General features: G+C 41.9%; 1 protein-coding gene across 2 annotated transcripts; it reads left to right on the forward strand.

Annotated features, from left to right (window-relative positions):
• Positions 1 to 2,721: 2,721 nt before the first annotated feature.
• Positions 2,722 to 49,156, forward strand: stim2b (stromal interaction molecule 2b). Of its 2 annotated transcripts, none has more exons than XM_071519312.1 (12): positions 2,722 to 3,833; positions 24,952 to 25,082; positions 35,861 to 35,972; positions 36,959 to 37,070; positions 38,807 to 38,922; positions 39,246 to 39,423; positions 39,897 to 40,074; positions 41,184 to 41,345; positions 43,072 to 43,172; positions 44,084 to 44,322; positions 45,023 to 45,266; positions 46,040 to 49,156. In XM_071519312.1, exons 1-12 carry the CDS (start codon positions 3,698 to 3,700, stop codon positions 46,677 to 46,679), a joined length of 2,349 nt encoding a protein of 782 aa, XP_071375413.1. In that variant the 5' UTR covers positions 2,722 to 3,697; the 3' UTR covers positions 46,680 to 49,156. The 2 variants fall into 2 exon arrangements, with proteins under 2 accessions (XP_071375413.1, XP_071375415.1); XM_071519314.1 differs by having other exon boundaries at positions 45,023 to 45,212.
• The last annotated feature ends 22,933 nt before the right edge of the window (positions 49,157 to 72,089 follow it).

Genomic DNA, 72,089 nt, shown 5'->3' on the forward strand with positions numbered 1-72,089 from the left:
ATATTTGTTTAGAATAAGCAGATTAAGTTGTCATTCAAGATTTCATAAACAGAACTGACATGGTAAAACACCTTGTCAGTGAATTCGTAAGGGAAGTTGTGGCCAGAACCCAAGCTTCACATAAAGCCTAAAACATACTTATTGTATACTGACCGAAACAGTTTACAGGATGTGAAACACAGGACATGTTCACAAACTGGTATCTTAAAAAACCCCCAAATGTTTTCTATAAGTGAAAACCTTAACCTTTTCCTGATGATGACCCTCTCTCTAGGTATTTCCAAAAATGTGTCTAAAATCATGGCTTTATGACATAGAATATAAGCTCTAATTTTGGCACAGTTGAGTGTTTATTTTGGAGAATCACATGGACCACTGATGCTCTGAATGCCCTATAGACTATGAACTGATGGCACTTAAAGCCTACAGTCTAGGTCTAGTCTTTACATGATTGTCGTCCACCTCATAATAATCAACAAGAGCTAAAGGGCTTTACACACAGTGCTTAGCCCTGGGCTAAGAGTTAGCCATGGGTTACATGTCTGTGTGTGAACAGGGGTTAAGCTAACCCTGGGCCAACTGTTAGCCCAGGGTTAAGATAACCCAAGGCTAAGAATGTGCTGTGTGAAAAGCCCAGTGGTTTCCAAACTTGGTACCAGGGACCAAAGGGGTCTTTTTGAGGGGGTTCCCTCAAAAAGGTTGAGGTTTGGACAGTGAGAGATATGGGAATGTAAATCTTGATCTGAGGTTTCAAGCTCCCCACCTCCAGTCCAAATCATGTCCAACAACAGAAATCTTCTCAGATGCAGGTTCCTCAGACAAAATCTTACCAACCTGGCATCTGTGGCCTACTTTAGCAGGGGGTTCCCAAACCTTTTAATGCAGAGGACCCCAAAATAGATACACACAAGACTACACCCTCATTTGAAAAGATATATTTTTACGCCATCTAAGACGATTTTTGCAGATTTGACTTTACTCTTAATTGCCTAACAGTCTGCTGTAATTGGGGAGAAAACAGTGGGGATAGTGAAACCTATGAACTAAATTGTCATCCTTTCTCTCACATTTGCTCATTCTGCTAACACCTAATTAATAGTGGAAGGAATTTCTATTTATTCTTTATTCTGCATGGGGGGCCCCTGAACACCCACTTTGGGAGCCCCTGGCTTTAAAGGAGAATGCCAGTGTCATTTAGAGTTGCAGCCCATTTAATACTGTGTAGGCCTACGTCTAGTTTACATTTCCCCCAATAATTTTGCAATGCATGCTGTATGGAATTAGATTTTTTAACATTTAGCCTATTCATTTTTTTTGCCATTTTTAAAATACAAACTTTAAGGTGTCACACCTGGCTTGAAATGAATCGCTGTCCCGGCCAACATATCCTAACATATCCTGTATGGCAACATGTTTTTGAGGGATAATTTCCTTGTTCCTTATTTCCTGGCAGAGACTTACATTTCTTCCTGTGGGTGTCAGGGGATTGACATTAAGCAGAGCGTAACATAATGTGTGTATTCATATGAAATCACTCAACTCGGACACAATGAAATAAAACAAACTTTGATTTAAAAAAAACAAAAACAAATTAAAGTTTCAGGTTTACTGCAGCCGTAACCATAATATACATCTGAGGGGGACGTACCTCCCCTAATATTCAGATATGATTAAATCGTCTCCAATGTTATGGTTAATAATTGTATTTATTTTTTACTATTCTGTGGCAGACAGCCATGGAGCATCTTCTGAAATAATCATTATCATTCATACTAGTAGGTAGGCTAATAATAATCGTTAATTACCATCCAATTGAACAAGCTATGCATAAAAGTTGGGATGATGCATTATAGTCTTAATTATCTGGGGGAAATTATCTAGACCCTCTCCAGTGTTGACTAGGCCTACATGGTTACAGCATTGGTTTACTGTGATGGATTATCTAATTTTGAAGTCTGTGAAAGATGTTTATCATACTGCACAAAACTGAATGGCAGGAAATGGATTGTTGATGGTAGGAAAATGAGCCTTGACATCTCCAACTACCCTAACTGTATGCAGACAAACCAGGAATAATATAAAGCAGAAAGGCAACCTGGACGATTAGCACAAACTTAAATAAAACAAAACACCGGTATTATCCTTTAACATTACTATTTCCCGCGCTTGGCACCTTCAAAACGGACTAAAAGTGTTGTGTGGAGCAGCCAATCACACTCTGCCATGTTGGGACACTCTGGCCAATGGCGGCGCTCAGCAAGGAGGAAAACTTGGCTGGCCCGGTGAGGGGAAGTGGAGAACAATGAGCCGGGGAGCATCCGCGTCACCGTGACCAGAAAAAGAGACACCCCGAAGTTTCTCGGGGGGAAATTCCTCCGCTTTGGATGCAGTTCAAGACCCGTTCACCTCGGCCAGAAAGCCCGGTGCCAGTGAGCTGTGCCACATATGCTACTGTCTGAGTAGCCGGGGATGTGATGCGCCGCAGCCCGACAAACCACGCAGAATTGCCCCCAAAGGAACAACAAATCCCTGCGGTGTCGTCGCGCGAGTGGCGGCCTGTGTACAGCAGGGGGACGAAATTAATGTCCTGTCCCCCCCTCCCGATGTCAAGCGATTTTGCATACTGACTTCCGGCCCGAGGCTCGGCTCCCCCTTCCTTCTGCATCAGCCGGCGAGCCGTTGATATGACAGGAGGACACGGTATCACACCGCGCCATGAAAACCTGACTGAAAACTTCATTTAGAAAGTAGGCGGATGTCGTGTGCGACTGATATAGGTCGGAGCAGGATTAGAGCAACGGAGGAAGACGCGAATCTTTTATTTTTTGATGCACCGGGATTTGCTACTTTCGTGTGAAGAGGCGGACCTACGAGACACTGCGTGCTCAATATGCTGAAGCTATCACCGGTGTTTGCATACTGTACGTGGAAGTACAGAGACTATTTTGTTCCACCTCACAGGCCTACATAAGGATTTAATACAGCACTTGCTATTGCGGTTGATAGCCCTATACGGATTTCCACGGTAGCAAGACACTAGAGGGTTTTTTTTGTGCCTGTTTTTGCCTTTGTGTTTTGTTTTGGATAGGGGATTCCTTCAAATAGGCTGCATGTGCACTTTCCCTTAGAAGTTCTCTATATTAACCAGACGGTTGTTTTTCTAGGTTAAGCTACGTTTTTAATGTTATAAAATCAGATGTCAAAGGCATGGGGGGGATCGCTTGACGCTTGACACCCCACTGGAACAGCCAGCCAACCCATACGAGTTTTTTTTTTGGTCTTCTTATAACTAATTTGGCTTCCTGATGACCTTCAGCACAACTATTATTTAGCAGATGTTTTCCCTGTTCCTCTAAGGTACTGTAGCAATAACAATGACTGCCTCTGTTTGGTGTGTTAGCCGGTAGGTTTGCAAAGATCTAGGCTTTTCTTCAAACTAGTCTACTGCGGGATTTTTTTTTTTTTTTTTTAACTTGGTGCATATTCCAGCTGTGTGTTTTTTTTTTCTTGACACGACACATTTGTTACTTCTGCCCAAAAAGGCTGAAATCTGGTGACTGCTCATTGTTGTGCGTCCAGTCCAATCTTGACATAATTTACATTTTCCGGGATTGCCCCCTTTTTTCCCCATTAAATCTCCCATTTTTTCCCCCCCGCTCCACGGATACGAATTATTAGATTTCAACTCATTTCCACCATGAGTTACACCATCCACAAGGTAGTGAATCTATTGCTACGTGGACTCGTCATCTATGCGGTACTGGGCTTGGAGTGCACTTACTCGAATGATCTACCCAACCACTCGTCTGATGCTGCAAATGTAGCCAACACAGGTAAGCGCAGTTCATGTCGGATACAAGTGTCTCCAAATTATATCCACGCATGTTTTTACCTCCCCCCGACACCGGCACACCATCGCTTTCCCGGGGAATGCCGGGGGAAAGCCCAGCGCAGTGCTTCATGCAGACTGATAGCAGAAAGAGAGAGAGAGAGGGAGATTCGTGCCTTTTCGTCGACAGTCACCTTTCCCCCCTCCTCTTCCCTCCTGTACATTGCTGAGGAATGCCGGCATGACTGGAATACCCGATGCATCCTCACAGAGGGCAGGCAGGAGTATTTACTGTAATGGTGCGAATCATGCAGAACCAGGGATGTAGTGGAGGGAAAAGCCACCCAAAACACAGCTGATCCATCTTTTTAGCCCAATCTTTATGGGGTAAATTCATAAACGCGTTCATCCTAGTAAGTAGCATCAAACCTATGTAAGTTGTAAGAGGATAGGTCCCCTTTAAGAGAAGAAGCATGCCTTCTTGCTTCTCTGAAAGTCTAATTGTTTATACTGGTGGGTGTGTTGACTTATGATGATCACCGCCTGAAGGTCACAGTTTACTCACCTTTTTGTAGTTGTGTGTGTGACCCAGTTGTTGCCCATGCCTGATGAGAAAGGGATATGTGGCCAGTGGCAACTCTTTTTCTCTCAGGGAATATTGACCTAGCTGTTGATTTAACAGGCACATTGCACATGGAGGGTACCTTAATTGCCAAGGTTATATAAATCAAGGTATTGGGAAATCAAGGCCCATCTAAAATTTGCTCAGGCCCATGCAGTGAAGAGATATTTCATTATGGGGATGTCAATGAAATGTGTAGAAAATGCTCTCGGCTATCTTATCAATAAATTAAACTTAGACTCAGAGCAAGGCTACACTAACCCACCTGATTGAGTCTGATGGTGTCTGTGATGTCTGGACGAGTATAACCTCATGTCACTGATGTAGTAAGCCTGGGATGAAACCTATTAGTATGATGGTGGTTAATGGTGTTATGTCACTTTAGATGTAGGCCGCTTCGTCTGATTTTCCTTGGGCTCCTCTGCACATGCTATGAAAACCAATTGCCTTTATTTATCATAAAGTCGAGGACTAACAAAACCTCATAAATCCTTCAGTGCCAGACAGTAACATAGTCTGTGCAGCTGCATGTGCCTGAGGTAAAAAAAAAAAAGCCCATAGACTAACGATAGGTGCAACAATGGTGAGGCATTCTTTGGTAATAAATGGCAGGAATATGATCGAAGAGTTGGAAAATGACATTCACGCTGATCTATTTTGACGCGCATAAAGTGAACAGATTTGTTTATGGTTCACGATAAGCTTTCTTCTGCTTTTTACTTGTCGGGGTAGAAAGAATTCTCTCCAAGTCGAGCCCCATTGGAAGGCTGTTGGAGAGTGTGTAATAGCCTAAGTCTGCTCTCTCTGTCTTGACTGTGCTCCAGAAACAAAGTAGTATTTAAACTGAACTGTTAAGGTGAAGTGCCGAGGGCCAATATTAAGAATTTGACTAAAAAAGCAAAAGGAGTCTTCGTTGTTAGATGCAGGAGTTGCCATTGTATCGTCACATTTTGTTGGAGGCATGTTTATCCAGAGCAAATAGCCTCGGCTGACACATCCGCTGCTGTCAGGTTACCTGCCTGTAAGGGAATGTGAGACACACTGGATGCCCCCTAAGCTGTCACAAATGCAAATCTTGACCTGTTCACGTTAATCTTCTGCACGGTGTGTAGTGAAATTCATGACAAATTGCATAAGGTAAATATATAATGTTAATATCAAATATTTATTTTCTCAATGTTTTTGCACATTCAGCTGTTTGCACAAAATATTAAATTTGGAGATGGTGTTTCACAGCCAACATTGACAGAATATAATTAAAAAATGCATGTGAAGGAACTCACAGAGCCTCAAAACTGGTGTAGATTTCCATATATCCAACACATCCTCGCCTTTCCTGTTAGACTATGAAGAAAGTAATAAAACCTTATCTCAGTCAGCTGTTTAGCATTTATGATTGTCTGTTTACAAGTGCTGAGCAGCTCCTGAAAATAAAGTGGGGATATAAATTGAATAATAAGGCGAACGCATGCTTGCCCTTTTCCACAACAACAGCTCGACGGAGCAGAGTGGGCCCAGGGCCGATGTCGGCCTTCCCTCCCTGTGGACAATGAAATGTAGTGGATGCAGAGATAGCAGTGAGTTAATACAGTGGCAGGAGACATGACCGCATTACCCATTTCCCAGCTGGCCCGCTGGAAAGGTCATCTGCCTTTTCATTGGGTCTTGGTGTCAGGCAGGGAGAACAAGAGTTTGTATGTGTACATGTAGGTGTATACAGTCTTTCCCGTATACTATTGATTATATTTGGGCCGCCTGCCCAGGTAAATCAACATCCGTCTAAATAAATGCTTGTTTTATGTTTATTTTGGGTGCTGTGATGTATTAAGCTGGTGCTTAAGCCTGGTATTAATGGGTGATGTAGTTTTCAAAAAACTGTCAGTGCTGGCAAGTTCTGAGAAACACATTAGGGTTCTCAGAACTTGCAATGCCCATGATTCATTGCATCTATGAATAATAATATGTAGTATGATAATAATAATAGGATTATTTAAATAGCCGGATGTTTGCACAAACAAAAATGAGGTTCCGTTGTTGAGTGCTGCGTGTGCTTAGGAGTGACAAGTGTGTGCTGACAGATGTACAGGCATGCGCACGTGCATATATGAGTGTGACAATCTCACTAATGAAGGGATTTCTTGTTCCAGTAATGAATATTCCAGACATGGCTATAGTTAGGGAAACAGTTTGGGGTTCAAAACCTGTCTCCTACCGGGCGGCTAGAGGTCAGGTGGTGAGACTAAAGCAATGAGGTTTACCATTTGGTGTATTGCGTCTGCAGACAGTTTTTCTTCTTTAGGGGGAGGGAGGTCAAGCAGCTCCCTGCTGATGTAGGGTCTTCAAAAGAACAGGCGAGGGGTTTGGGGAGGCGGGCTTTGGGTGTGAAGAATGAAAGAGGAGATCTGTGATGGAGGATTGTTACATAAGTATGCCATTTGGTGTATATAAGCGCTTGTGAGAGCACTTAATCACCTTTGACCTCTTAAATGGATCCTGTCAGAGTTCCTGAGCAGGTCTGGAAACTAGAAAAGCGTTTTTTTTAAGTGATCCAGATATGATTAAACATATTATGTAATTGTAGACCTCCTGTCATTCATCAAATCATGATCTTTGTTTCTGTGAAGAATAATAATCAGATAGTTAGATATGTCATAGTTGGCAGTCATATTTGTGAACCCACTACTAGCTACCATCAAATTGAACACCAACCAGCATCTTCAAATGTAGTGCAGAAAGTAAGTTAGAGGAAAAAGTATGTAATTTTGAAATGGAAAATGTATAGGAATCCTGTGTTGCCTTCCAAATGACCGATCATTTAGGGAAGCAAGCTGGTGTTTCTTCTTGTTCCAGGAACTTATCCTATCCAGGAAGAAAGAGCAGGATGAATTTGGCTACGTTAGATAACCAGTCGGCACATGATTTTGCACATGGAAAGCTTAATTGGAGGTCATGGTTTAGAGTTGGTTTTGTGCTCGTGTTGGAACTCACATTGAACTCACAGTTGGCTTTAGTTGAAGTGAAATGACATCTTTCAGGCCTTTGTGGTCATAGCATTCGTCTCGGTTATAATTTTTTTTTACTATTGAACTTATTAAACCTCATTGTGGCTGTTTTCATCAGTGTGCAGCATCATAAATCTACTCACATACACTGCTGTATGCATCAAATTGAGCACGATTTAAAACACAGGCACAATTCAGGCAAAAAGTTGTAAGAACCATAAGAATAACAATTTGCCTTGTCACTCCTTGAGCATACAAATACATGCGCTGATATGCAATCAGCAGAACAGACGCGATACAAGTGGGAAGGGAACGAGAGTGATTTGCAACAGGGCTCGCTTGAGCGGCACTGTGAACGTGGTCTTCCCCCTGTTTTAATGGTGTTGTGTATTTAGCTTGTTTGGCGTTTCAACAAACAAAGCCCTTCCCTCTGGCTGCGAGGAACATCCAGTTCTCAAGTGATGCGTCTGCAAGATGATCTCAGATACAGGACCTCCATTTAGCATAAGCTTTACATAACTTCAACTTATATTACATTGACACATATATGTAGTAAGACAGGCATGAGGAGATTCATTACCTTTTTACACCCAACTGTAGTCATCTGTGATATTTCTATATGTGCTATACCTCACATAAAGCCACTTGAAGAACTTGATTTCACTAAAAGCTTAAGCCAGTTTGGAGACAGTTCTTTGAATATCACTGTGTTTCGAGACTATGGCTAAATCAGAAGTGACATGGCTATCTCAGAACGTAGCGACTGCATTAATAAAGTGATTTGTTTGAAAAGGAGGGTAAACATTTGCCTATCCCCCAAGTGCTTGTTGACCCTGTGCTTCAGTGCAGTGGGGAGCAGAGGAATTTGAATTTCGGGATACTTCCTCTGCTGGAAGACGCACACACTTGAGAAAAGCCAGGCTTTCTTACTGTGCCGCTGGGGCCTTGGACTGAGTTTTGGGTTGTCTCTGGGGCTACAAGTGACAGAGTGATAGTGTGAACGTGGACCGCCTCATAATGTCCTTGTTCTGTGTAGTTCAGCTCAGAGATTCGACAGGCAAACCCGTTCCTTTTCTCTGACCAGAACAGTCTGTTCTGAAGGAACAAAATGACAAAAAAATGATCAAAATCGTTTGGTGCTGCTCCAGAAGTCTTAAAATCAACCTCAGCCAAAATCCTTCAACCAACTCTCAGACCACTGATGTTTATGAGAAGTGAACTAAATAGATTTTCAACTCAATTACCATTCCCAAATATTTGCCCCCATTTCATTACTGAATGCAGTTATGGCATCAACTCAAAATACGTCTTCCAAATGAGTACAAGAGTCCCGCTTCAGAGTTTATTACCCAAGTGTTTAGTCTCAGATGGGAGGCTGGTACTGCGTCGTCCTATTGACGCCACTCGGGTGCCCAGTCTGCTTCCCCTCCACTGGACAGCTGCTGCCCATCTCAATCAGGGGCTTTGGGGTTGTGATCCGCCCTAATGAGGCCCGTCACCAAACAGAACAGAGTGCAGAGACCTGCCGGGGTATTTATAAAGCCACTGGTGAAGTTTTCCATGTGTATTTTCCGTCGCGGTCGCTGTTGTGGTTGTGGCTGACCTGGTGGTGACATGGACAACGGCTCAGAGTGTTCCTTTATAACTGAGATCTGCCATCGCGGCAGTGGGCCGGGCTCAACTTTCAGCTAGGCTCACCAGGGAGATAATGTGGCTTTATTTAATGGTTTTCTCCTCTTTGCTCCCAGTCGCCAGTCATCCCAGAATGCAGAGGTTGGATATAAAAACGTGTCGCTAACATGCACTGAGACATAATCGATGACCTAATTCATTGGCATGTAGGCTATGTTAAGTTGTTGGTAATCCCAGCATTGGGACTGCACTTTTCAAAGGCCCAGATCTGGAAGTGTTTGTCATTTGTCTTAGGTCAAGATGCAGCTCCTCTGTGTCTGTAACCATTTAATTAAAATATTTCTCAACAGTGAATAGAGAGCAATAGACTTAGCCCACTTGAATAGCATATTTGTCAATTCCTCAAGTCTGTATCTGTCATCGTGAAGTCAGTCACACCATTCTCTCCTCAAATGCTATATCAATGTCTAATAACTTTGAGACTGAATGTATCCTCCGTATACATTTCGTGAACACCAGTACGTTCTAGATAATTCATTCATAACCCAACGACATTTGCGGCCACGGAGCTGATTCACTCATGCAGAAAGCGCCTCAGTGGGAGATGTAGGTCACTGTAGCCAGTACAGTATTTCCTGCTGTGAGTGGCCTATTAGCACCACACCAGCAGAACTGTCTCCCCTCTCCCAGGGCCAGTGGGGGCTATTGTTGTCCCCCCTCACCCGCACTTTAAGGTGTTGATCCCCTAGCTGGCAATGCAGGGGCTCTTGGCTGGGTCAACCCGTCATGACGGCTGCAAGCTTTGACGGGTACACACAAACCGGCAAACACTATCGATAGGAGAAAAAAAAGCATGCAAAGGAACACAAAAAAGCACACGCATTGATGGGCGTATGCAAATGCTGTCTCGTTTTCTCTTTCTCACTCTGTCTCAGTGTTCAGCTCTTCTCTGTTACTTTTGCATTGTCAGGCATAAAAGTAGAAAGAAACTCACTCTCATCCCCTCTACAGTTTTCCAGCACAGAAGGCTGCTAGGGGTCACGGTGTTGTCCACAGTGTTGTCGTGTTATGAGGGAGTTATTCTGGTGTGATAATACTCATCAGTTTAACACAGGAAGAAGCCAATGCTGTGCCCTTCACAGAAGCCTAAAATTGTTGCCGTGGTTTTCTGCCTTTGTGTTTCACATTTCCTGGTCGGCCGCATTTGTCTGCTAGGATTCACATCTTGAAGCGATACGTTTTCTCAGCACCACAAGCTGAATTGTACATTTTATTTGTTATGAGCTTCAAGAGATTTGAGCTACAAAGGTTTCCTTCACCATCTTCCTTTTTTTTGTCTTTTCATGTGCGACTACAGAGGAAGTTATTTAGGCCTACTTGTCACTTAAGGTCATTGTTATAATATTGAATACCTTGAAAGTAGAAAATGAAACTGACATTCACATTTTAGGGACATTCACTGTATCTTGCAGTTGCACTGAGTGAGTACACAGTGAACCGGGGAATATTATGTGGATGACTGATCTCCTATTCAAATTCAGGCAAATGGGTCTATGTATGTTTGAGTGGGATTTAAAGTTAGATATTGGATGCAAGTAGCAGGCCCCTCTGATTTCAGGGACTTTCCCTTGGCAGGGGGCACGTGATGTGGTGGTCTGGGCAAGAGGGGCAAAGAGCGGTGTGGATTTCTTTGGTATGCTCTCGACTCTCGACTCTGTCTCCACCGAAGTTCATGTTCCGATGTACGCTCATAACACGTTCATTTACGAGCAGCGGCCGAGCATAACACACAGAGACACAGACATAACCAGGGAAGAAAAGTGGGAGAAAAGGAGTGTGGGGAGCCATTCCTGTGTGCTTCGCCTCTGTCAAATCTTTTCATGCACTGCGTGTGAGATTGCAAAGTTTATGTATTATTCCCTTGACATAATTTAATCAAAAAGAAAGAATTACATATTCCATCTTTCACTTAGTTCTATGTTAATAACATAAAGTTTTATCATAGAAGAACGTCCATGTTTTCTGGGGGTATTTTACTCTGAACCAACGTGAATTTTTATTGATCACAAAAGCTTCTCTTCTTAATATTGGTTGATTATATTTGGAGTACCTCCTTAGTACCTCGCTTGCAGAAAAATAAGTATAGGAGATAAATAACTATCAAGCAAGCAGTAGAAGTCTTTTCTCCATGTCGCGGTCCGACATTGTGTATTAGGCTGGGGCGAGTTTACCGCTAATCCACCTTAGCGCCGCTAACAGTGGTGTGTGTCCGGACCAACAGGTGGGTTCTCAGGAGCCACTTAGCCTCCCCTTGATCTGGTCCAAAACTGGCCCAGTTCGTATTACACATCGAAGGACCTGGGAAGAACAACTGAATGACCTACATTTTGCTTTCTTCCCCTCTCTCTCTCCAGAAGCAAAGGGTTCAAAGGTGTGTTGAAGGTTTAGGCTTTCCATCTGCACCTCATTGGTTTGGCTTGTATTTCACGTCGGAGACAGTAGCTTGTGTTCATTTGTAAGATATAGGGAGACGATAACCTTTAGAAGTATCTAAGTGCTAATAAGCAATGTCTCATGTCACTGAGCATGTTGACATTTTGTCTTTGAGTTGCCGCCGCACAGACGAAGGCATCTGTTGCACGTTTGTCCTTAACATGGGTATCACATCACGTGGGCGCATAGCTCTCAAGTGTTTTTCGGATGGGACATATTGTTAGCTTCCGTGCCAGCTTCCATATATAGGAACACAACATCAAAAACAAACAATAGAATCCTGTCAAGCAGGAAGTTGTAACGCATACACAGCAAGACCAAGACGTTCCGATGCAAAAGCAGAAGTGTCCAAATGCACCATCAACATTAGTCTACCAGCTACCAAATAAAACTAAAAACCTAAGTCTTCTGAACTGATTTATAACAAAATTACTCAAATAAATAGTGATTTGTTTTATTTTGTGGTATGTCTGGTGTGCATTGCCCACTGAGAGCACAGACATCATGGTTTGTTTTGACAAACCTATGAGGTTAAAAGGTAAATCAGTAAATGACATTGTAATTCCAAACTGTTTAAACGGGCTGCTCTCTATATTCCCTCCCTCACGAAAATGTCATTACAGAATCTTTCCATACTTAGGCACATTGAGCTCTGCTTATGCACAGCAGAAGTCTGAGATAAGGATTTGGGCGTTGCAGAAATTAATGGCTTGTGGACATCTTGAGCATTTTTTTTTAAGGATTATTTTTTGGGCATTTTTGCCTTTATTCGACAGTAGAGGTAGAGAGGAAAGATTGGGGCAGGGTTGGGGAAGAAATGTCACAAAAGTCCCAGGCCAGACCCAGCCCAGCATGTTTAAGTTTCATCTTTATGCCTCCGCGCCGGTGACAGCCCATTCTCGTGAACGCGATATCTCAGGAACGCCTTGAGGGAATTTCTTCAAATTTGGCACAAATGTCCACTTGGACTCAAAGATGAACTGATTAGATTTTGGTGGTCAGAGTTCAAGGTCACTGTGACCTCACGTCCGTTCCATTGTCATGAACGCGATATCTCAGGAATGCCTGGAGGGAATTTCATTACATCTGGCACAAACGTCCACTTGGACACAAGGATGAACTGATTAGAATTTGGTGGTCAAAGGTCAAGGTCACGGAGAAGACGTTTTTGGCCATAACTCAAGAATTCATACGCTAATTATGACAAGATTTCCCACAAATGTCTAATAGGATAAAATGATGAAGTGATGACATTTTATATCCAAAAGTTCAAAGGTCAACTTCACTGTGACATCATAATGTTTTGTTTACCACTGTAGCTGAGAAAAGGATCTTGGCCTATTCTACAAAAAGTGCAAGTGCTGTCACTTACTTTTGCAGACACAAAATCCTTTAAGTTGACCTAATAATCACATTAATTATATATGTTCAATAAATAAAGACTGTTCTTGCAATGATAAAACTACGTTTATTGGCGGAGGCATACAACCGCAAGGCGGTTATTTCTAGTTTCCTCTTACCTTGCCAAAGATGAAAGGAAGAGCAAACATTAAGACATGCTTTGAACATGTCAATGAAATCAAATTGTGTTTCATTTGCACTTGCAATCCTATTCATTATGAGTGAACTGATCCTTCCTCTTGAAAGATAAAAATGGCATGTGGTCAGACGCAACCTGCTGTCTGATGGGATCCTGGGTAAAGTTTGTGACAAGGTCAGACAATACGGGGGTGCCATCCCTCCCCTGAGAGAGATCTGTCTCAGGACTAGTCCAGTGGGAAAGTCTTAACCCTCAGCCCTTCCTCCCCGAAACACTTAATCCCAGTTCTTTGGTGCATCCGGGACGTATTCTCTGTATAGTACTGTGCGTGACATAGACAAATAATATTTATCTCGTCTTGTACCCGCTGCTGTTTAAAAGGTTCACTGGCTGTCCACTGAGAACGGTGGATCCCATTACCACCGGGCTCCATAGAACTGTCATATTGCCAATGCATGGGGACTTCTCATCATCCTATTCATTGCTCATTTCTGTTGCCTTTTCTCTTCCTAAGTCTATTGCCCTCTTCTCTCTCTCTGTGCCTCTGTCTCTCTGTAGACATAAAATCCATTAACCTTATATCCAGAAGAGCATGTCGGAGGGCAAGTGAGCTAATTAAACGAGCGCTCGGCCTCTTGTCTTTTATTTTCTTTCCCCCGGCTCTCTTCCTTTGGCCGGCCGCATACATCACACATCTCGTGTTCCGGCTTTTATTGAAGCATTCCAGGGACGCCCGGGCGCAAGGAGTGTCTCCTTTTCTGGAAGTTTTTAGATCAGACTTGGTGGGCCTCCGCACGTTTTGCTCTAGTTCTCTCCCCCCACCTCCCCCCCTTATATACCCTCTTTCTAAGCTGTGGCCTAAGCAGAGGATTACTGATGCCCGTTAAGGCGGTTTAGATGGGCAAGGTATGTCCCTGGTTGGGTGGAAATGACTTGGTTCAACAGGTCAAAGATGAAGAGGCCCATATCATGTATTGCAGCAGAGACAGGGGGAGTGGAAGGGTTTTGTCTGCCCAATATGTGGACTCTGTCTCATCTTTGCAGCAAACTTTCTGTAGTCTGAAATCCACAATCAAACCTTGGAAAGGTGCAGAGCCCAGATGATTGAGGGACACTTGTAGAAACACACTGAAAATACACACTTTTTTTAAACACTGAAGTGCAGTCGCCTGAGCTGACCCAGCTGAAGTGTCACCTGTATTTTGTTCACATCATCGTGTCCAAAGCATCACTGAAATGCTTGTGAGAAATTGGGACAAGAATAATACAGTTCACGATGGATCGGGTTTGGTTTAAACATGTTAAATACTGAAAACGTCTGGAACCTGGCAAAGCCCACACTATTGCGTTGAGAGTGTGTGTGTGTGGTTGAGATAGGCTTTGATGGTGCTAGAAATGTGACCCTCTGACTGTATATAGGTGGCACTTGAGAAATTTGGATTGTGTTTTTGTATGTGAGTATTTTAAAGAAGTGATGACTCCTGTCTGGGAAAGGGGGTAATATATAGTATATGTGTGTGCGTGTGCATGCGCCCATGGTGTTACTGACACTGTGTCACCATGTCACCATGTCCCCAGCTGCTTTTGTGTTTGCTCATTGATGATTTTGCTGTAACACTACACATCTGACACATCCTTCTGTCATGCCCTGGGGCATCCTGGGTAATTAGAAAACCCACCTGTCAGCATAGTGGTAGCTCATACAAACTCAAATTTAGACACATCAAATGAGAAATGTTGGCCATTGCTCAAACATAACAAAAGCCCAAAGCATGGCACATAAATATTAACTTTATTTAGACAGTGCATCAAGATAGAGAATTCCTTTACCATTTGATTTGTAAGGGGAAGGGAGATGGAGAAGTTTGCTATCTTGTATCAGATGCTTTCCCTCCAAGAGATTTACATGTTTGTATGAGTGCAAAGCCATGCATTTGTTCAGTGTCACACTTCTGAAATGCTGCCCAACTTTTGTCTGACTGCCTACCTTAAGAGTCTCTGAGCTTCCTTAAAAAATTCCTGTCATTCTCGTCAGTGCGTGCAACCGGATGAATAAGAAACCATAGCGAAGGAGGGCGGTTTCAAATGTTTGCTTGTGACACATCCATTTTAAGAGCTTGTGCAAATTGAGAGTACCATACAAACACATTGTGTATCTTGTTTCTTCCCTTTCACTGAACTACCTCTCTTTCTCTCACTCTCCCCCTCCCTCTCACTCTCTGCACTAGCTGGTGGCATTTGTAGGCAGCTAATGATATTTGTGTCTTATTAATGGCTGCTGATGAGCTGAAATGGTAGACTCTTGAGAAGCTTTATTTACTTGCCTTTAATACTGACCCGTCAGCTTGACTTATGACACTGCCATATGGGCAGTCTGTACAGGGGACAAGTCTGGCTCACATTGACGTCACATCCTTGCTCCCCACCTCGCCCCTTAGTAAATTTGGAGCGTCCGATCGCCATATTGAATTCAGTATTATTAGGAATTTTATTCCTATATTTGTGTGAGACAGAGGGATCAGAGCACAGGGTCTGTTTCAATAATAGGACCAAAAGAATACTGGGTTTAGTTATACAAACATTTCTCAGGGTCAGAGCTGCTCTGGAGGCAGAAATAATCTTACTGGTCGAGTTAAACCTCAATGGCTGGAGTCAAAGAACCACAGTTTGTCAGTGTGCAAGTTAGCTAACTGGTTAAATTGAATGGCAAACAGAACTCTGGTCAAAATATAAATTCAAAATGGCAATGTCTTTTTTTCTATTAATTCATGACCATGGCATTCATGATCTTGCAATGTTACCTAGAGAGTTATAGGCTAGTATGGCCGGTTTGATCTTGGAAGGTCAGCTAGGCTAACTAGCTAACCTAGATAACTGAAGTTGGATAAGTTTGGCCAGACAGTATACAGGCAAAGCGATAAGTCTCACTTCTGACTTAACTACAGTTAGGTAGACTAGACTACTTATTTTTTGGCTGGGAGTCAATGAGTGTCTCACATTCAGACTGATATCTTTTTTTTTTCTGAGAGAGGCTTATTTGATTTAGGCAAAACAGCGTAAGCTACAGATAGCAGTGTGAGATCTATGTCTTTAAATTAGTAAAAAAAACAAAAACAACTTTGTTTAGCAGGTGCCCCCATTTCATGAGGTGAAATTTGATATTAGTAATGAAAATTAATGAGGTTTCTTAATTAATTATTAATATTGTAATTTTAGACAGTTGTACAGTGAGGGGGGAATTCTCCGGCCCTATGCATTTACACTTGGAATAGCATGTGCAGTATCTTCCTTCCTTTTCCGTTATCTTTGGTTTGGCTAGATTGCATTTTTTTCAGTTATTAGCAAGAATGCCAGGCTTCATAATATTAGCTCCTATCTCTCTTACCCCTTGCCTTTTTCACTAGGCTTCAGCCAAATGTTAATTGAAAAACTGTGTTTTTGGCACTGCCCATTGAGGTCAACTTAACCAATGAGATCATTTCTGCCTCAGGAGCAACTGAGAACTAACTGCCAATTGATACAATCGTGAATGTTGGAAAATTGGGAAATTACAACAATGTTTTTCTCAAATCATTACGATTAATAATCATGATCACAAAATATAACAAAATATTAACAAATTAATCCAGATTGTTATTTATAAGGCTGGTGTTTTTTAATGCATTGCTTACTGTCAACAAATCCTATGAAAATAACAAAATCAGCAATGATTTTGTTTTGCCAACAAGTCTCGTCCATGTAGCCGGTGCCCAATGCAGCCATGTCCCAGCAGCCATAGAACACCATTGTATTAAAAAAACGATTAAAAACATGTCAAAGAGCCATGCCGTTGCTCTGGGCAGCATATTTCATCATCGTGATGCACCGGGCCAGCCAACTTTTTCCTCAAACAACTTAATAAGCCGGCTGTAAACACTTTGCGATCTCAGGAAAGTAGTTCCATAGCACAGAAAATAGTCCCCGGCGTAATGAAGAATTTGTTCCCATTTGAATTTGATTTGGTAATAACTACAACAGCCTGACTTTTTGTGGTAACAGTTATCGATTTTTAAAATTGAAACTATATCTTTGTGAGCTGTATTTCAAGGTTTTTAGCTTACAATTGGAGCCAATGACTTCCAGGTTGACGGCTAAAAACGGTACGTGGGAAGTCAGAAAGTAACGGGAGTAGAGCAAACACATTGTTGATTTTGTTATTTTTATAGGATTTGTTGACGGGAAGAAATGCATTAAAAAACACCAGCCTTATCCTTTAAGATGTATTCCTGCAGCCTGAATGTAGAAGTGAGGAGAGCCTTTTGACTGTATTGTGTCAGTGAAAAGCAATTAAAAAATGTGCTTTCTGTAAAAAGAACCCAATCGCTTCTAACTCATGGCATGCTAAGGACATCAATAAAATAACAAGAATTTATGAAAATGTAGCCTACATTTGACATCTCACTTATGACCTGTATGTATGATAAGTGCATGCATCGTAAATGTGTGAAAACTGATCAGAGTTTGGAATGGTGCCAGCGGCTGTAATGAACTGCTGACATGGCTGCCACGTCTTGTTAACATATGTCGAAAGATTTAGGTGCACTGCTGGATGCACGTTGCTGTGTGGGATGGCTGGAGAACCGAGTCACAGATGGCTCTATCTGTTTTTCACCGTTGGGACAGCAGGATGGCGTAGCGTAGGGGTTCTCAAACATTTTCATGTCAAGGACCCCCAAGGGACCAATATGAGAAGGCTTTTGTTGTTGTAGATTTAGAACTGAAATGTATAACTCTATACTGTAGGTGGGGAGATAACAGTGGTGAGAGTGAAACTTGATGATGATCAGAATATTCATTTTTCTGCATCTCTAATTGGAGTTATTTCTGGTAAATTAAACAATGGGGAAGTTATGCTATTCCTCATTTTGTCGGGACCCCCTGGAACCTCCTCAAGGACCCCTGGGGGGGCCCAGACCCCACTTTGAGAACCAAAACTGCCGTTCAACCAGAGGAAATGGGTTCAAGGCTCAGTTTCGACAAGCACCTGCCTTGCTGAAGTGTCCTTGAGCAAGACACTGAATCCCTACCAGCTCCAGGGAAGCTGCTTTGTAGCTGAGCCTGACCTCTGACCTGCCTGTGGAGGCGGGTGAGAGAAAAATACCCTACAGGGATCAATTCATCTATCTGTGCCCAAGTAACCTATATTTTAAATAGCTGTTGAATAGGTCAATACCTTAGTGGCGATGTCCGGAGACATTTCTCAAGGCAGACAAATCTCAGGTCAGATGTTTCAAGCTGGGCACAGAGACTGTAGGAACAACACCAAGATTATCTTTGTCCTGACATTAGCTGTCTCTGAAAATCTGAAATGTTAAATTGGATTTATTTTCAATATAATTTTACAATCTGTCTGGCATCAGTTGTGCATCAGGATAATGGAAAAACCCAGACTTTCCCCAGTATTTGTTTAAATGTGAAATTGAATCTCAATAGTTGTCAATTATTTTTGTCTTGCATTTTCAGTGAAGCTTTGAGGCTATGCTGTGGCAACCCAGTTATCCGCTCATATGTAGCAGACATGCTGTTAACCAGATCTAGGTCTGACAGTATTTGCAAATAATAATCATTGCAAATAGTAGTGTTTGCATGGAGTAGCAGATGGGTATGATTTACCACATCGGAAAATTCAGTTTTAGGGAAGTGGTCACCTAGACACATGACACATGAATGAACATGTACTGTATATGTGAATATGAAACATAAGTCAATACTGTTACACATCCTGTGTGTGTGAGTGTATGCAGTATTTGAGCATGTGTGCGCTTTTGTATCTTTGCCGCCTTGACAGTGATGTGCGTGCTGTTTGTGTGTGTGTGTGTATTTGTGAGAGACAGAGAGAGTCGGTGTGTGTGTGTGTGTGTGAGGGAGTGTGAGAATGTGTGAGAAAGCAAGAGATGGCTGGGGAGAGTGAGAAATCTTGAGCAGTCTGCAGGTCAAAAGAGGCCACCTCAGCCCCCGTGTCCCTCTTGGCTCCCCAGAGTCGCATGTCAGACTCTTCATATCCTACCATCTTAATTCCACGCCGTCTCTGCCCCTGCCCGCCCGCTCCCTCCCACAGCCCGTATACTCTTACACTGAATCTGACTCCTCATCCAAGATGGGGATGGGAGTCAGACGGAGGGTAGTGGAGGGGGGCCCGCACCTCGTCCCAGGTGGAGAGCTCAATCTGTGGGCTGAAGGGCCGCCATGAAGCATCTCTGCTGGTGCTGGAGCCTCAAGCCCATGGGGGGAAAAAAGTCTGACACAATTCAGGCTACTTTGTTTCCGCTTATCGGCTCCATCTGTGGGACCAAACAACTACAGGGCTTTTTCACACTGCAGTTAATTACTGCTGCCCTGTTAGTACAGGACAAATGAGCAGACTTATTGCCCTTGTTTGTTAAATATTTAGATTTTAATAAGAGGGGATTTTAATAAGGGGACAAATGGAGAAATGTTTTCTTAACCAGAATCTGTGCAAAAACCAGAGTGCAGTGTATTTCTTGTGAAAAGAAAGATCCTTCAAAAATGTAAGTTCTCTAAAAAGATTTTTTGACAATAGTTAAAGTTATATAATTCTAGAATCGTCGTGAGGTTTAAGTGTATGATCTAGAAATATGATATAAGGCTGTGATAATCCCAAAAAGATAGTCAGCCACAATGGTCCATGAAAGGAGGGAGTAACTCAACTTTACACTCCATCAGTTCATACTTATTATACATAATATACCACAAGTATTGGTATCTTATTTCATATCTTGGAACATGTTTGTGTCCGTTTGATTCTACTGCAAGGAGAAGAACCATTCTTTGGAAATCTTAGTAGACCTAATGCGTTAATCAAGAATATAGAGTGCTGTCACGCCACTGATCCAAGGTGTTATGAATATGAGCGAAACTAATTTTACTTCCGCTGTCACTTCAATATCCGTCACACTCGCACACCAAGCCATCAAAGGGATTGAAGAGAAGCAAGCAAACCTGCCAGGAGACGTTGACGTTGACCCGATACTTCCACGCACAGACGCTCTTCCCTGCCATTTTAAACTCCCATCATACAGACCTCTCACCCAGAATGCATTGTGGCCAGGGAGCCGGGCTGTATCGATTTAGTTGTATAAACACGAGGACCGCATGCCACGGGGGAACAGGTGCGTGCGTGCTGGCACAAAGGAAGTCCCCAATAAGTCACCGCAAACACCAGACACACCACACACTCCTTCCTGCCTGCCTTTGCTGTCACCCAGTTCCCACACTTCACAGTGAGCAGTCGGGCTTTTTGTGAAAATGAAGACAGAGCCTTCATAATGACATGCATATATTGTGCAGAAAAAAAACACTAGATGCAATTTTGAAGTGTTGGCAGTCACTTTAAAGTAACCAGCTGACAGACTGCTGCTTTTGTTGTGAGATTCTTTTGAACCAAACTGTTGCCCTCTGTGACAGCATGCGCGCATTTGTGCGTTTGCGAGAGTGAATTACTGTACCCCTGCTTTGCTATTTGTGTATGCACGCTGTGTGTGTGTACTCACATCTGTGTGTGTGTGTGTGTGCACAAGGGAGACCTCTGCCATTGTTGAGCTTTTACAAGATAAGCCACATCCTGACAACTGGGAGCCCGATGGTTTAAAAATAACCCTGTGCTTTCCAATTTTATCGTCTTTCGGGACTACTTCTGCCGGCTGTTTTGATTTTGCGTGCGTCCCCCTGGAATGCGGGGGGTCACCAACGGCCACTTCCCGTCACGTGGTTCCCCATTGTGGCGCTCACAACTGTCCCAAACACACCCAAATTATGACACCTGGGAGGAAAAGAGTGTGCTTCTCTATTTCTGAATTGCACACCAGGGCCCAGTATTTCAAACGTGATCTGACAGGATTATCCTGGTCGGATTGGATTAAATCTAGATCTGATCTGAAAACTGGGTATTTCAACACAGATCAGGAGAATCCTGATCCTGAAGATCAGGGTTTCAGCTCTGGTAATCCAATCCTCCCTTGAATCCAGATAAAAGGCTGATTTGGGTATTTCAAAAGTTAAGTCAGATATCTGGATCAACTTGATACCAAAATTTCAGGATCATTTGAATCCCACCTCAGAGGTGGATTTGACTTGGACTGACAAACTCTCAGCTCATACTTCTCCTAGATATTGTTACTCAAGATGTTCGTTACACTTAAGTGTTAGTGTTGTACTTCTAACAAGTAATTTAAGTAATATCAAAAAATTTAAAGCATAGTAAAAATTTTGACCACACTGTAAAACTGCTGTAAATAAAATTACAATTATTTCTCAAATTCTAGTTCACCAAACATTGTAACTTGCATGTACCAAAACAGAGAAAGACAAAGGGATGCAGGGTCCAAACAAAGTTTTATTCCAACAAAGACATGATATCATCACCAGCATTAGGCTACTGTAGCATTCTGAACCTTCTGAACAAACCTTGTAGTTAATACTCAAACTGTGTTGCGTTGTGTTTTCTAAGCACTGAGCAGGTCTGTACACAATGCAGCCTGCTTATACTGTAAATCTGCCGTGTTGCAAATGACGTGACGCTAATGATAGCCGCTAATGATAGCCCGCTAGCTGCTTAACACACAAGTCAATGGAGCCGCGTTAGCTCCCGTTAGCACGGCCGCGTCTCAATTAGAGATCGCCACGGCCTGCTTTTAATAAGGTGACAATTCAAATAGTTGGCTTGCATGATGTGTTGGTTGCCGTTCGTATGGTATTAAAACCGCTACACAATAGACGACGGTTAACTTACACTTTTGACGTGAAAGTCGGCTCTGTGCTACTCCTTTCATGAAGTAGTCCGCCATGTTTCAGATCCCGGAGGCGGAGACTTGAGATTGGGAAATCCGTATCCGGCCAGGTAGGGATCACAGTGATCCACCCTGCCTGTGTTTTGAAATACTCAGATAAAGTCAGCAGGATCACCGTGATCCATGACTGAGAAAAGGAGGATTTCATTATCCGGATTATTCTGATCCAGATTACAAGTTTTGAAATACTGGGCCCAGGTGGCCCTGCCTGAATGCTGTCGGGGGATGACAGTGCTGTTTTTCTTTTTTATCTTTTCTGCTACAGGCTTCAGAAGATAAGTCGTTTCATGAAGGGTTCTGTACACGCGCAGAACAGAATTAGGGCACTAGTATGGAAAAAATTGACAAAAAAGAGATGAACATCACAGAGTTGTTTATAACAGTAAGCTGGTATCATTTCTGACATCTCTGCAAACCAGAGAATGAAAAAGAGTCAAACTTGGACTCACAATAGGATGTGCACGCACGCGTGTGTGTGTGTGTGTGTGTGTATGTAAAACACAAGTAAAGTATTTGAGTTGTGCTCCTGTTTAAGTAACCAAACAGCCAAATAGATATGCAAACGATAGACTATGTAAACTGCCCTGGTGAGCTAAGCAAATACATTATGTAACTTGTGCTAAAGCATCAGATGCTTTTTACAGTGGACAGATGGACATTGCTGAAATATGACTGATCTGAAAGAGCCTCATTGTGTGGATAATGTTGCACATTTTCTGGCATTGATACACATTTTCATAGTGTCAACATATCATCCCAGAGAAAGGAAACTAATAATGATTGACATATTTGCCCTGGTTATTAGGTTATTGGGAGGAGCACTTCAATAATAGCTGGGCGCTTTGTGTTCGTTGGTTTGTTTGTCATGCACAGTGCTTAGGGGATGATGGTACTGTGTGTGCTGTTTAGGCCGCATGGAGCCCTTACAGCCATGCAGAAGAGAAATATAGCGTGCGCTCGTAAACCAGGCAGTATGGTAGAAGTCACACAATCCTGAGCCAGCTCTGCATTGGTGCGCGGTACATTCACATACCAGGAAGTAGCTTGGTGATTTTCGACCAGTCGTGACTAAGTCAACACATTAACTAAATATTATGTTCTGCAATGAGGCCTCTTAGTTACCACACTGTGCTTCCACAGCACTTTGGTGTTAACAGGTGGAGGTTTTAAAGTCAACATAGTTTCACTCACTCCAATCATCCCACCCCACCTCTCCACTTGAGCGCTCTTGTTTACACCAAAACAAACAATTGCTGTGTTATCCAAGCTACTGTATAATTCACTTTTGCATTAATATTATTGTAAGGCTTAGTCCAATCACAACCTTTTGCCAATGCTGGTTTCTCCATTTGACATGGACATCCTCCCCAGTGTCCTCTCATCCAAACTTAGCCCGGGCTCAGGTCCAATCAAATGTCTCCCATTTGCCTCTTGATTGCCAAGTGGCAACTCTATAGCTAACGTGTCAAGTCTTGCTTCAGTAAACAGATCCTACATCAAAAAACACACAAAATGTCACACTGTATATACTGTACATGTTCATGGATAGGCTTTTTTTTGTTTTACTTTTTTTTCCTACGTAAAATAATTGTTTAGTTACTCTCAATTTGTAAGAGTAATGAAATTGTGTAATTTTCTAATAAAATCATGTTGATGTTTTTTGCATTAGAAAAAACTGAAATACTTTGACATGAGATTATGTATAGGACTTTCTTTTGTATTAGCATTCAGAAATCAAATATTTTGGAACATAAGAATACTTCAGAAAAGTATATTTCATTTCTCACCACTAGTATATTATATTTTAATTTCACATATTGAGTATTTGATTTGATCTTATGCATTTTGTTTACCCAAAGAATACGCAAAGAAAGAGCATCTGTCACTTTGCAAACTTAACAAAAGCAGGAACAATCATTACTGCTTTTATAGATTCTCAACATTACATCAATGACTTAATAACTGTCACTTGTTTGCGTTCTCTGAGACTGTTTTCTGTTGCGTTTTCCATCGTCCTGATAGCCCTTCTGATAGAGAAACGCTGCTCACAGGCAGCAGCGACTAAGATTGTGTGGTACGAGTGTTTGAGTGTGTGTTGGTGTCTTCCTATTGTTTGGGTGAAGCTGTCTCCGCCTCGGCCTCTGTGCCGCTTCGTCACTGTGTTTTGTCTGAAACAGCTGCTAAGCTGGGAGCATCGTGGGACTGGACCAGGCCTTGGTACTGGTCTCTTCACACAAGCTGTTGTAGGTTTTCAGCTCAGCACCATTGTTTCTCTCCATGTGTTTGTATCTAGAGTGGGTGTTTGTGTGTTTATGAACGTGTAAACCCTTTATGTGTGTAAGTTCGTTAACTAAAACTTGTGTGTTAGTATTAATGTCTGTGATTTTGAGTGTGTATGTGAGAGAGTGTATCTGCATTTTGAGTGCTTGTGGGTGTGTTCGCTTGCCTGTGCATCTTTGTGAAGAATACCCTGGAAGCATGTTTGCTCATAGGAGCCACTGTTTCTTTGTGTGTATTTGCGTCTGTTATGTCTGTGAATAACCGTGTGTGTGTGCGTGCGTGTGTGTGTGTGAGTGTGTGACAGTTTGGCACCTGGCCAGCTCACACTGTCCACTGCTAGGAAGGCTGGAGATAATGGGCTCATTTCCCTGGGGGGCGGCTTTGGATCTGAATAAAACAAGGGGGGATGTGTGGGGATGTTCTGGGAATGACAACAGCACACGACACAGTCCAGATCGGATCGCAGAGGAATTCTCTTCCGCTGGAAACAGTGCTGTGCACCAAGTGATTCAAACTAGGCTAATTCACAAATAATAGACTTCAGTGAGTTAACCTAAAGGTGACATGAACATGATGAATTATGCTGGTTGCTCAAAACGGCGTGCTTGCTCCTGAAGCAGTAGGCATGTGATTATTGTTCACACAACCTAGGGATGCCTTTTCTCCTTTACCCGTTATCTCTAACCGTTTGTGTTTGTCCTGCGCAGACCCCTGTCTGATAGTGATGCCGCCATGCATGGGCGAGGACGACCGCTTCAGCCTGGAGGCCCTGCGCCACATCCACAAACAGCTGGACGATGACAACGACGGGGGCATAGAGGTCAACGAGAGCGTGGAGGTGAGCTTTACACACAGACATTTACATTTTTGGTATTTAGCTGACACTCTGGGGTTCAGTGTGTTGCTCAAGCACACATGACAAGACAAACATGTGACCCTTTGGTTACAGGACGGTTTCTCAAACCACTAGGTTTCAGGGTGTATGGAGACCAAGCACGACCACAACCACTCGCTCTATCGGAAGTCATTGCTTGTGGGCGTTTCACTGGGTGTCTTCTCGAGTCTACTATCGGAGCTAATTCTCCATTTTATTAATTTAATTTTGCCCAAATATAACCCATAATCACATCTATTTGGTTGTAATGGGATTATATTTATTTATTTAATCTTTATTTCACCAGGATGTCCCATTGAGAACAAGTTTGACTTTTACAAGGGGGACCTGGCCAAGAAGCAGCACCAATAATAAACACAAACACCACTTGAAATGTAAAACATAAAATGGAAATAAAACCTGCCAAGTGACACGTAATGTAGTGAGATTAAAAAAAACATTACAGCCTGAAACAAGAACAGCTTTCAGTGACAATGGCCATTAATTTCCTTTTTAAAACCAGCCAGTGACCTGAGCGACTCAAGTTTGAGAGTGACTGCAGCTCATTCCAGGACCAGGGACCAAAATAAAACAAACTCCTCTTGGCACCTTCTGTACCAACACTTGATACCTTGCTTGGATCTAAGATTGTGCCTTGTTTGTGTCAATAAAACTTTAGAATTAATGCACACAGGCGATTTGCCAAGGGTGGCCTTATAAATAGAATTATACCAGTGTTGCATCCTACGTGTAGCAAGTAATGTCCAACCAATCGAACTATAAAATATGCAATAATGGAGATACTATAACCTAGATTCCTCCATGTATTATTTAATTTGTCAATTTCTTTATAAGGTGACAGAGAGGTCATGTAATTCTGTAAATCCCATCATAGCTATAATAATTCTCTCGTCCATTTTCCATCTCAAGACGAAGTGGAACCAGGAACAAAAATGTAATGAATTTGAGACCCATGTTTTTTGCCTGAATGTGATTGGTTTTTGTGCTGCAAGCATCACGCTCATTTACATAATATTAAACTTTTTCTACTGTTTTTTCATTGCTGGCCTGTTCGCGTTGCCACCTGTCCCGTCATGCCATGCGCACCCGGTTACTTGCTTCTCACAGACAGTGACTGGAGGCAAACTGTTTGCCTCGTGAAATCGCATCTGGGGTGCAATTGGTATCACTGCCAAGACAGTGTGTTGTGCACACATACAAACACAGACTCACATGGCAAGGCAGGTGAATCAGTGTGGGATAAATGGAAGTCAGGTATATTATCTAACAGTTTTTTTGCTGTTGTTGGCCTGTAAATCTTTGAAGTGTTGACATAAGCACACTTGCTGTCACCTCTGAAAGTGCACCACCAAATACAAAGAAATATCCAGCGAGTAAGAGACTGTAGCATGGCCAGCTTTGTTAGCTGTCATTAAAGTATAACATTAATTCTTAATATTAAACAGTCAGTCTTCAGTGGTGACAGTCAGTTTTGTGTCAGCATTCCAAACATAGTGACATGTCGACAGAAGCACAAAATTGATGTTTAGCAATATGAAAAAACCTTATGTTGATGTTATTTCTTGTGATGCTGAGAGTGCAAGTCCCAAACTGTTGCATCTTTATGCTACATTTACTGTTTTCCTTGGATTTCAGTTTCCTGACACACGCGCATACACACATGACCATCTCGTCCTTGTCATTATACAACTGTTAGCCGAGCACAAATGCCTTCAAGTGAGGCTTTGTGCCTTTTTAGCTGAACTAAAAGCGTTTACAGGCCCTTAAAGCTGCTGCAAAATCTTTGCTAGTGATCAAATAAATTTAAATGGCTCCGTTACAATTAGAGAATGGCAATAGTGACAGTGGTAGTGTGTGTGTGTGTGTGTGTGGGAGCGAGGTGTTGATGGGGGTCTAGGGAAAAAAGAGAGAGAAGGGATGGTTTTCTGTGAGTGATTGACAGGGGTTAGGATGGACATTTGAGAGCACTCTGACCTGCCGCGCCCTGAGTGTCTCTTGGTAATCAACGACCTCTTACATTCAAAAAGAAACCACTCAGTACCGTGGTCACATTCTGTGTGTGTGTGTGTGTGTGTGTGTGTGTGTGTGTGTTGGCAGGAGTCATTTTTAACTGGCTGAGCAGTGCTGGTGTGAGAAACAGTTATACCCTGCGGCCCTGTGGTGGAGCCTCAGTAGGTCTGGAGGCTTTATGCTTATGGGCCCCGTGTAAAGACCCTGTTGGAACTGGACCCTGGCCCATGTTAAGGAGATATGTGTGTGTGTGTCTGTCTGCCTGTGTCAGGAGTTAGTGATTGTGCGTGTGTGTGTGTATGTACTGTACAAGAGTGAACGTGTGTGTGTGAGGGATGCAGAGCACCCTACCCTGGTTCTGCCCTTTGCTTTATAAGGGCAATGAGACGTGTCCATTTCTATAGCCAGCAGAAAGCTGAAGTTGTTTTTGGCCGGCGCTCATTACTGAGGATTTCCAAGCTTCTTCTCGAGGCTCAGCCGGCGGGTGGCGGGCGGGACAGGCTTCCGTGACATGATGGATGGATGCTCATTTCGCCAAATTAGCAGCCGTCTATCGGTTAGTTTTATGCCAGAAGAACACTGTCTTGTGACCAAGAGCGCAGGACTGCACTGTGCCGTTGTCTATAATTGGATTTACATGGCCACATTTACTATGATATGAAGTGAAAAGACTTTTTTTCTGGTCTGACTCAGTTCTTTGCTGTGGTTGTGAGACACGGGGTTGTAGTGATTATGATCGAGGATTTTGTTAGTCCAAAAAACCTCAACGCTTCCAACTTCGCAACTGTTTTGGAAAATTGTTGCCACTCAACAGTCTCTCGTTTCCTCAGTAACTAATAATATGACACGCCCAAACTTTTTATTAAATTTCTCCTAAATAACCCCTAAATTTGCTGTTGAGATACAGGGCCTCAGGGCCTAGAAGATAATGCCATCAAATGAGCAAACTGCTTTGACTTTTCTTTTGCTATCTCAAGATTGAGGATTGTTAGCTGTCTAGCTGGAACACATTCACCTTCATTTGCATATCTTCATACCCAGATTTCCCCATATTTGTCAGAACTGGGTTCTTTAACAGTAATGCAGTGTTGGGCTTTGCAATGATTGGTTCTCTCCTGGACTGCCTGAACCCAAAAGCATATCTCTTAACATTCATGGTTAATTATAGGAAAGTCATATGTCATATCAGTTTTACAATGTACTATGTAAACTGTTAATAAAGTGATACTCTAGCCAAGAGCATCGGTTTCAGCTATTTGTGCATTTTGGTGAGGAGGTCATGATATTGAAAATAGAAGAATAAATGCAGACAAGAGATTGAACTTCTGGAAAAAAAAAAAACGTAAATCATGCTTTCCTTGGTTCAGGAAAGAACTTTGTTTTTACAAACTTATTTTTTCAATAGATTTATGACATTTCTGCTACTGTAGAAAGTGACATAAAAGAGGGTACAGTGAAAGGGGATGAAACATGGACATGCAGAAAAAAACATGGTATGTCCTGCCAAACTTTTGCATGTTTTTTTCTGGTGAAGTCAATTTTGACAAACTTGATACTTGAACTCAGTACTTGTTGTAACAAACACTGCTAACTGTCAATGGCATCACAGTCTCAGTGTCAGTCTCTCTTCCTGGCAGTTGAAAGGAGTGAGTTATGGGACCTGAGTGGGTGAGGTGTCGGCCCGCATCTGGCCTGTGGGGACAAGGTCCTCACCCCCTCTGCCCCTCTGCCCCCTGGCTGAAACCTTACACCCAGCCAGCACCACCACAATGTGACAACGATCCCTGGCTCTTCCTCCTTCTCCTTCTCTTCTGCCACACACCCCAACCTTGGAATCCCCCCCCCCCCCATCCCAAAATTTGAGACAAGGACTATGGCGATGGTCTTATTTCTAATGTTATAGCCATGGTCGGCAAGATCCAGTTTTTCATGCCGTGCGTTTCGGAGATCCCTTGCAGTTCCGGTGCGTTAAGATGACATGCTGCCTTGTTGTCACATGGAGGCAGTGGAGATATACGGTGACAATGACACCAGTGGCGGAGAGGTGGCTACTGGCTTATGTTCACCTCTGTTGGTCCGCGGAGCGTGTTGAGTGGTGAAAGGGAACGATTTACGACTCTGACCTTGTATCAGACTCGAAAAACCTGTCGGTAGGGGCCAATTTGATGGGGGATGGCTTCCTTCTATGACCACAAAAAAGTGCGTTGTGTTCTCATTTGCTGACTGATTTTGAAGGCATTTCTGCTTTATTAGATAGCACATGGTGAATTAAGAGATATAGCATGTAACAGAGGTCATGGGCCAGACTTGAATGATGACACATGCCTGAAAACTTGCGGTATACGACAATTCAGCTCTCCACATCCCCCATGAAGAAAAAACCCACCAGGATTGGACAGTAATTGCAGTCTTTGTTCAGCCAATCCTGGATAGAGGCTCTTCAGCACCGTCTTCTCTCCTCCAGTTTAATATCCCACTTGGTAATAGTGACCCATCATTTCCCTAACATGATCAGTCTAGGCTACACATTTTGATATTGAAATAAAATTTAAAATGTGGTTGTCAGGCTTAAACCTCACAGGCAAATTGCCTTGTCAACAGCTCATCCAAATGCACTGCAAGGTAACATTTGTTTTACCTTCAAACTCACCTTGTAACTTCCCAGCATGTTGCAGTCTACGTCACCACACGCAGATAAAACATACACTCTCACACACACACAAACACACACACACACAGAGGAGATAATTTACTGAGGGCATGACAGCTCGATGACTCATTGACATGTCGCTGCTGCACTAGTCACAACAGTGACTGGATCCATGGGTGCTCAGACCTCCGAAAAATCACTGTTGCCCTCTGGTCCCTCCTGTCCCACCCCACCTCATCAACACACATTCTGACACACACACACACACACACACACACACACACACACTCCATTCCCCAACCGTCATTCACCAAGTATTCATACAAGGCCAGAACAAATTAACAGTTGTATTTATTCTGAAATAATAAGAATAATATTCTGAAAAATTAGGCTGTTGAAGGATGTTGAATTATCTTGGTAGATAAAGCAAATTCTCCATTGCTAGATTAATTAATAATATAATATTCTTAAATATTTTATATTTAGATATGTTAAATTTTTTATTTTTGTTGTATGTTTTTTATTTATATACCTTATTTTTATTTTATTTTTTACTCCTTATATAACTGTATTTTAACCCAGAAGTGCTCAATATATAGGCATACAGGATTTTTCCAGCTATGGAGAGAATCATTTAGGCACTTCTGTTGCTGCTGCCATTAAGACTGAGATGCAGGTCAAAGTACATCAAAACTCTTGAGTTTTTCTTAAATCCATACCTTGGTCTTTTAGGAATGACTAATAGGATTTTTTAGAGAGTAGGTGAGCTTTGAATAGAACTGTCATTTCCTCTGCCTCTGCTTCCTTATTTGTCCTCTTACCCACACACTTGTGAAATATTGCTGGTATTGACTGGGATTGGAGATATGGGTGAATTGCTTTATTCAAAATGTAATGCATTTCAGATTGGCTGCTTACAAATTGTCAGCAAATCCTAATAGTTGAGTGGTGAGGCAGCGAGAGTAAACAAGGATGTGCTAAAAGAAAAGGCATGACTTGACTCATTACAGAACAAACATTCAGTGTGTATTAGAGAGCCGCAGCAAGACGTTAAGCAAATCTATAGTGAAGCAATTGATGGAATTTTGTTCAGAATCCTTTAGAATTTAATGTAATTTGAACAGCGTTGTCATCTACCATTGAGATTATATAATATTTGAAGTTATGTAAACTGATTTATTTATAATCAGCGCCCAGAGGTAGTCAAGTGATGAAACCTGCTGCCTCTGGAGCCACATCATTGCCCCTGCTGGCATGGGATCAAATCCTTTCCTGAGTCTCCCCTTTCCTATCTGCTTTCTCTACTTTCCATGTGTCTAAAAAAATAAAAAGGTGAGTGGACTACCCACTTTCCTTAAAAAAAAAAAAGTATATTTCATAATATCAACAACACAATGCCTTTTTACCCTTCAATCCGTATAATTCTAAGTAATCACTTTTTTTTTTTTTTTTTTTTTTTTACAGTTTTTCAAAGGCATCTGTAATTTGATTACTGCGGGCAATTTTTTTTATTTTTTATTTTTCGGTAATCTAATTGCTGTAATCCATTTAAAGATAATCCTCTCTTTTACTTCCATGGCTCTGGGCGTCGTCGGGGGTTTGAGTGACGTTCGGGTGTCTGTTGCCGGGGACGGTCGCCGGGGACGGCAGGTGCAGGTCCTCGGGGTGCTGTGCTGCGCGCTGCCAGCCTGCCAAGGAGACGCTCTGTCGGATCGGGTTGCATCACTTTGAAATTGCAAGAACCCAACCCACGTCACAGCAGGGGGTGGCGGTGGTGGTGGTGCTGTTCTCTGTGTGCGTGCGTGCATGAATGTGTGTGTGTGTGTGTGTATGTGTGTGTGTGTACTCTATTAGTTCTTGACAGCCCATGCATAACATCTTGGGGAAAAAATAGGTGTGCGTGTGTGTGTTCTACATCTATGCAAACACACTGTATATGTCTGTGGAACAGTGGAAAGTTGAGGAGGCTGTATCTATAGATAGGGGGAACGTTCTAGAATGTGTTTGTGTTGACTAGTCTGGGAACGTTCTTAAGGGAACATTCTAGAAGGCGTTCTGGAAGGTGTTTGCGTTGACTAGTCTGGGAAAGTTCTGGAAGGTGTTTGTGTTGACTAGTGTGGGAAAGTTCTAGAAGGTGTTTGTGTTCTAGAAGGTGTTTGTGTTCTAGAAGGTGTTTGTGTTGACGTCCCCCTCGGCGGACCGGTCCAAATGTTTTTACTGAGCGCCCTGCCGCTTGGAACCAGAGCCGGAGGATGGCCGGCCATGTGTCGTCTTTTCAGGCCGCAGCAGATTTTTCAGAGTGTGTGTGTGTGTGTGTGGGTGTGAGGAGAGAGAGAATCTTGTGTGCGTGTGTATGTGTGTGTGTGTGAGCATATATTTGTGCATTCAAGTCAAACAGTGCAAACTTTGAAGATAGATCCTTATTAGATGCACATAGCTTGATAAAACCCAGAGTTCATGTCAGAAAGTCCATGAATGGAGTCATGAAAAAGCTATTTATAACTTTGTAACAACTGAACCCATTGTACTGCTCTCAGTGAAAAACCTTACCACCTCTTTGATCTTGTGCAGATCTGGGCAAAGTAAAAGGCCTCGCTAAATCCATTTTGAATGCTTGAAAAAGCACGAGGAGCATCTCCTGTTGCGAGTGATGATTCCACGTTTGAGACTGCCCAAATCTCTAGTGTGATAAATTGAGCATATTTCAAGTTGTTCACATACTTGAAATCATATCCAAGTGTTTTTTCACAAATCTCTAATGAAAGATTAATAACAATTAAACAAACAAATGACAAGCCATGTTGATATACGTGCCAATTTTATGTTTGTCTTGGTAATACTTTTGAGGTTTAAAAGCAAAATCATCACTTTGGGTAATGATGATTAGTGAGTGATGAATTGAATAACTTCCAATAAATTAGATGATTAGAAGATATGGAAAGGCAGATCGATAGAGAGAGACAAAGAGACGGAGTGAGAGAGAGATACAGTAGATATCACAGGAGAATAGATTCACAGTAGGCTGTTGGAGAGTGCAATGGCTCATGGGAAGAGGCGCCGACCTCAGTCCCCCCCATCTGGAATCTGACATGAACAAATACGTCTTTGTTTGCCACTGTGTCTGTCTGTCTGTCTGTCTGTCTGTCTGTCTGTCTGTCTGTCTGTCTGTCTATCTATATCTGAGCATGTGTCATACCCTGTCTGTGCCTAGGGTTGGTGTGTGTGTGTGTGTGTGTGTGTGCGTGTGTGTGTGTGTTTGAGTCTCATTGTATGTAGGGACTATGTGTAAGTATTATTATTCTGTTTCCCAGGCCGATGTCCCGAGGGAGAGTTGAGGCTCTCCAGCACAATGTCCTATATTCACAGGACTCAGCAAGTTGTTACCCAGCTAAAGACGTGTTTACTCTTATCATTATGGTGTAAAAAAAATTATACAATCTCAGACCATTTCATCAGTTCTCCAGTAGGACAGCCCACATTTCAGCCAAAACCCTGAATACCCCTTTTGCTTTTCAGCAGGCCGTCTGTGAAATTTCAATAGGCTGCCCAGCATGGCCGCACTTATCACAGCTATCATGCCATCTAAACTCTAAACCACAGAAGCCACATGGCACCGACACAAAGACCTATCTTTATGTTACCAACTCACCACTTATTTTATTTTATACGCCTCTATAAAGCTTTACAAAGCTCTCTCTGACCGTTATGCAAAGCTGCTGTGCCAGTCCGCCCTCGAGTAGAAGTCTCATGATGAAGAAAGCGTGGAGGCAACTAATTACTTAACTCTCATTACTGTAATTGAGCAGCTTTTTTGTGTACTTGTACTTTTTGGAGTACTTTTTGAAGTCAGTCATTGTACTTTTACTCAAGTATTATACTTAGATACTTTGTAAATAACATGGATTACCACATCCTTAAGCATTGCATTAGAATCCAACTGTCAATCTGCATTAAACCTGCACCAGCTCAAATGTATCCATAATTGTAGCTTAGATAACATTAGCTAAAAAGCCTTCCATCCAGATACAGTGTTACTGGTTTGTCTCGTTGCTGTCTAGCTAGTTTGCGAGCTTTACAAGCCAGTTGGACAGCTAGTAGGAAAAGAGACATCCATGTAGTAATGTTATTAGTGAATAGTGAAGATGGACACTTTCATGTTTTTAAATCAAAAATCAAATTATTTATTAAAATTACGGGTGCAGGTTTCATTTCAACTCTGGACCAAACACTGGACAGCAGGTCACATTGACATCCTATGGGCGCAGCGGTAACCTAAACCCTCTCCTTTTATTGATGGGTCCATGTCCCTGTTTCCCCCCGAATCTACACCTATGTTTAGAATGCTCAACGCGGTCTATTAAAACATGAAATATCAACAGGGCATTTATAGAAAGTCAATAAATCAAAGTTGATAGCACAGTTGCGGGTGGAGAGATTCATGCTCCTCCATAGCAAAGTGCATAACCTGCATCAACCTGCGTTTTGTGTGGGCTACTACACACTCGCTATGAACTTTGCACACAGCAGCTTTTTAGGGTGATTGAGGGAAAAGAAGGGGGTTGATGAGAGGGGGGAAGTGAATGGGTAAATAAATGGGTTAGGGAAAGATGCAGTTGAAGAGTTAGGGAAGCAATAAATAAGCAATAAATATTTTCCTCTGCCTTGAACTGTTCGGATCCACAGGTCTGAAAACACTGAGCATGTTGCTGAAGAGGGTCTATACAGAAACCAGAACTAACACATCCCTAAATTTGTGTTGATTCATGCTTTGTTGCTTTGTTTGCTTCATTTTGTATGTTTTTTTGCGGGTTTTTTTCAATTTAAAGAACCTGCTATGCTGCTTGAACTCTGTTGATCTGTGTCCTCTCGTCCTTTTTCCATTGCATGGGAAAGTAACAATGTAACAATGTCTGTTTTTTCTTAAAGTAACTGAGCATCTATTACTCTTGAGTACTTTAAATGAATTGCTCTTTACTTTTACTTTAGTAGATTATTATACCAGTAGTCTTGCTTGTACTGGAGTAAAATCTCCACAAAGTAACAGTCCTTCTATTTGAGCTTGATTTCTTTTGGTCCTCTTTCCACCCCTACAAATCACACACTTGTTGGCATGTTTGGAATAGTCTGCTGGAAAGCCGGAAAGTTCAGATTTCATTTAATTTCTAGCTGCTTGCTCTTTGCGCATAGCTGCTAGCTGCTTTTATGCATATTTGATTATGTAGATAAACAGCTGAGGCAATCACCCAACAAAATTACTCACTGCAAGCACAGATATCCTGCTATAATTTTGAGTTGCAGTGCTTGCTTTCAGAATGGCATTGAATACTGTATTGCAATAATACAACATGATAATTATTTTTTCAAACGCAGGTAGGATGTACTAATTAGACAGGGTTATGGTGTGTACAGTCTGTGCCAAGGCCACACACATATAAACAGTGTTCCAAAAGTAGCACTTTGAAAGGTTTGGTATTCAGCCATTACCCGTTTCCTTGGAAATGCTGGTGGCGTACTAGCAATTCATTGGCTGGTTTGATTGCTATGGCTTTCTCTGCTGGAGCAGTTAGTTCTAAGTTACCAAAGGAGGACATCCGGAAACTGAAAACACACACACACACACACACACACACACACACACACACACACACACACACACACACACACACACACACACACACACACACACACACACACACACACACACACACACACACACACGCAGGTGGAAGCGGTGCCTCCTCCATGGGTCTCTTTCTCCTTCTTTTCAAAGTCCCTAAAAGGAAGAAAGGAGAGGGAAGAGAAAGAGTATGTGTGTGTGATCCAAAGCAAGACTTTTAGGCAAAAGCCAACTCTCTGCAGCCCTTTCTGTCAAAACCACACACACACACACACACACACACACACACGCACACACACACACAGCCTTCTATAATTCCCCCAGAGTGCTGAATGAAACCTGGTTAAAAGGCTCATTCAGAATGTAGTGAGCTAACCCCAAATATATCTGAAGTGATGTCTGAAAAGTCTGTAAACTTCAATTCAATGTCTCTTCCTCTCCTAGTTTATCATAGAGGACATGAAGCAGCAGCAAACTAACAAACATAGCAACCTGCACCGCGAAGACCAGCACATCACTGTGGAGGAGCTGTGGAAGGGCTGGAAGACCTCCGAAGGTATGGAGGGAGAAGCCAACTGTCTTTGCACCGATGTCACCAACACAAATTCCTATACAATTACTGTACTGTATGAAGTGATTCTAATTAAGGAGAAAGGGAAAGATGGAGAGAGGGAAGGAGAAAGAGGGATGCGGTGGCTAGAGCAAGAGAAGGAAGAATGACAAGGGAGGAGAAGAAAAAATCCATTTGAAAACACTGTTAAAAACAAACTCTGATGTGCCTTGCATTTCTTGGTCCATTTTGTTGTTTGATGATGTATTTTTCTTATTCCCACAGGTAATTAGCTAAATGTAGACAATGTTTATGTCACATTGAGATATTTCCAGCAGCTACAATGGAGTTTAATAGCAGAACATTTTACAACTATCTAAAACATCAACAGTAACTTCGATCAGGTTTTGGTGTCAGTCCCTCAGAATCAAAGAGCAAGAGCTTCAACAATCACACAGAGAGAAATCCATTGTAGAAGAGGAAGAGATACAGATTTATCCACCCACAGTAGCCTCAATAGACCAGAATGCAATGCAGCTACAAGACGTTTTGAGTAAGGGTAGCGATCCTCACTTTTTCTTGACTGGAGAAATTCACTCTCTTGCTGTTACTATTCTGTCAATATCACAATCACGATTGCTCTCTCCACCTACATGAACTGAATGCAACAAGTTCAGGCATACTCTCTAGGGGTTGTCAGAAGGCATTGTGGGAAAAGTAGGAAGTCACTAACTGATGTAGAATTATGTTTATGTCTCCCGCCTAGCCATTGTTGTTTTAATCCCTTGCACTCCTTATTATTGGCTGGTTGTCCTGGATGCTGGCTATATAAAAAATATGCTTATTCTACTGTTAGACTTGTTGTGAGTTGCTCTGGATAAGAGCATCAGCTAAATGCTTGAAATGTAATGTAATGACACCCCCCCCCCCTCTCTCTCTCTCTCCCTCTCTCCCTCTCTCACCCTCAACTCCCCCACCCCTCCACCCATCAGTCCACAACTGGACCATGGACGATGCGGTGCAGTGGCTGAAAGAGTCGGTGGAGCTGCCGCAATATGAGAAAAACTTCAGGGACTTCCGGGTCACAGGGAACACCCTACCTCGGTTAGCACCTCCCTATTCTTATTATCAGCATTATTTAAAAGGGATAAGTAGAAGAATGAAAGATGACACATAATGCATAATAATTGCACTGCACTTTTCTGGTAAACGGTTACAAGTGCTTTCCTCTAATTAGGATATTCCACTGATTTCTTGCTTTGCCACTGGTGACTTATGAAATGGGTTTATGAACGATAACATTGTTATGGTCCTCGCTATAACACCCAAAGGCCCCTTTTGTTTTCATTATACTGGTTAATGCTGCCCACTGCTGGTCATAAAAGGCATCACAGGGGAAAAAGGATGGAAATTACAACCAATATGGGGGAAAAACACACATACACACACACCGTCCACTCCCTCACTACTGCTATTGTCTTCAGTGTCTTAGTCTCTTCATGGTTGTCACAGAAAAGATTACAGTCTTGTTGATTTCCACACTATAACCTCCTGTTGAGGATATGCTTATAATTTCTTTCACGGCCAAATCAGTTAAGTTTTGTGGTTGATTTTCCATGAATGTTTTCAACTTTAAAACTTACCTGCAGAGTGGTTTGTCAGGTCTTGATGGCTGTGTTTTTTAACAGCATATAAAAAGATATTCAGCACTATTCAAAACTCCGACCCACAGCACCTTGAAGATGAAATCATTAACGAAGTAAAGTGAGTGGGTGACGTGCAGAAGAAGCTCGGAGATGGGTGGGACAGTTGGGGAATGTGACTCACTGCTAACTGCACATATGGCATGACTAGATGGAGAGATGTCAGTGGGGGGGGAGGAGAGGGGACAGGGTGAGAGAGGGGTGGTCCAGTGAGGGGTGTCGCGTTACGCCCACTCTGCCGACGGGCGCTGACTCATGAGGTGATGTCACAGCGCGGGGGGTTCGGTTTCCACAGGCTGCCATGTTGTCTGATCCGCTTAAGATGGTGGTGGTATGCAGACGCCCGCGTGGGAAGAAAAAGCCAGGAGGGGACGGTGGTGTCACAAAGTTCAAATCAGGGATAGCAGCACACATGCCCAGTGAGAATTATCTGGCATCGGAGTAATCTTCTTCATACTTTATGGCCAAAATAGGCAGCTGAGTGTGCATCGTACCCCGTATTGTGGCCTCCTGTCACGATATAAATGCCTGTTTGTGTAAGCATGCACAGCAAATATGTCTCTATCATGCAGAGGCTGGTATTGACAGACAGACACACCCATGTGTGCGTACACACACATACAGACAATGGTATTCCTGTGCTTCCTGTACCGATATGTGGTTTTGAAGGCTGATACCAACATTTTTAGATATTTTTAGATAGCTAATATCTTTACATTCGACCATTTTCATGCTGAAAACAATTACAAGTATTCCCTCAGATTTTTATTCTTATCAAGGTGGAAAAGCCTCTGAAACAGCAATTAAACCATCATGGGACACTAAAACTCTCCATTGAAACCCAGACTGATGATTTTAGGTGGACTAGCAGCTCCTTAAGGCAGGATGACTTACCATATCTTTTCAATGGCAGGGGAAACTCTGGGATACATTCACCCTTTAAATGACAAATTAATTTGCCAAAAAAGCCATTAACACGAACACTAATCCATACACACACGCACGCACACACACAAATATCACGCCCATTGGATGCAGAAACATTCCAAATCTGACTGTGTAGCAAGTTACATTTTTTCATGTGCAATAAACATTCCTAGTATTCACTGTTGATTTTTATTTTTGTCCACATTTCAGAATAGCGGCCAATGAACCGTCGTTTATGTCAATGCAGTTGAAGATTTTAGACCAGCGGCATAAACAAAAACTCAACCTAAAGGCACTAGACGCAGTGCTTTTTGGCCCTCCTCTACGTAAGTATTTACAATTCACTTCAACACCAAAAAAAGTGTAACTTCTGTACTGTAATCAAAGACCATCACTATTCATTAAAGGGAAATACCAATGAACATCAGCTTTGACATAAATTATGCCCATGCTCTGTTGAGTTTTGCTGCCAAAAACAGAAGAAGCATTAAATCTCCGGCAGAAAATAATATCCAGCTCCAGCGTTAGTTCAGTTTCTCATTTGTCTATAAACAGGGGAATCTTTCTGAAATGAAATGTTTATTCACGAAAGCCACCTGTCTTCTCCCACTCTGCTGTTCTCCCCTCCCCTGCCTCCTTCCCTCCGCAGGTCCGCAGCATAACTGGATGAAAGACTTCATCCTGATGGTTTCCATAGTGATCGGAGTTGGGGGCTGCTGGTTTGCCTATGTGCAGAACAAGTCCAGCAAGGTGCACATCTCCCAGATGATGAAGGATCTGGAGAGTCTGCAAAACGCTGAGCAGAGCCTCATGGATCTGCAGAGCCGGTGAGAGATGGAGGGAGATGCACAGGATTTATGCAGAGCTTAAGCTTTAGGGAAGAAAAATGTGAAAGTGGGCTACACCCTATATCCCACTCAAGGGATATAGAGTGTAAAATCATTGGTGCTGAAACACTTTCTGCATGTTTTTGTTGACCTATTGATAGATATGTCAGTCCTCCCTGATTTAGCAGTGGTTCTTAGGTTCCTGACATATTAAAACTAGGGAAGCTGTGTACTGCTACAAATTTAATGTACAAATATACAGTATATAGATATAAAATTAGTTGGGGAAATGAATTTAACTGTATATAGTTGTTAAATCTCAGTTTGCCTCACCAAAACTTTGCCTCACCATGTGCATAGATTGTTTGAACCACTGTTTTACTATTGATCGAGCATTTTTCTAAACTTACATCTCACACATTATTTTCTGAACTATTCCCACCCAACCTTGTCTCTTTCCTCTCGTCTCCCAGGCTGGAAAAGGCCCAGGAGGAGAACCGCACGGTGGCGGTGGAGAAGCAGAACCTGGAGCAGAAGATGAGGGACGAGATCTTCGGGGCCAAAAAGGAGGCTCACCGGCTTCGCGAGCTGCGGCAGGGGGCTGAATGTGAGCTCAGCCGGCTCAAATACGCAGAGGAGGAACTGGTGCAGGTAGGAATTACCAGTAGAGGGCAGTGCTGACTGCTTTCTGACCCGGACACAGACTCCTCATTCCCTACAGGAAAATGCAAATGCAGGACAAAGGCAGCAGGGTGGGATGTTGATTGGGGAGAGAGTCCCTCAGCTGGAGAGTCCAGGTTCAAGTTCAAGCCCTCATGTCAGCAAGCATCTGCCCTGCTCAGGTGCTTTTAAGCAAGACACCGAATCCCTACCAGCTCCAATGGCACTGCTCTGTAATTGAACCTGACCTTTGACCTCCCTGTGGAGACTAGAAAGTGAAAGAGAAATTCCTTTTGGGGATCAATGCAGTATCGCAAGAAAGCGGACAAAGCGGTCAAAAGTTTGGACACACACATTTTTCTTTATTTTTACTCTTTTCCACATTTTAGAATAATAGTAAAGACATCAAAACTGTGAAATAACACAAATAGGATTATGTAGTGACCAAAACAAACCCCATTGACTGTTGATTTTTATGGTCTGCGTAAGTTCTGTTTCCATGGAGACATTAGGAATTCTTCTGTCAGTGTATACAGGGATATTTATGATCAGGATATGAAGATGCATGTAAACATCTTCTCCTAAAGTTGACCTTAATGAGGATAGGAGATAGTATCTGGAATATTATGTGCATGTAAACACATTCATTGCTGTTGTTGAATCACCGAGAGATTAAATGATTAATTGAACATTTTTGTTTTACATCAGATTTTCTTTTCTTGCACAAAATATCTCATTTGCACACCCACAAGATTGCCACCATTTCCCTTCACATAAAACATACAGTGCCGATATATCTACGAGTTCCTCTTGGTAATGAGGTTTCCACTCTGAGAGAAGTTCTATAAAAATGTCAGAGTGTGTGCCAGGGTTTCCGCTCGGTACATTTCTAAACGACTAATTCAGAATGTGAACAGCGACTGCAATTCATTTGCTGTTGATAGAGCGTTCACTCTCAGTTATTTGTCAATAAATTGGATAGGTCAGGCGTCTTATGGGAAATGTTTTTCAGTGTATTAATGTTGAAGAGAATCTGCTGCCTGTGTTGGCTGAATTGGCCGTGAATGGAACCGAACCCTGACACGTGCGTCTCCGTGCAGGTGCGCATGGCTCTGAAGCGAGCGGAGAAGGAGATGCAGTCGGACTGGTCGGTGCCCGAGGCGCTCCAGATGTGGCTCCAGCTCACCCACGAGGTGGAGGTGCAGTACTACAACATCAAGAAGCAGAGCGCCGAGCTCCAGCTGTGCGTCGCCAAGGACGAGGTAACTTCCTTTGGGGTAGGAGTTTAAGTTTAAGCACGAAGCGTCGATGCTCTTACCCAGAGCAACTTGCAGTGAATGAGCCTGTCGGGCTGACAGTGTCTTGGACAGGAGACGGGCTGTTGTGGGGATTGAACCTGTGAGCTTTTGGTTGCAGGATGGTCTCAGTACCCACTAGGCCACCCTGCAAGCACTTGGCGTGTGATTTGTTTTGGGGGTTTTTTCACAGTTAACTAACTCTTTTTTACTGGAATCACATCAGTTGCCAGTGTTGAGAAGGTGTTTAATATATAGATTTGTGCCAGCAGAGATTGTATTTGAATTGCATAAATTTGAATTTGTTATGCTCATATTGAACCGCCGATTTAAAAAAAATAATAATTTAATGCAATGGCTTGAAAAGCAAGAGATTTATTATTGAATTTAACTTAACTAAAGTACAGCTGCCTCCTCAAAGGCTGCCAACAGCCATTAACCACTACTGAGCTAGCGGCTCGCTAGGCCACATATTCATGTGTTAGACTACAGTCAATTGTAGCTTGATTCATCAAGTTGATATGATGTTCAGTAACATAAAACAAATGACATGATTTACAAGTCTTGCTTATGGTTGGTTAAGTGAAAAGTGGGGCGGACCCACTGTTGGCAGCCTTTGAAGAGGCAGCAGTTCTCCAGTTTACACTCAGGGAACAAAACTCCCTTGGGCCCAGATCTCAGGAAGCCGAATCTGTATTGAGAAAACTAAAAAATTTAAGTTAATTTCAATAATAATCACATTAAATTTGGGATTCAATTGCATTGCAGTCAATTTCAACAAATGCCTAACAAATTTTTGATTTCATATTTTTGAATTCAACAGTTCAATATCAGTATTAAAATGTATAATGTATATGTATATATAATGTATATATACAATTCCACAATTTCTGCTGGCACTAATCTCTTTCCATAATTAACTGCAAAACTTCAGCCGAATTGAGTTCTCCTCCAAACTTACACGGGAAGACAATTAATGCTTCCATTTTTCTAATTTGCTTCTCTTAATGATGTGGCCAAATTATGTTTTAATTGCATTGCTTGGTTGTTGCATTTGCGACTTGCAGCTGGAAGGAGTCCTCATTTCCAAACTCGATTAACTCAGATCACAGGCTGAAGCATGAAATGTTCTCCTCAAAGTACAAATTCACATCAAACCTTCAAGACAGGTTCATTGATGACTAACAGCATGGATTGTTTGACTGATTAATGAGTTGACATCAGCCTCATTGCCATTTTCTTTCAGTTAAGAGAATCCATTACAACCTGCAATCAAACCTGCTTCATTCTACCTGAAAGAGCTGCTAGCAAACCTAAAAGAATTTCATTAGTTTGGGTTTCAGTGGAGAGTTTTAGTGTCCCATGGTCTAAATGCTTCAGAGGCTTCAGAGGACCCTGACATGAATATTATTCTGATGGAAACACTAAATCCTTGTCTTTTTTTGTCAAGAAAATGGTCAAGTTTAAATATACCGAATATTGGCACTAAATATAATCTATTGGCAGCTTCAATCCAAAAATAACAGCATCACTACAGGCCTTCAAAAACCCATAAAACCCATATCGGTCTAACCCTAATCAACTTACATCCAAAAAACCAAGGAAGATTCTGACAGAAGTGATGCAAATTATAAATGAATTCAGATTTCAGGAAAAGCATTTTAAAATGTTCTTGTGTGTTTGTGCATCTTAGGCAGAGAAAATAAAAAAGAAGAGGAGTTCTGTGTTTGGAACGCTTCACGTAGCCCACAGCTCATCGCTGGATGAGGTGGACCACAAGATACTAGAAGCAAAGTAAGAACACCTTATTGCACACACACGCACACACACACACACACAAATCATTAGTGTGATGCGACATCGACTAGAACCCGATAGTGAATATCTGTAGTCCACAACATTGCAACAAACTGTCCTTGAACAGTGTATTTTGTCATTGATCTTTACCTATTGATTTGCATTAATGTGAAGTCCGTCACATTACTTGTTGAGTACTGAAAACTGCAAGAAAGGTCCTTGGTGGTGTCATATTGAAAATCAATTCCTATTACGGTTTTCAATATGATGGTATTGAAATCCACAGTCAATATAACTGCAGCAGCTATAGTCTTGTTTGCAGTGTGCATTGTTTAAGTTCTGGCTTAGCCCATCTATAGACTGTATAACAGTATCAGTATAGTAGAGTATAGTAGAGTTGACTGCATTTCCTCCAGTTCTGCCTCAGTGTTGATATCCATTTCTTTTTTAGTCTTGGCATCCCTTGCATCATTTTTTCCCCCCTAGAATTTTATTTAATTATCCTGTATTTAACCAGCCAGTCCCACTGAGATCAAGAATCTCTTTTTTCAAGGGAGACCTTGCCAAGACAGCAGAATTTCATGACAAGCATAAACATGCAACAAAGTTCAAAAGCAAAATACAATCAAAGCCACATGAAAGGGCGAACAAAGAAAAGGTTTCTACATGAGCACTTCAATAGAGAGTAATCCAATATCAGACCAGCAGGCTCATGGCCCAAACCTATATAAATATTGACTAATCAAAGCAAATACGACTCCATACTGAGTCTGAATCGGAACCAAAAACAAGATCACCTTAAGTGCAATAATTATACAGGCACGTTTGGCTTGGTGACACTGGTGCAGGGACATATCAACAGAGTAAATTTCACCACCTTTTTCCCCCTGTCCATGTGTATTTTCCAGGAAAGCCCTGTCTGAGGTGACGGCGTGCCTGAGGGAGCGCCTCCACCGCTGGCAGCAGATCGAGAAGCTGTGCGGCTTCCCGGTGGTCCACAACTCGGGGCTGCCGAGCCTGACGGCCAGCCTCTACTCCGACCACAGCTGGGTGGTCATGCCGCGGGTGTCGGTGCCTCCCTACCCCATTGCTGGAGGAGTGGATGACCTGGATGAGGACACGCCTCCCATCATTCCACAGTTCACAAGTGAGTCGGATTGGAAAACTTTAAACTTTCTTTAAAACCTCTCTGCAAGATTTGAAACAGGTGGAGTGAAACCAGATGTCCCTATGTCTGTGGGTGTGGACACACATGCATGTACACTACCAGTCAAAAGTTTGGACACGCATTTTTCTTTATTTTTACTATTTTCCACATTTTAGAATGATAGTAAAGAAATCAAAACTGTGAAATAACACAAGTGGAATTATGCAGTGACCAGAGTTCAAAACTATCTTATATTTTAGATTCTTTAAAGTAGCTGCCTTTTGCTTTGATGGAAAGGCAAAGACTTTAGAAAGAAATTCATACATAGGCATCAATCTCACTATTTATATTTGTCTAAGAAACAAATTTCAAGCATTTAAGCATAAGCCTTTAGATCAAAATGGCTTTAAGAGAATGAAAAGCATGGTACATTCAATCAGGTGTGTCCACACTGTGTAGTTATTGGGCAAAAAGGCAAAATATATATATTTGATTCGGTGTTTGTGTGGGTTCACCTCTCATGCCCTGCTTTTTTCTTGTGTTTCTGGATTCTGTATTCTCTCTGGTGCCATAGATAGATAAATACATGATAAGCATGTATGAGAAAACCATTCCTATGTTTGGAAAGTGTCCTCATGGTGTGCATGATTCTCTCTGGTGCCCCATCATCACATCCCCCTCCTCCTCTTCCGTTCCCCAGCGTCTACCCTGATCCGCCCCTCGCTGACGCGCAGCAGCAGCCTGTGTCGTTCCCGCCGGAGCCTGCTGAGCTCTCCGCAGTCCACGCTGATGTCCCCGGACCCCGACCTGCTGTCCATGGCCAGCTCGCCCCTCTCCTATCACCCCGAGGCCGATGAGGAGCATATCTTCTTCAGCTCGGATAGGAGGGGGTATGTAGCAGTGGCCCGAACACCGTGGAATGGTTTTACCGATTGGACTCTCAGGTGTTTAATTCTAGACATTATCTCTAATGCGTCTTCAGCTTGGGTTTAAATGGTGAAATCTGGTACGGTATGACCTCCAGCATGTGTTGGGAGGATTCATGAGTGCATATACTGAAAGCCATAAAGAATATGCCATTTATGCCGCATGAAAAATCAATAAGAAAGTGGCTGTACTGGTGTCCGTATTAATTAAGATCCCGCCTCTGGAGCCTCATGTAGCAGAATCTTATCTCCTGTGTCTCCCCTGCTTTTCCCCATTTGCCTAATGTGTCAGTAAAGACAAAACGCCAAGGGGATTCAATTACCTATATTCCTTTAGAAACAAAGTGGCCATATTCATGTAAAATATGTGAAGGAAAGTGGCCAGTAACCTTTTTATATAGGTAGTGCACTACCATTTTAAATGGTTGTATTTTTAGAGATGTTATCATCTGCCGAGACAATTTGTATCTAAAATGAATCCATTTTATCACAAAATGGTTTAATTTTCCCAATTTAAATGTGTAATTTTGATGACTTAGAAGACATTTCAGTACAGTAGATTTCATTGTTCTTAGTGTCATGAGGCTCATTCAGCATTAGGACCACCAGTAGCTACATTATGTTTCAAACTCAAACTAGTTCTGACAAAAGATAATCACAGCACTCATGGATATAGGTCCTTTATTCCTTTGTTTTTTTTTTGGGAAGTGGTGACACTGTGTGGGAGTGGATCTGACTTGACTGCCAGTCTGTTCTGTGGTGACAGTTGTGTGTCTGGTCTCCTCTCTCAGGGAAATCACTCAGGAGAGCTCCGACACAGACTCTCTCAACTCCTCCGTGGGGCGCAAGACGCTGCACAGCCCCTGCACGCCGGGCGCGGAGACCCCCTACCGCAAGATCTCCCGCGAGGAGCTACTGCTGCTCAGCCAGTGCCAGGAGCTCCCCGCGTCCCCCCCCACCACCACCTCCTCCACCACCACCCCCACCAGCAGCAGCAGCCTCAGGGACTCCACCCCCCCTCCTCTGCCTCCCACCCCGGCCACCACCCCCTCCGACCCGCCCTCCACCTCCCCGTCTCCCGCCCTGGAGCACCGCCCGTTCGCACACAAGGGCTCGCCCGACCTCACCCGCATCATACCCGAGTCCCACAGTATACCCTTCTCCCAGGGGCACGCCACCACTCCGACGGGCAAGGGCATGTACAACGGCATCTTAGAGAAGTCCTACAGCTTCGGCCAGCTGCCGGCGAGCATGCTGCCCGGCGTGGGCGTGGGCCGCTACCCGTCCCTTACCTCCCTGGACTCGGAGGGCCGGAGTGTGGGAAAGGAGTGCAAGCTCCAGAGCGCCTCCTCCCAGGACTCCAGCGACAACGGGGAGAAAATCAAGCGCTCCTCCTCTAAAATCAAGAGCCTGTTCAAGAAGAAAAAATAAAACTCGCAGAGGGAAAGAGTGAGAGAGAGAGAGGGATAAAATATAAAGAGAAAGTCGTTTTAGCCCTAATACTAAAAAAATGGACGTCATCGTAAAAGCTAAAACATTTTCTTTTTCGTTTTCTCTCTCATTTTCTTCTTTTTTTTTTTTTTTTTTTTTGGTCAAAGATGGAATGTAGCTCAGTCTGGGTGCCTCGAACCCCCCAGATTGGTAGCCTTATTTTTCAATAATGCCTTTTTATTTAGTTCACTCATAGCCTCACAGGGAAACCTTCAAAGGTCAAGGAAAAGTCAATGAAAGGTCAAAGGGTCAAGGGTCATGCCAGTTGTCATCCAGACGACCAACGCACATGACCTGCTCACTGTCTTCTCTTAATCTTTTTTGAGTTTGAACCAAAAAGCCACTATGTGTAGAGGTCTAAAGGTGCAATCCATAAGTGAATTTTAAACACACATTGTGACTGTAAAAATAATAAATCGTCATGTGTAGTGTTTCGCTGTTGTACAGTACAAGATGATGTAAAACACCCGTTAAGCAGCTGCTCCTGCTGTAAGTATTGAAAACTCACTCAGTACTGATAGCTGCACATAAAGAATGCCAGGAAAAAATAGGATAAGATTTCTGAATTATGTTCTACGACAGTTTCTTTCTAAAAACGTGTCCCAGACATTTCTCTCCCCCCCCCCTCAAATTATGGATTGCATCTTGTCAAGTGTTTCAGTCATGGGCTTTTTTATGCTTTAAGTGAGCTCCAGTTTACGGAAGCTCCTGAGCTCGTGTACACGACTAATTTCCTTTGAAAAATCCTGCTAAAGTTTGTTGCACTACTGCTTTCCTGGTTTTTGGGAAAGGGCCGCTGCTTGCGGAGTACATATTGAATAAAGATATAGAGATGAGAGGAATGTATGGGCAGAGGCAGTGGAGATGCAGCACATAATGTCAGAGCCAAAATTATTTGACGTGTCTTCAATGCGACTGTCTATGGATTTCTCAATATATATATATATATATATATACATATATATATACTTTGTTTTTACATTATTATGTTCTTATAGATGTTTTTAAATAGATTTTTATTGGTGGGGGTTCATAAGGAGTGATTTTTACTGAAAGTTTAACGAATATGCAGATTTAACCCACACCAATTCAGTGACCTGTCTGTGTCATTTTCCCTGTAATCTGCCCGTCAGTTCTTTACTTTACTAAACCCCGATGTGATCCACATATCTAACCGTCCTTTACTACTTGATTAACTGCATCCTCTAGCCACACCTTTATACCTTCCTCATTATTTGTTTTTAATACCCAATCCCTTTCTAAAATCTTGGATCCATATCAGACCTTGGTCAAATTCTGTGTGCAAATAATTCTTTTTGCTGTCTTTTTGAGCACCATGTGCGTGGCGTTTGCCACATTAGACGGTACGAGAGTACCAGAAAGGCTAGACGATCACAGGAAAGTCAGTGTAGTACACGTTCTGTGATTGACAGCTTACCGTACACTAGATTCGTTCATCGAAAAAAAATAGAAATCGCAATATGAACTTTATATGAAATATAATAGAGGCTGCAATTAATTGCTTAAGAGAGAGAGAAGAGCGTCCAAAATGGATTTCTGAACCATGGACTTCTTTGGTCCATGAATCAAGTACAATATTGGTGAAAACCTTTCATCATCCTGCACACATCTTTTTTTTTTTTTTTTAAACAATTTTAAAGGTCTAGAAAATGTATGATGTGATGATATGAATCTCAGTTTAAATCACAATTGCAATATTCTGTCAAATAATTGCTATTAGATTTTTTTGTCAGTATCGTTCAGCCCTACTGTACACTATCTGAACTGTCGTGATGTGGTAACCTCCACCAGTAAGCAGGTTAAAAACAAACACTAAGAATTAATTGTAGAAGTGGTTTGGCCCAGGTCTGATGGGTACCGGTCCCACGCCCTTACACTATGCTCTAAGCCAGTTCATGCAATACGGCCCGCCGCAGCTCGACGTTAACCTGTTCCTCACCTCTGGGCCTAGACCGAGCGCTCTGTTTTCAAGAGCTCTTGCTTCACACTGTGATTACTACCCTCTTCCCTTCATCCTGGACTCGCTGTCACTCTGTTGCATCATCACCGTCCCGCCGCGACGGGTCCGACACGAGATGACGCGACGGCCGTTCCAGTAAGGACGCGATGGGACGTCAGGGTGGGGCGCGAGGCTCCGGCCGCGTCTTGGGTTGTGTTTCTTTTTTTGAAGGCCATGTACAGTACAGCACACAGCGAAGCAAAAAGAAGACAGAACTGCAAGACGAGAAGAAAATCTGAATGTTTACGAGACGTTAGGGATTTTTTTGAGAACATTTGGTGTGTGAATATTTGTATACTGTAGAAGAATTAATAAAAAAATGGAGGCATAACGCAGTTGTTTCAGAGTCATGTGTCTGCACAATATATATGTGAAGCAGGTAGTGATGGGACGATACGCTGATGATATATGGTTCACGATTTGATACAAACATGATACGATGTAATAAATAAAAGCTCAATGACAACGAAGTCTGACTGTGCAGAATTACGTTTATTTCTGAGACACAAATCTTTCTAGCGATGTCATTGGCTAGCTAGAATGTAAACAATTTAAAAATGTCATTGCAAAGTCCAAATAATAGAATTCCGATGGAGAGCTTGTAAAATTGTGATGAGCAAGCGTATCATTTGTGATTACTACAGCAGAATAAAATTAGCTAATATCACGATTCATTTTTATGCCCCACAATACGTATTTTCACATTTTTTTATTGCGATGCACTGAATTTCGATATATCGCAGCAGGTTATACCAGTCAGTGTTTTCTATATATTTTAAAAGTTAATTTCAGAAATCATTACATCAGGCTCATCATTCAGTATTTAAATTGAAGTGTATCCACTCTGTATAATAGTTATTGTTTGATCAGCTCAGGACTTAAAGGATAACACTGTAAATTGTGTAATTTTTGTGTCATTTTACTTTTTTCCTATCTCCATCATTGCCGTTAAAGTCTAAACCGACCAATTTGCCACAGTCAGAAGCTGCTCCTGTCTGTTCTGCTGCAGGTTTGCTTAAACCTCCAGTAAGTCATCGGCTCCCATTGTTTTCAAAAACCCATTAAAAACAGCTCAAAGTGACATACTGCTGTATTGCAGTTTTTCCTAACATGACTTAATCACACAGCTAATTATCAACTTAATGTGGACTGTTTTCACTTTTTCCATTACTGCGCGCTGTTACTTACTTCTGATGGCAGAAAAGAGGCAAAATGAAACTTAAAGAGCCAATCGACACTAAATCACATGAGGCAGAAAGTCGTTGCACTGTTCTCTATGGATTTAAATTTTAAAGCACGTTGCACTTCTGGCCACTCCCCAGTCACACTCGCACAATCACTGATGTCAAAGCAGGTATTTTGCATCAGCTGTCAAAGGCAAAACAGCTGACTGTGCTTCTGTCTGACAAATACATGGGTGGGTTTAGATTTTTTATGGGCATTAATGGCGATAGGAAAACACTAAAATGACACTGGTGTTATTCTTTAAGTTCCCGACTCCCCTTTAAAAATAATTCTGCACTATCAAACTTTGACACTTTTTGCAAATGGTGGATATACATTCATCCATGTATCCCGTAAAGTGTTAGAAAGTCCCGGCTCTGACCCATTTGCTGCGCAGCCGAACTCGCAGCCCCGCTGATGAGAGGTTTCCCACGGGCCGCGGGAAGCAGTCATGACCCCCTATTTGGAGCCCGACATTCTCCTCACAGAAGAGCGGAGAACTGTGGGGAAAAATATCATTTTGACACCCCATTTGTCTTGAGACTAAGGGAAACCGTGATACACAGGAAAAAAAAAAAAAAGCATGCATGATCGCTTTATCAATATAAAGTGAATGTGATGAAACTTGTGTTGATGGTTCATCAATTCGGCGCACGGGGAGAGGAGCGGGGACGTCTGCCGGTGATGAATGTGTTGTTTGGGCACAATTGTACACAACAACAAATCCCAGCCTTCCACACCGGCCTTACCTCATTGGCTCGCGCCTTGTAGATGCAATTACTGCAGCGGCCACATGGTGTCAGCAGCGTATCAGAGGAATCCATCCATATCAGCCACTCCCTGCTACACCGTGTTAATGCATGTGCTGGGGAAGGGAGGAAGCAAGCCTACACCCTGCAGTAAAGCACGCAATTACACTATGACTGGCTTCACACACCAGAATCACACCCACATTATCAGTCCAGCACAGTGAGTGCGGAAGAATTTGTCTTGGTGGTGCAGGTGCAGAGGCATAATGAAGTCCACAGCTGAAGGGATTCATATTGATCCATCAGCCAGTCTGATCGTCCTTACCTTATGCTGGTAGTTTCATATCTTACTGCTCAGGACTAAACCTGTTTCTAGGACTTGAGCCAAAACATCATCTTGTTCCCCACTTAGTCTTTGGCAAATAAGTCATGTCATTAGTGTGTAATTACCAAATCATCTCCTTTATCCAAATCACAGACATCCAAACTGGCTGGTTAGTCAAGCAGGTGTACCAAAATATACAATAATGCAGAAATATGCTCCCTGATTTTGTTGGAATTTACATGTCAGTATAAGCCTTTAAATTGCAATTTGCACTGAAAATGTGCACACTGTTAATTTTGTATATGGGAAATATGAATCGCCTTGATGTTTTGTGCTTTTTAGTCATCCAAGCATTTCACTTTCCACAGCTATCCACTCCCTGCAACAAACACTGCGGTCTAATTCTAGAGCAATACTTTTAACAACTTGCATCCGGCAGCTCCCCTGTCCCATATTCCTTCCCCCACTCTCCTCTCCTCTCCTCTCTTTCCTCACAGGAGCGATGCAGGTTAGGGAGTCGTTGTGGATATTTATGGCCCCCGAATGGCACCGCGGCGTTCTAATTGGCCCCACAATGATGCTAATGCTCGGAAAGAGGGGTGGAAAGGAATACAGAGTAATGCAAAGCTCCGGCAGATCCTGCTCTTAATGAATGGCGGTGGAGAAGGGAATGAATAGACAAAGGGCCTAAATGCACACATAGAGTGGCTATGTATCAGTGAAGCTTTTACCCACACTCAGACTGCGCTTCATCTCTCCTTCTCTCTGTCTCGCTCTCTATCACTCTTCTCCTGCCAGAATCACCCTCTCTCCTTTCTTTATCCCCATCACTCAACAGCCTCTCTCTCTCTTTCTCTCTCTCTCTCTTTCTCTCTCACTCTCTCTCACTCTCTCTCTCTCTTTCGGATCCCATTCCATTGCAGTGTAATGGGTTTATTAGTGTGGTTAATGCACTGTGACCTACTGGGGCCTGCCGTCTACCTTTTTTTTTCCTGCGCAAAAAAAAAAAAAAGAAGGTGGGGTGTTTTTGAAAGGGCAGCAATACAGAGAGAATTATGAAAGGGTGGCAATACTGAGAGAGAGAGAGAGAGAGAGAGAGAGAGAGAGAGAGAGAGAAAGGCAAACTTGTAAGAAAGAGACAATATTAACTGAAGGAATCACAGACACAGCGATGCAAAAACTCTGCAGCAAACCATCTCAATTAATGAGTGCTGTTTAACCTTGCCATCTAAGAGAGAGGCTAGGAATACTGGAGATGCAGGAAAGCAAATGAAGACGTGGACACACACACACACACACACACACACACACACACACACACAGCCATTATAATAAACAGCAGCAGAGTTGGGTTGCGAAACAGTCCAGGCTAGTCCAGATGATGGGCTGCCATGTTTACCCAGGCTGGGATAGACAAAGTCAGCTTTGGCACAGAGCGCACTGCAAATGACTGTGCAGAATGTTTCTGCTCTAAAACTCTGCCAATGAGACTTGCAGCCAGTGTGTGTTATAATGAAGCCATTTCAATATGGACCTTGGTGTTCCTGCTTCTGCTAGTGCTAAACCACAACATTGACACTAGAGAGGTTTACCCAGCCAGTGCTTTCCTTGAGAGGGATTCGGGGTTTGCACAACAGGAGCCGTTCCTTACAGTCAGAGTGCGTCAAGCCGTCGTTAAAAATAGATGCTGCAATTTAAACAAAGAAGTTAGTTTTCTACAAGAACATACAGGTATCATGCACACAGTACAAACCAGTGCTCTAGTAAAGACCACCTTAGTCGAGTTCAAGTCAATTCCAAGACCATGTCCAGTCGAGTTTGAGTCCAGACTGAGACCAGAGCAAATAGCCTGCATGTGCCTGAATCATCAAAATATATCCCACTTGAATTTCATCTTCAATTAGCAGCAAAGGCCGGCCAGATTAAAACAATTTCTAAAAATAACACAACTACGCTTCAACATTGCACGCATCTTTTTATTGAACAATTACGAGTTTAATTTCCCTGCCCTAAAACAGCTGAAATAGATCAAAGGCCTCATTAATACAAATGAGCAAATCATGAAAATGTTTGTCAGGACTGCAGTCACCTGAATGTCTGTTGGCTTGAATGACACAGCTGTGATTGATTTGCTGTGATTAAACAGCACTTAATCAGATTTGCATATGTGATCACAGCAATCGAGTTGGCAGAACATCAGTCCTCCACACCTATCAGTCAGCACAAATAGGCAGTGTGTGACTTCATCACACAGGATAACCCCACACCCCGCATTCTGCTTTCTACCCTTTTAATTCTGATTTCACAGTTGCACGTGACTTCGTTGGGGCCTCTGAACATCATTTATGCACTTTTCAAACTTTATCCAAAGCCCTTTCCAGTATCATGAGTGTGTTTACATCTTTACCACAAATCAAACTCCTATCCTTCATTCCTTCCTTGTCAAGCATCCAGTTCGCCAAAAAGGGGAATTCCACTTTTAATTTATCATTAAGAGTGTTGTGTGCACAAGTGTTCCTGCAATAAGATCAACCATTTTAACATCAAGACAAAGATGAAACACCATCTACATATCGTCGCTGTCGGAGGACAAACTCGTAACTCTGACATTGATGACTTTCATGTTTTAAGCTCAGTTGAAGGATTACATGCTCCTCAGTGGGTTGAGGAAACTCTACAACTCATGGGTTTATGAAGCCTTTTCAAAACCAATTAAATAAACTAAAAAATAAAATAAAAATGCATGGTCGTCAAGCCAGAAACAAGGCATACACAAGTTAAGTTTGGAGATACAAGGTTTTCACCCGATAACTACATATTTTTGAGCGAGGTCCCATGGTTTGTCTGTTTTATGCTGTATAGAAAAAAAAGAGAAGAATGAAAAAAGAGCTCATCTGAAGACCCTCCATGGTTGAAATGTGTCGCTGGACTTTTCAATGTTATCTTTTGTGCCTTTCGTATTCCGCCAGTTTTGAAGATGTACCATACTTAAAACCCTTTGTGGTTTCATGTTTGCTGATTCTTCAGTAAAAAAAACCTCTCTTTTACACTACATGAGGACTCTCATCTCTTTTTTGCATTTGTCACACGGCCATTTGAGCCTCCACTTGCTCTTTCTCTGCCGCATGCCGTGTGCAGAGCGCTGGATGCTCCTGTGTGAGTCCAGCCTCAGAACAAATCTAGTGTTCGTCACGATGATTCACCAAGAGCTTAGTCCTAATTGACAAACACAGTGTTTCAAATGTCACTCAAAGCTCTTACACTCAGTAAATTATGTTTGTCAGTTGGAGCCAAGCTCTTTGAGTGACGGCTCCAGTGACTGGGATGTGACTAACGTGTGCGATGCCCACGCCGGCCCGCGTTGTTCGCCACGTCTCCATCATCTTGACATCCGTGTTTAAGGACAAGCCTATCAAGTCCGCTTCCAAGTCAAAGTTCCCACAAGCCGGAAAATTGAGATAGACAGGTAAGCCTTGGACTCGGGGCGTTTTAATAGGCTGCGAGTTTGTTTCATAGGCAATTACCTTGATGTTATCATTAGCATTGAGTCAGAAGAGGTGCTGAGGTCCAAATGGAGAACCACACTGCAAAAGATTACAAGCTGTCCAGTGATTTTAACTTGTTTCCAGAACCTATCAAGCTTAATTCATGATATTTTTAGTCAAATTATCTCATTTCACTGGCAGATAATCTTGCTGGTCTCAATAAATTTCACTTGATACATGCCAGTATGACGTAATTCTTTCAAGAGATTATCATAAAATAAAGAAAATCTCGAAACAAGCAACTTTCTCCAAGACAATTTCACATTTACCAAGTAAATGTCCTGAAGGAAGTTACATTACATCCTGAAAAAAAGAGTCAAATTTGTTGAAACCGGTAAAAAAAAACTACATATATAATAATAACTACAACATACAATATAATAACTACAATATAATAATCTCCAATTAGAGAAAAGCTCAACTCCCCCCTCAAGTGGTTTTGAAAATACGTCAGCGGAAATCGATTTGAAAAAGGTGAACCGGGAGCGTCAGAGCAGTTTTATCCTTCATTCCCACTTTCCTTACATTTCACATTCGGGGCATTCAGCTTTTATCCAGGCTGATTTACAGTGAGTGTAACAGCAGGGTGAGATTACATTCCTCGATCAACCGACATTACAAGCAGCCAATAGTAATGTGAGTGCAAGACTCGCTCCTGCATAATATTTAATGTGAGGGTGCTGTGGGGAGAGGAGGTGTGCTGTAGGTAATGATGTGTGATCGTAAACTGCTCCGAAGACAGAAGCACCGAACACTGAGTGATCGCTGGATGGCTTGTTGCTGCCGCTATATTTTTACCAACAATATTAGTATACTTTCTCTTGTCTTCCCTTCCCTGTCTTGTCTTCTCTCTCTCTCTCTCTCTCTGTCTACAGTAACTGCACATCTACTGTATCTGTCATCCACCTTTTGTTGTGCAATATGGTCGGACTAAAAAAAAAAGAAAAAAAGAAAACACAGACATAATGAGATCCCTCCCTGCAGATGTGCTGATCATGAATATTCATGGTTCAGTGATAGATTACTGGGTTTAAAATATGACTGTTACAGGATGAAAACAGCCTGCTGGCCTCCTCCAGGTGTTCCCCTGCAGGGACCGGCAGCATGTTTTCAGCTGGATAAAGTAACAGTGAATGAACGCCTGAATCTGTTGCTCCTCTGCATTGTAATGGGCTTTGGATAAAAGCGGCCACTGAAATGGCACAAGCGGTCATGTGTGTGACTCAATAGGCAGAGCTAACTAGACTAACTAAATCAGTTCCCTGTATTCATCGCAAGGGATTTTGATTTGACAAATCCCTGCACCTGTACTCATTAATGTGAAAACTGACAGGATTGCAACCTCACAAATCATCAAAATTTGTTCACAGTTGTCCTGTGACATGCATTTTTTTCACGGTACAGAGTAAAATCATTTGTTTAAACTTACTCCTGTGGGATAAATACTATCCAACATCGAGAAACTTTCACTAGCAACGCCAGAGCGCGGTGTGCAGGAGTTTATTTGAAATTTTGTGCCAAGACTTTGACCTCATTGTCTCCCACTGGCACCTGCACAACGATAAGAATATGTGTGGAAAGGGCTTGTCTCAAAAGACGGAAGATAAAAAGAAGATAAAAGAAAATACAAAAAAACCCACAAATTTGAGCAGGGGAGATAAAAACCCAAAGGTGCTTCAAAACAGCTCAATTTAAGAAGAGCGGTGTGTGTAGGAGGGCTTCACTTTTTCTGCATCTACAGACAGATAATATCACCTAATGCGCCCATCAAGTTTTTGGAGAAAATTTGCTTCAAAACTAAGTATTACTTGTTAAAAAAATAAATAAAATACTTGCTGGAAAATGGTTTGAATTCCTGCAGCTTGGGTTTATTAAGCATTTACACAAGCTGAAACAAACCATCAATTTTGCAAATACTATTTGACCTGAGTCTGTGTGACTTGCATGCATTTGAATTTCTTTGACAGCAGGGGTTCAGGCTGGGAAAAAAAAAGAGAGAGAGAGAGAGAAATGTTATCTGAAAAGGAGAGAGGTGCGAGAGAGCAGACAGGATGAAAGAATCACAACAAAACAAGTGACTCAGCGGGGTGCCAAGGTCACCAGAAAGTGAGAGCCGCCGACTTATCGAGAGGCAGCAGCGCCGGGGCGGATTGTGTGAAAGAGTGAAAAACTGAAAGTGAAAAGGGGGAAAGACGGGCGTGCGAGCCTCGAGGGAACGGGAGCTGCTCATGCTACTTAAATGTCTGAAGGTCCGAAATTTGTGGAACAGCGTGTTCATCTATTAAACAGCTAAATCCATTATTTAAACACATGTCCGTTCTTATTGACCCACCGCCCCTCCCCCAAAGCACTGCACTTAAAACACTATTATAAATTTATTATTCGACATTATAAATTTTTGATTTAATTATATTATTAAATAATTAAACATTTTGGGTAGCAGCTAAATAGTGCCGTCTTTTATTCTCTCTCTCCCCTGTGAGATTTTTGGCCGCGCGCTCTCCTTTCCACAGTGCCGCACCTCTCTTCTCTTCCCTTCTCCCCTCTTCTCCATCTCAATCCCTCTAAATTCACACAGCGCACACAACTTTCTTTCTCCTCCCTTTACTCAGACAAACAAATCCAATCATTTCTATACGTGTCAAACCCCGAGCTTGATCTCTCAAACAAAGGCAGGCGAATTTGATTTGAGTGAATTCAGGAGCTTTGTGCCGATGAATAAAACATCGCCTCTCCTTGATGTTACCCGGACTTATCAAGTCACAGATTCCCCCCTTTGAGCTCACTGGTGACACAGTGCAGGAACCCCTGTGCAGGATGAAAAAGAAAAGATGAAGTTTATATATCTCCAGTATCGGCTTTGTGGATGGATATATACACACATGTGGAGATACGGGTATATGTGCAAAGCATACATGTGCAAAGGTACGAAGGAAATACACAAGATTAGTGTTCGTGTCAGAAGAAAGAAAGAAAGAACGAAAGAAAGACGAGAGGGGAGTGATGCCAAGTGGAGAGAAAGTGAGCAAGAAAGAGAAAGAGTTGAACTTTTTTGATTTAATCTCATCTGTCATGTAAAGCATGTGCAAATCCATATGACCGTATGCAAATATTGGCAACACAGAGATTAGTTGAAACAATATATACATTCTTCTTTAATCCACAGTTTGACTTGCAGACTCACTGCCAGCGCTCACTCTGTATGTGTGACACTGTCGCATTTAAGTGTGCTGTAAGCCGCTCTGGGTCGCATTAGTATTTGAAATGGATTTACTTACTTTTCTTGGATTGATAGGTCTTGACTGGAATTATGGAATCAACAGTTTTGCCGCATCTTCAAATGATTTGAACTGATCTTTCCTTCTGTCTCTAGTCCTCTTTCCCAGTCTTGTGGTAGGCAGAGAAGAAAGACAGTAAAATGGCCACTAAGATGCCGGTCTTACTGATCAAGTCACATCAAAAGCACACCTGTGATTTGGAAAAACGTAGTAGTGTATGCAGGAGTGGGACAGTATTCCCATTGGCAACTATTTTATACCATTTTAGCTTTATTGGATATTATACAGAGTGAGAGTGAGAGAGAGAGAGAGAGAGAGAGAGAGACTAGGGATGAAATTCAACAAAATGCTGAGAGTTAAACACACTTTTGCACACTGCAAAAAATGACAAGCTGTCCAGTGATTTTAACTTGTTTCCAGAACCTATCAAGCTTATTTCATGATATTTTTAGTCAAATTATCTCATTTCACTGACAGATAGTCTTGCTGGTTTCAATACATTTCACTTGATACATGCCAATATGACTGAGATATGATGAGAAATCATCATAAAACAATGAAGAAAATCTGGAAACAAGAAACTTTCTCCAAGACAATTTCACTTTTACCAAGAAAATGTCCTGAAACAAGTTACATTCTCCTGAGAAAAAGTCAACCGGTAAAACCGGTAACATGATCTGCCAGTGCAGTAAGATGATTTCACTTAAAAAAAATCCTAAAATAAACTTGATAAGTATGAATACACAATACAATAACTTCAGAAGTTTGTCAGTTTTTGCAGTACATGTGTTACATGAGTCATACATGTTAGCAAGGTCTATAGCTTCCTCTTTAGTGATTCCCTCTTTCTCACTCTCAAACCCTGAATTCTGTGTTTCCCAGCATGTTAAACAGCCATTGAGCCAAATCAAATGATGGATTTGGATAGTATTTCTACCAGAGTTTAGCCGACTTCTCCATGCCGTTCTGTATGTGCGAACACACACTTGTGCACATGTGCTCATGAGTCTCAGCTGTAGCTCCCGTCTCTCTCTCTCTCAGTAGATGGCAGACTTGCACTGTGGAGGGCTGCTCTTCCTCTGCTACACTCTCTTCATTATTAATACAGTTGGCATGGCTGACTACCGTATCCACACCACCTTTTGTGTGTGTATGTGTGCATGAGAGAGAGAGAGAGAGAGAGAGAGAGAGAATAAGAATGAGAGAGAGGGATACAGAGAGAGAAAGAGAGAGGTGAACGTTTTTTTCTCATGTCTGCTGTATTTATTTTTGAGGTCAGGCCCACCAGAAAACAGTGTTGGATTCATGAAACATGCATACAGCTTGGAATTCGTCCTCGTACCCAATTTCCCCACAGGGATCATTAAAGTTTAATCTTTTCTTATCTACATTATCTCATAACAGCTCAAGTTTGACAAATGTCAACTAGTCTAAATTTGAATGTGTGTTCGCAGGGCACCTTCACAGCATCACAGCATTTCCTATATTTGGAACGAATAAAGTTTGCAAATCTTCCTTTTTTTTGTGCTGCTGCGGTGTATTTATTAGCTCTAATTGGTGTATTGCTTTCTGATCATGGAATAAAAGACCATCTACATAATGTCATGTAACACCTAGTCTTGAAAATGTAGATTTAATGTATCAAGAAGCAAATTTAAAACTTGAAAAGAGAGCTTGACTGAATGCTTGCATGACTTTTGTATCTTTGAGTCTGAGTTTCTACTTTGTTGTTATCTACATCTGTGTTTTTTGTGCATCTGTGTGTGTGTGTGTGGGTATGCGTGCACGTATGTATGAGCACTCCTGTATTTTCCCACATCACACACCTCAAAAAATATTGCCGCCAGCACTAATCATAACCTGCCTGTGAGGTGAAAAATGTCCTGATCAAAACATGCCACTCCCGACCAATCATCTTGTTTAGCATTTCCTTTGACTGCGCCCTGAGTGGGTGCCGGCCGCACCAAAGACCGCGGCGCGCTCGAGTGCCGTGTGTGAAAAATGGAAAAAGTGTTCTACTTTTCATGAACCGGTGAGGCAGTCGAGGAATTTGTGTTAGCATTGGGCCCCGCGCCGCAGAATATTTTTGAATAATCCCATGCTAGTAGAAGCCATTCTGTACAGCTCAGTAGGTAGAGCGTGACAGTAACACTACCGGGGTCCGTGGTTTGATTCCCACCGAGGCCGGCCATCATAAAACTGCATGCAGGTGGTGCGGATAGAAGCATCCACCAAATGGTAGACACGGTGAATGCTAATCTTCACTGAAACAGTGAGAGTAAATGTGAACACTCAGTAGGAGCGCTGCCTTTTCGCAGTTTGGTGTCATACCTTGACCTGTACCGCAACTATAGACCAGTGTAGCTACAATGCAGCTGCAGCCCTTGTTCGAGGTAAAATATCAGCCCTATTAGTCCTGTCAGAGATACAGCTGCTACACGGTCCATTCATGTTCCTTTCACTGGAGACAGAGAATGAGCAGGAGAATCACAAAGGAGGAGGAGGAGGAGGAGGAGGAGGAGGAGGAGGAGAGTGGTGCTTTTAAAGACAAAAGAGAAGGTAAGAGAGGAGAGGAGAAAAATTAAAGGGCTGATGTGGTTGAGCAGTGATGTGTCTGAAAAGTAAAGGTAATGTGTAAAGGAGGAACAGAGAGAGAGAGAAAGAAGACAAAAAAAATCTTTTATGAGTGTTGTAGTATGCAAGAATGGAGACTGGTAGAGGGAGTGGATGAATGGTGAGAAAGGAGATGAAGATGAGCCTTTTGAAAAACAAAGAATCAATGAAAACTGAATGTCAAATGATCTTCACTGAAACAAAATCTCCATCTTAACAAGTCATTTACACTATTATTGAGTCCTAAAATTGTAATTTTCTTAAAACGAGTGAAAAAATCTGCCAATGGGGTTAGATAATTTCACTTCGATTCAATTTCACTTTGATAGCAGTGCAGTGATCTGCCTTTTTTTCTGACTTTGTCAGAAATCTCACCCCATTGGCAGAAATTTTCTCTTCTTTTAAGAAAAATAAGATTGAAGATTGAATATGAGACTAACTGAGAAGTTAAGATGGACTTTTTTTGCTGTGTTATAAGTGTAGAAAGTATCTAAAAATTGAGATTGACCGAGTGTGAATTATGGGGCTTGAGTGTCATCACATCAACAGAGGGTTAAAGGCAGAAACCCATGCAAGGAAAGAGAGTGGAACAATGGGGTCAAGAGAGTATAGCTGCCTTATACTGATTCCCTCAAGTATCTCCTCTGGTGACACACATACATATGCATACACACACACACACACACACACACACACACCCACCCACTGGCGCCCACATACGTTCCGCTATTTTGTTGCCATGTCCATGTGGGCGCGGGGGAGCATGTTTGTACCACACCCTCTCTGATGTACTGTGTCCAAGAGCGGAGGGGAAAGCTCTGGTTGGCACCACTTAAAACCACTCTAGCTGGCACAGTGGCATGGCATGACCTTGTAAACACAGGGGAGGGTGCAGCGTGGCCTGAGATGCCCGGCCCGGTCTGGCAGGGAGCAGTGCATAGGGGAAGACAGAGCAGAAGGTGGAAGAGTATGTGCGCTGCATGCTACAGCAGTGGATGCATGCCACTATACCACACTATTTGCAGTGAATATGATCCTTAAATGAATACATATACAAAACGCACAACACTATGTGCATGTATTCATTTGCGTGAGCATCCATTTATAAGATTGAGTACAACTGCTTTACTGCATGCATGCACACAATGAAGTTTCTCTTGTGTGTTTATGTGTCTACTCATGTGGGTTTATTTGTGGATATCCATTTATAAGATTTGCTATTGCGTGTTCTTGTGTTTATACAAAAACGACATATGTGTGTGTTTGTGTTTATTGTTTTGCGCTTGTTTCTATGTTCCCTGCACTGTGCTACCACACTTACTTTCCAGCATTCCCATAAAGCCGCCCTTAAATCACGACGGAAGCCTATTCAATTCCAATAGTGGCACCATTGAGGTAATTTAGGGGCTCATGTATCGACCCATTGAGGACTTCTACATCCCATTCCTCCCTGTGCTTCACATCTCCTTTTGTTCAGCAGTAGGCACTTAGCTGGAGACTCAAAACATCAAGGAAATACACTTAGGTCTAATGAAGCAGGTGTGTAAAGATGGAAGCCTCCTGGCACATTGGGATGGAAATAGTTTGGTCCTCCCAGTCTGTGCTACATTGAAATACATACCAAGTGCGTGCTATGTGTCTTCCCAACCCTGGAAAAATAGACTTTCACAGCAAAGTATTCAGAAGTCAATTTTGTATATTTTTCTACGATTGACAACATACATGACACAATCTGGATTGTCCTGATATGGTAAACCCCACCCATCTGGTAGTCAGTAGGGTAAAATAAATGCTAAGAATAATCTGCAAATACTATTTGACCCAGTTCTGCCTTTCCATCTCGGTCTGTGCAGACAAGTGTGAACACTGACATTTGAATACATATATGTGGCAATGGTGTGACAAAAGACGAATAAGGAGGATGGCATCTTTATGCACTCGATCCATTGGAATACCTTGAGCAACGCATCGCACAACGCTGTTGGAGCTCTGAGATACAAAGTTGGAGAGATTTGTTCTACAACATCATCTATTGTAATTGGGTGAAATATGAAAATGACTATGCAGGAAAGGCAAACTAATAAAAGAGGTCACACTTACATGCTTCAGGAGGCAAATTATAGCACTGCAACGTTTTGTTACTGCTCTTAATGTAAAATAATCTGTAACATGTAAATGGAAAAGCAACACCCAGGCAGCAAAGCAACTATACTGTTGGACTGCAAAAGCATGAAGCATGAGGTGTTTCATACAAGTGAAATATTTGGAGAGAAATTTGCATGTAAATACTGAGGTAAAGCTTCAATTCTATATCCTATACAGTCTAAGGCCAGTGAGCAGCTCTTGCACAAGGGCGACATCAGGAGGATTAACAGGCATAAAAACACTTAACCATGCTTGTACTCACAGCACAACAGCCTGGATGGGATGGTGCATCACTTTTGCGAGGAATGGTGTGGTGAGAAATTGTGAGACACAGAGTAGCCGGAAATTGTTTAGATACTCAGTTTCCCAACATGCCTTGTATTAGACACCCCCCTAGGGGTGGAGGGAAAACATTGCTTAGCACAGTAAGATAGCTAATCTAGCTGGACTAGCTCAGCAATATTTGGCAAGGAGACCTAGAAATGGTAAATAAAAAGAGAAAAAAGAACCGAACATGCCTGTCCCTTGGGCGCTGCCCACTTGAGACAAAAAGTGATTGTCTTACACAAAGCATCGCAAAGTCCAAACAATTATACAGCCACGCAAGGCCCAGGTGATACATCACAGCTTATTAGCGTACTGACAATGTTTATGTTGTGTTCACAGGCGTAGATGTGGGGGGAGACAGAGAGACAACCCTAACCATAACCCCTAACCCCTTCAATATTAGGAGTTGGATAAATTGTCCCCCCAATTATTTCTACATCACACATTTTTAATTGCTTTTTTGAAGTGCACTTGAGTTTGGTTGAAGCACATTTTGTGATTGGCTTATTTGGTCACAAGAAGAAACGGCCCTTCCCTTTTAAGAGATGACCCGTCCTCTTTAAACCTAAAGACTTGGCGGAGGCTTGAGGCAGGGAGGCTGGTTACATGAGAAGGCAGCCAGGTTGGACGGGCTGCCAGTAAGCTGGGAAACAGATGGTTTCCCACTTGATTGTTGTTGCCTGGCTGTAACCTAGCTGCTAATAACACTTGTTACACATTATATAGAAGCTGGAGAGAGAGAGAGAGTAGGTAACTGTGGCACTAAACTTAGATTGAAATGAAAGATACAATTTTACGTAAGTAAAGTATGTGAGAATGGTTGGATGCATCTAGTTAGATAGCTGACTGTAAATTGCATCTTTCATTTCAATCTTGCTGATGAAGAGAAGGAAAACTGAGCTACATTTAGACCACTACTATGACCAAAGTGTGTCAGTGTAATTTGCTGCCTGGGATTTTTTTATTTGGTTATTTGATGCTTCATTACAATTTCTGATTAAATTAAATACATGTGCAAATATGCTGTTCAGGGGAAAATTAATTAAAAATAAAACAGAATTAAAATTTTAGATTTCAAACTGTGCATGGTCCTATTTGTTCACTGGCTAACTGGTCAATATTCTAGTTTTTGTATACTCCCATAACAACACAGCCCCGCCCATGAGAGAGGGGAGGTGTAGTTTTCTAAATCACCTCACTAGGATTCATGACGTAATTCTGATGTATAGCAAATCCTGAACCCCAGACTGAGGAAAACAAAAATACCCAAACAGATTTGGTATTCACAGTTGGCCTATATTTGCCTAAGGACCTACTAAATTGGATGTATGTTGTTTTGCGATGTTGCCTTCCTTTAAGTGAGGCGAAAAGCAATAATAATTCACTTTCCCTGCCAGTAAAACCAGTGACCTGAACCAGTCACAGGGCTGCTTCTCTGTCCGTAGGCTACAGCCTCTGTTTGGAGAAACAGTCAATTCAGAGCTCTGAAGTTCAGTTAAGGCTTCACTAGATTTCAAAGCAGATGAGAAAACAAAGACCACATAAACAGTTCCATGAAGTATGGAAAAGGTTAAAGGAAACCTAATAAAAGATATCATGGTTACACCTCCAGCTCCAGACTCACTGCCCACAACATGAAATGAGATTCATCAAACATTTTTTTTTTATATATCAGATGTAGCAATAGCAGAAGAGATCAAAGGCAATGTTCAATTTAGCTTCTTAAGTATAATGATTAACTGAGAGAAATGGAGGGTATGTTAACGTTAGACAAAAGAGAAACAAATGGGTTAGAAGTGTAGCTTGGATCTGTATTGGATGGATTTTAAACAAACAGGTGCTTTTCAGGACAGTTTCAAACATTAACACTGCCAAATTGCATGCTTTATGACAGAACAATCCATTTGACTGGATTTCAATGCCTTCAGATCACCATTTATCCCATCATTTAGCAGAATACATTAATGGAATAATTGTTTAATTTGTCTTGCGGACTGGGACTTATACAGACAATACTGTCTGCTGCGCTGTCATGGCTTGTAATTATACAGGACAGGACACAAAATGATTCGGCCTCGACTGGAGAGTTGCCCATTGATAAATAATGAAATACAGTAACTACACAAGATGCTTCACCCTAACTTGTATAAACTCTAAATAAACTGTCAAATTCTATTAAGAGAAGCATTACAAGAGGCAGTAAGCAAACATAATTTGAATAACTTTGATTTTTTTTGGGATTTTACTCCCAGTATCCCAAATGGCATTACCATTTTACTACCTTAATGTTGCCTGTGTATATGTGGTATCTGTCAATATAAATTCTGCTAAATTATATGATAAATGGTGATCCAAAGGCATTGAAATTCAGACTCTCAAATGGTCAGAAAGCATGCAATTTTGACACGAGCTGTAGGCTATCTATGCTATAGTGTAGGCTACAACATTGAAAAAAAAAGTAAAATAGCCTACTGCAGTTTTTCCCAATAAATGTTTGCGGTAAGCATGTCAATAGCCACCTAATGGTACAAGACCCTCATTACACAGGACAAGACTACATTACACAGGACAGGTCAATGCACAGAACAAGACACAAAATGATCGAACGCTCTCTCAAACATTTTTGACAAGAGCCTTTCAAGAGATATGGCCTTGGTAACTTTCTGTCATCTACCAGGGCTTGAGGATTAGTTACTGAGCTCTGTTTAGAGGCAGGAAGAGTGTTAAACTGTCCTCCGTTTTAGATTATAGCTCATCAATGTCACTAATCCTCACAGTAACCAATGGCAATGACCGATGATAGGAGCTGAACTGGGCCACCTACAAACATGATGGAATCAGGTTCTTTCTAGAGTGGCAGGCGCTCCTTACTTCCTCTGTGGTGAAAAATGTAGGAAAATAGGTTTTAGGGTGAGAATTAAGAAGATACACACTATACCAGTCAAACGTTTAGACACACCTGATTGAATATACTGTAAAGTTTATGCTTAAATGCTTGAAATTAGTTTCTTAGACAAATATAAATAGTGAAGTTGATGCCTATGTATGAATTTCTTTCCAAAGCCTTTGTCTTTCCATCAAGGCTAAGGGCAGCTACTTTAAAGAATCTAAAATATAAGATAGTTTAACACTTTTTTGGTCACTGCATAATTCCATTTGTGTTATTTCACAGTTTTGATGTCTTTACTATTATTCTAAAATGTGGAAAATAGTAAAAAAATAAAGAAAAATGTGGTGTGTCCAAACTTTTGACTGGTAGTATATAATAAGATATAAGATAAGATATACGATAGATAGATAAGATATAATTAAGTTGCTTCCAAGTTTGTTGTGCCTTTTTATGAGGAGAGTCTGCAATAAAATGCAAATTATTCCACAAGTATTTCTACAGTCAGCGTCAATAAAGCCTGCATCACCTCAGCTAATATAAAAATGCAAAGTATCGGACTTTGTTTTTAATTTATCACACTAAAATTAGTTGTGGTAACACATTATAATATACATAATATATGATAGCAAAAATATCACAGAGGGTGAGACTAGTGTGAACTAGTCAAGCAAGAAACAAGCTGAACGCAACTAAGTGGAAGAACCAAGCAGCATGAGAAAACGATGGACTCCAAGAGAGACGGAGGGGGACGAAAATAAAAACGAGAGGGAGAACAATGAGAGGAATCAGAGATAAAGAGGACATGAGAGGAGGGAGTCTGGTGACCGGCTCAAAGAAAGAGCGACGGCAGAAGAGAGAGAATGCAGAGAGAGAAAGAACAAAGATTGTCCATAAGAAAGAAGAAAGTGAGGGGCTTGGCAATGAGAACGCAAGTACAAGAAATACACGTATCACTCCGTATATCTCCATGATGAGCAGGACACATGCACACACACATGCACACACACACACACACACACACACACACACACACACGTACAAGCAAACATGAGAGAGAGACAGATGGATAGAGAGCGCTCTTTAACCTGGTGCAATATTGCTTTCCAGTGAAGAACGGCTGACATTTATCAAGCAGCATACTAAATGGAAAGTTGAGGATTTTTAGAAACCTATCTTATGTATCACCAGACAAGACCCCTCTTAGGACATTCAACATATTCTCCTGTCAGTGTTTTCCTTTTGAAGAAAGTGGTAGCAGCCTGTTGGCATTTGTTAGCAATACTGGTATAGGTCAATGGGGATTGAAACAGTTTTCTCTCTCTAACTCGCACACAAGTCAGTCCATTTACTGCCATCAGCTATAGTGCAAGCACCGCTAACAAATGATAATAGGAAGCCAGTGCCATTTTTACGAGAAAACTGTGAAAACACAGGTCATGACTGAGACAGGGCAAATCAAGCCAGAAATAAAACCACCATGAGTCAAATACTGGACAGTCCAATGTTTCGATGCCTCCTCATGAAATTAAACCTTCCTGGGGGGGGGGGGGGGGGGGATACCATTGTTCTACACAAACTAGGATTATTTCCACTACTGAGTGCCATAGTCATTTTTACACTGGTCTCAAAATTTGATATCTTCCTCAGAAATTTTCATGGGTAATTTATCTATCACACTATTCATCAGAACTGCAGCTCTGAAGAGGAATATTTGAAGAGTTTAATTCCAAAATGAGATATCCACCATTTGAAGAACAAGAAGAAAAAAATAAATAATGACGCCTATCCTTGCAAAATGACTGCTGGCAGGAAAGTAAAGCACATTATGGGCTGCTAAAGTTATGAGTCAACTTAAGACCTTTACTTACAAAATGATAATGACTATGCAGATTAAATCATCTGGGTTTTTGAGGTATTGAATGATGAATTTCATATGGCATTTTTCCCTAAAATGAATTTATAGTGTTTTTGAAACGCTTATTCAACATGAAGCGACACCTTAGAAGAAAAAAGTGAGCTTTTATAAGGGTGGCCAGAAGGGACAAACCTTGCCTATGTGACCCACTTTGAAGGACTACAGTATGTGGGGTGCTGGACACTTGCCTTTTGTTGGTAGGACTTTTTTTTTATTTTTATTTTTTTAAGACTTTTAGAGCAATTCAATCAGCATTTTCTACACAGTGTAATTAGGATCATGTTTCTGGCGAGAGAGGAGGGTCGAGCATGTGACCTTTTTGTTATGGGATGGTCTCCAGTGGTCACAGAGGGCGCCTATTAAACCTTGAGACACAATATGAGCGGGAAATGCTGAGTAGTGTTATTTTTTTGCTATTCACTGGACTCATTTCCTTGCTCATTCCAAACACATAGCCACAGGGGTCTAATTTAGGAAGTGCTAGTTCTTCTTAGTTGGAGTTAAAACTTAAATGAGAATTTTAACTTCAAGGTAATGGTCACACATGGATTAAATGCACAGGCTTACATGGGCTGAAGCCCAGGGGCTCTGACTCACAAGGTCCCACATTTGTTAGTTGTCTGTGTGCTGTGAGCATATGTAGAGCTTGGCGATGAAACCGTAAAACAGGCCATTCAACTTCAGCAGTGTGGAACTATTTTAGCAACTTAAAGGCAACCTATGTACGATTTCCACTTTTATCTAGCCTACAAGTAGGTCAAAAGATATCTACTTATTCCCCATTTAGTTTACTGTTGTCCCCTGTATTCAGCTCAATGCATCTTTTCTGGGTCGTGAAAAAGCTCCTCCTCTGGCTGCAGCCCCTCCCACCCCAGATAAACTTTCATACTCAACCAGCTCCCCTAAAGATCGGTACGTATTGTAAAATATGGCAGAGAAGCAACCAGTTGTAAGGCCAAAAAAAAAAATGCCTCCCAAATTTCTTTTGATAGAACAAGGTCAAAAAACAAAAACAAGAATACAATGGTATTACTATTGAAAGACGGAGGAACCTGAGCAAGTGAAAACTGATGCTGAGTTGATTGGTTTTCTCCTAGACAAGTAAGCACAATTTATACTATCTAATGTTTGTTAGCTAGACTATTGCTATTGGGAAAACTAGTCAAGCCCTACTATTTTGATCTAATACCTAATTTCCATTACTCAACATAGCTAACAGGGCTAACAATGTTTGTTGCTATGCTGCGCCATTGTAGTGTCAGGATGCTACCACTGTACGTCTGTTAGCTGGGGTTAAGTTCAGCTGATTTGCTGAGAAATTATGAATCGAAGACTTAGATTTGGTGTAGTTTTATGTTGTCTTCTGTGTTCTGTAAATATATGTACACCAAGGACAGCACATAGGGGAGAGATAACATTACTGTCATCAGCTATCAAAGCTAACTCAGCTCTATCTACCATCTGGCCTTTTTGCAAAAGCCTTGCTAACACACAGCAACAATTGGTCATCGTGGGCTGTTTTGATGTTCCATAGCAACATTATTAGCCTTGGTGATAATCTATAGTTCCCAGGGCCTAGAGTGGCACTAGTGTTTGTGTCAGTGATGCTGTGTTAGGTTACAGGCAAAATGACTCCCTGTCTCTTTGTGTATGCGGTGCTGTCTGGAGTGGAGGCCTGGGGGTGGAGACAAGTTCTGTCTTTGTTTTGATTTAGATTTGCCATTCTTCTTCTTCTCATCAGCTCATCTGCCTGCAGGTGAGGGGACAATCTTATAGTATACTTTTAAAATCCCAACAAGAGACAGAGGCATGCATTGTAAACTGCCAAAGATCCACAATGAAGCTTTGACAATAAAGAACACAAACTACAGTTAACATTCTGGTTTCTTAAGCTTTCACTCAGAAGCAGTACTAGAATAGAATAGAATAGAATAGATAGAATAGAATGATCTTTATTGTCATTATACTCAGGTACAATTCAATTTCGCCTGGCTTCTCTCGGTGTAGTTAAAAATAAAACAAATAAATAAAAGCAGTTGTAGCAGTAATAGCAGCATAATGTTACGAAAGACAAGAAATACTAGTCAACAGAACTAATAATTTGAAGTATATTGTGATAATTATCAGTATCAATTGAAATTTTATTCACCCAGCCCTAAATACAAAGGGATCTGTGGATAGAGAATGGATGCAGGATATGCTGTTGGTTGATTGGAGGCCTATTGGTCGGGAGGCAGAAGGCAGCGTTGTGTAATGGATGTTCTGATATTCTGTTCCGAGTTGAAAACTGATGGAAGTCAGGTATTCGAATCATTGTTGTTGGTGTTGGAGGGTTGAGATGCAACACATGATTTCTCTGATCCATTAAGATTTGCTATAGGATTTTTTTTTTCTATTGCATTGGTATATTTGTCAAAACAGCTGATGATGTGTGCATCTGATAAGTTCCTGACACAAGACCACGTGTTTCATGCTTGCTATGCACTCATGCTATTGGTAGTGAATGTGGCAGTAGACATTTATTTATCTATTTTTATGGTAGAAATTCAGGTAGCCTACTTTGGGAGGAATACTCATAGGGGGGTTGAGGATTATAAGGGAATACTTAAAATTACAATTTATCCCCTCAGTGGTCAAGTAGAAGTGAGTATCAAGTTTTTAAAACCTTTGCAAAACATCAGAATTCAGTTAAAATTCCAAAACCTTGGCTCACATAATCCATCTCTCTGCCATAGTGGCTCAACCACACTGCCATGAATCAGAGTGTGTGTGGGCATGATTGACAGGAGGGAAGCCGTCCCCTCCCCAGGAGCCCTGTTGATTGGTGGGGTGAGTCTCGCAGAGCAAGAGGTTTCTGAGAGATCAATTATAGAGCAAGCAGGCTGTAGCATATTCTGATTATCTCTGAGAATATCTTGCTGGTAGCTAACGCCAAATACTGACAATTTATCAAAATGTTATTTTCATTACTTGGAAAGAAACTTCCAAGACTGCAACTTCAAGTAAACTCAAGAATCCTCTATTGAAGTTTTGATTATATCCATAAAAAATGATAATAGGGTTGTCAGCGGTTAAAAATAATTATGGCTTAGTTTGACTTTGTTATACTACAGTATATTTAAAAAAAATCTATGAACACTTTATTTCATGTAATTTCAGTTGACCTTGTATCGCTTGAAAATTTATGGCTGTGATGTGTACAAATTGTTTTTCTGGTATTAGTGGGATTTAAGGGTTCTCATTGCTAATTAGCGTTAAATTAGTATTCTCAATGTTAATTAACATGCAAGTGTTCCAGAGGTCTTTTGAAAGTTTCTATGTTTGAATAAAGGATTTTAGATTACTCTAAAATGGTGCGATCCTTTTGCCTGTACGATGCTTCTGACCTATTTTTAAAGAATAAGTGGAAACTTTGCAAATTGGTTTCAAGTCTTTTTTGTGATCTTTGAACTGGGAGAAATTGAAAATCGTCTGGAAAGCAGAAACATACACAGAGTGTACAAAACATAAGAAACAACTTTCTAATATTGAGTTGCATACTCTTTTTGCACAATCTATGTCTCAGTTGGCTCAGAGCATAATGTCCCTCTTTGCCCTATCTCCTCCCCTTCATACATCTCTTATTAATGTGCTGAGTGGATTTGATTGATTAAATTGACAAAGGATCATAACATTTACCTGGAAATGTACTGGAGGTGTATTAAAACTCTGTAAATCCAAACCTTGTTTTTCATTTTACTCTCCGGCCACACTAAACTACATTACAATCTAATGCAAGCTCTTTGTGTACACAGTTCAACACAATGCATCTAACATATACTACAAGATCACAGTTAACTCTGTATGCATTGAAAGTGAGTTCATTTCACTGAATGACATTTCCAAACTCCCCTTATAGAGGCCCATTTTCGCAGCGATAAGTAGACCAACTATAACCCAACATGTTGGCCCAGCCTTCCTGATCTGTAATGAGTTTAAGTTCCTTTCTGGCCAACTGTGCTGTCTCATTGTTTGATAGCAGTGTTATCCACACTCACTTACCCTTTCTTTTAGGCGCTGCCGGGCCTCTGGGACTTGGCTCGCTCTGTGTGTTTACCGATTCCCACAACCTAGCCTGGACTCTTGGGGCTTCGCTTGGAAATTACATTCAGAAAGGTCCCCAAGACTATTTAGCTGGCTGGGTGGTAATAATTGCAGGGCAGCAAAGTCAGAAGAAACACAACATTCCACACAATACCTATATTGCTGCTGGATGGCGATATCTGTCATGAAACGGGTTTAAACAATAGGCTAATCAGACTACTTCCAAATGTACAGGA

Source organism: Centroberyx affinis, unplaced genomic scaffold, assembly GCF_046629955.1.
Source record: "Centroberyx affinis isolate AG114_WGS23_722 - 3 ecotype Tasmania unplaced genomic scaffold, CSIRO-AGI_Caff_v1 ptg000686l_1, whole genome shotgun sequence".
NCBI classification, from domain to species: domain Eukaryota; kingdom Metazoa; phylum Chordata; class Actinopteri; order Beryciformes; family Berycidae; genus Centroberyx; species Centroberyx affinis.

Excerpts from the sequence above, each read along its gene's own strand:
- stim2b (XM_071519312.1), top strand. The coding sequence starts at position 3,698 with ATGAGTTACACCATCCACAAGGTAGTGAATCTATTGCTACGTGGACTC. Across the intron at positions 25,083-35,860 it reads AGGTCAACGAGAGCGTGGAG|TTTATCATAGAGGACATGAA; the intron begins GTGAGCTTTACA and ends TTCCTCTCCTAG. Across the intron at positions 35,973-36,958 it reads GGGCTGGAAGACCTCCGAAG|TCCACAACTGGACCATGGAC; the intron begins GTATGGAGGGAG and ends TCCACCCATCAG.